General features: G+C 37.3%; 1 protein-coding gene across 1 annotated transcript; it reads left to right on the forward strand.

Moving 5' to 3' along the window:
* The first annotated feature begins 34524 nt into the window (after positions 1–34524).
* LOC109504745 (cellulose synthase-like protein E6) lies at positions 34525–48610 on the forward strand. The gene is made up of 8 exons (XM_019852450.3): positions 34525–35046; positions 45378–45684; positions 45830–45967; positions 46340–46471; positions 46774–46986; positions 47196–47420; positions 47511–47858; positions 47952–48610. The coding sequence occupies exons 1-8, from the start codon at positions 34685–34687 to the stop codon at positions 48495–48497; spliced, it is 2271 nt and encodes a 756-aa protein (XP_019708009.2). The 5' UTR covers positions 34525–34684; the 3' UTR covers positions 48498–48610.
* The last annotated feature ends 2408 nt before the right edge of the window (positions 48611–51018 follow it).

Consider the following 51018-nt stretch of genomic DNA (forward strand, 5'->3'; position numbering starts at 1 on the left):
ACTAGTATGGTATATTGATGATAACAAAATGAAAGAGCCTTGGCGAGTTGCAATAAGGGCTCAGCATAGGCATTTGTTTGATCCTGCACTTTTCACATGCCCGAACGATGAACATCTTGAGAATGAAGTCTGTGCGATTATTGAAAACGAAGCATATCAAATGCAAGCACCAGATAACATATTAGTGCCAGATGATACGATTGACATAGGACAATTACAAAGAGACGACTATGAACCTGAGGATGTTTCTGTTGTTGGATCGTCCATAAGGGCACGGACACGAGCACGATCCAATAATGACTTCGTTAACGACAATGATGATAGTACTTCAGGGTCGAAGTCTTCTATGACTCCCGTCGAAGATGACTATATGGACACGAGTTCAGAATCTGAGGACAATAATTAATATGAATAAGTAATTCAATTTATTTTTTTTTATTATATCATGTAATACTTGAGTTTTGTTGATTACTTACTGATTTAAATTATTTTAATCATTGCAGCATCATGACTGGTCCTGGACGTAGACATTCACGGGATAGGCAGCAGGCTCCGCTTGATGATACACATCCTCACTTTAGCATTTTGCATGATGACTCAGAGGATTTAGATGAGACTCAGTTGCCCGAGTCCACAGAGCCGCCTAGTGCTCAGCCAGAGCTTGCCCAGTCGGAGGCCATGGTACCGCAGCATCATCCCCTTACAGGTACATCTCTATCAATTTATAAACCATATATATTTTTTTGTTATATGCATTTAGTGATACATGATATATGTTCATTTCATCAATTTTTACATGTAGGAACACAGCATCGACGTGCAGTGCGTGGTCCTAGTAGGGGTCTTGTTTTGGAAAAATATGTGCATACACACAATGAAAAACCGAAGGTACATATATTTCGAGATCATCCGGTTGGCACAGAGGCCAGTATCGTCGCAAATGAGATCAGTTTGTATATGTGGAATCATTTTCCGTGGGCTGCTGAAAGTTTCAAGCATGTAGCTCCTCGATACCGTGATGCTCTAGTCTCTCACATCAGGGTAAGAATTAAATTTGGATGTCTTGCATATCATTACATGATCCATATTATTTTTGGTTATATAAATAAATTTTTTATTATATGAATAATTTCATGTATTTGCCTTTTGGTATGATTACTGTGTAGGATAATATTGACTTCGAGGATTGCACTGACGAAGAAGTGACGGCATGTATTCTCAAAATGGCTGCAAATAGATATAGAGATCGGCGATGTAGGCTTCATAAATACTGCAATGAGCTGCAGGCGAAGGGAATTGATCCTGTGACCCAGCCATACAGAAATTGGGCTGGGTCTAGTGACGATTGGCGGTGGTTATGTGAGCATTTTGGAACTGAGGCATTTCAGGTATGTCTAGTGTTCCAAGTTTTTTAATTATGTTATGTCCTTTATTGGTTATAATTGTATGTATTTTGTAGCGACGATCGGAGGCGAATAAGGTGAATAGGAGCAAGATTGATTCTATTCACATGCAAGGAAGTGCCTCTTTTGCACAGGGAATGAAGAGGATGGTATGTAACTACATTTGCAATCATACTTTGTAACTTTTTATTAAATATTTATATTATTTTGATATCTTTTTTTTCTTTTTTTTTGTTTGAACAAGGACTATCCGGAGTCGACGCCTATGCTAAATTCTATCAAAACAAGAGTGGCGAGTTCGTGACCGAGGAGGCGAGGCAGCGTCATGTAAGTATCATTACTCTACATTTTGAATACTTTTAAAGAGTTTGAAAAAAATTTATGATTTTATTTTGTTTATTGTGAAGGAAAAAATGTTAGAATTGAGAGAGCAGGCGACGAGAGAGGTGGGATCTGATGGTGATACTGGATCGCAGCAGGTTTGTTTGATGACAGATGATACGATTTTGGATACCGTCCTCGGGCGGCAGCTAGGATCTGGTCATAGCATGCGGTCCAAAAAATCACGCAGTTCATCATCCGGCCGGTCTGATGATACATCGGTGCCAGAGGCAGTTAGGACATCCATGAGCATGATGCAAGATCAGATTAGTTACTGGATGAATCGTAGTCAGACGCTCGAGAGGATCGTAGCTGCGGTGGCGGGACGGCTCGGTATTGATGCTTCTGAGTTAGCACCTCTACAGCCACATGATGCCGCCTCTGCACCACCATCGCGACACGTATCGGGTCAGGGATCGACGCCTGGAGGAGGGAACGAGGCCAATGAGTCAGATCATACTTAGTTTGTACTTATTTTAAATTTAAAATGGTGTATGGACTTATATTTTTGTATATGACAAAGATGGTTATGAAACTTTTTGTTATTTGAAATTGGTCTTTTGACTTAGAATATTTTTATTGTGTTAACATACTGTTTATTTAAAATATGGTTGATCAGATAATTTGTATTTGAGCAGGTTTTTTTGAAAAATTAATAAAAATTTTATTTTTTATCCAAAATTTATTTTAGCGACGAAATATTAATTTCGTCGCAAAAAAATTTGTGAACCCAAAAAATAAAACATTTATTATTCATTGCGACGAAATTTTTTATTTCGTTGCTATTTTTGCGACGAAAGTCTTAGTTTCGTCGCTAAAAATTATAACTTTTGCGACGAAATTTTTATTTCGTCGCAATTATGCCAGAGAATATTTTTATTTCGTCATCCTTATAGCGACGAAATTATTATTTCGTCGCCATTATAGCGACGAAATTTTTTTTTTCGTCGCAACTTTTGCGACGAAATTATTTCGTTGCTATTTTAGAGACGAAAAAAAATTTCGTCGCTAAAAATTTAAACTTTTTGCGACGAAATTTTTATTTCGTTGCAATTTTAGCGACGAAATTATTATTTCGTCGCCATTATAGCGACGAAATTATTATTTCGTCGCCATTATAGCGACGAAATTATTTATTTTCGTCGCCATTTTAGCTACGAAAATTTTATTTCGTTGCTATTATAGCGACGAAATTTTTTTTCGTCGCTATAATGGCGACGAAAATTTTTTTTTGTCGCAATTTTTGCGACGAACTTTTTGCGACAAAATATTTTGCGACGAAATCCGTCGCTAAGTTTTGCGACGAAACTAATTTTCGTCGCAAAAAATAAGAAAAAAAATTTTTTAATCAAAATATTTAGCGACGAAATTTTTTTTCGTTGCAATTTTAGCGACGAAAATTTAATCTCTTGCGACAAAATATTTTCGTCGCTAATACAGTACATAACTTCGTCGTCTAGGTTTACTATTTTTTGCGACGAAATAAAATATTTTCGTCGCTAAGGTCTTTTGCTACGAGGCTTTCTCTACAAATTTTTAGCGACGATATATTTCGTTGCAAATACTATTAGCGACGAAAATAAGATTTTTAGCGACGAAAAAATTTCGTCGCAAAAAATCAAATTTTTTGTAGTGTGGTCCGACTGAAGACGGTAAACTTAGTGCTTCTTGGGAGGCAACTCAGTTTTTAATTTTTAATTTTATGCTTTTTGCTATCTTTTATATTTTGTTTAGATCAATCAAGTCTTACTTAGTATCTTTTGTAGGGATCTGAAGATAATCTTGGCTAAGTTTGTAAAAGAACCAATTTTGAAAAGATTTCTGAATCAGGTGATATCTCTCCTTTTCTTTCTCTTTGCATGCACCTTTCATTTTTTCTACTCTATTGAGGATAATGTCGATTAAGTTGGAGGGGAGAATAAAATTTTTTTTAAGTCCTCAAATAAGTTAGTATTTAGCATTTAAGCATCGATTATACTTAAGAATCGAGTTAAATCAATTATTTTTTTTAAAAAAAATTGATGTGCAGACTAGAGAGTTTGTGAGATATTGAGGGATCAAGTATTAAGAAAACTCAATAAAGAGTTAAGTTTAGAACTTAAATAGTTTTCTTTGAGTATTTCTAAATTTTTCTACCAGCATCAAAAAAGAGTTAACTTTTTATGGGCTTGTATAGGGTAACTATATGTTTCTTCATATAAAAATTAAAAAAAAAAAGAAGTAAAGTTTTCAAGTACTTCATACTGAGTAATCCGGCCTCTTTGCCTAAGCAAGCATTGAGTTTCGCATCAAAAGATATGAAGGGCAAAGAAGCTTTGTTGTAAAGCTAGTTTTAACTCATAACCTGTTTGATTCGAGCAAACAGATCCGAGAGATATTTTATATCCAGTGCCCTAAAGCCATCTGGTTTGAGAGTCATTGGCTGAAAACTTGCTACATGGGTCAAACAGAAAGCTTAAGGGGTTAAGACACTCAATAGCAGTACAATATTTTAAAAAAAAAAAAATCAATCAATAAATGAAGGATGGAAGTAATAATATACTTGTCCATATGAAGGTTAATAATTTGGAGATAAAGGTAGCGATAATTTGAAAAAGTTCAGAAAAGATTTAGTGTTCTTAGTTTAACTCTCATATTGACTAGTATTAATACCCCAATGACATACCTCATTTACACTCTACTGAACATCAGTAGCTCTTTTAAAAATTATTTAGTAAAATTTGAGATTTTAAGTTAAACGATACCTAATTCTAAATTCTTTCTTTACTCGAGGACGAGCAAAGTTCAAGTTGGAAGGTGTGATAAGTAATATATTTTTGTATTTATTAAAAATATTTTTGATAATTTATGATGCTAACATCTTCTTAAAAATCTAATTTTATGAATAAATTAATTTTTTTTACAAAAATAAATAATTTTTAAAAAATATAAAATTAGAGCATATTTATAGAAAATAGATATTAATTTAATTGAGTAATTTAAGCATCAAAATGATGAAAAAATTTTAAAAATTTAATGCATATTTTTTTTATTTTTTAGGTAAAAATCAAAGCAAAAATGAGTCAAAATACCCTTAAAAAAGCTTAAAAAAGACCTCCGGTGCACGGTGGACTGGTCGGTCGGTCCACGGAATCAGGGTGCGGTTCATCAAAAAATTCACGCGGTCCATAGGCATGGCTCACAGTGGGCGGAAGATATTTTTCAAAGACGGACTGTCAGGATTTAAACCAATGGAGATCGAACGGCTGCTGTTCGCTGTCAGTTTATAAGAGAAAGTTTTGCACAATCCAACGGCCGAAAATGCATCCATCATTAGATCCGACGGTCCAGACTCGTTGCTGACTTTGAACAGAACTTTTCTGTGCGATCTGACGGCCCAGAATCAATCTCAGACACGATCGAATGGCTGTGGTTTGATCCGACTTTGATAAGGATTAAAACTATAGATTTTGATCAGATCTAGGTGGTCCGAAGCTCATCCGACGGTCAGAAATATTCCTAGGGAGATTAATATGATTTCTAAGAATTTTAAGACTTCTTTTCCTACCAAAAAATTATGAAAAATTTATGTATAAATAGGGAGTCCGAGAATAAGCTTTTGGAGCAGAAAAATTGAGTAAAAAGTGAGAAAAAAATAATAAAATAAAATAAAATATCTTTAGGGATCCAAAAAAAAAGAGAGAAGTCAGTTCGCTCTACGGAGTACGACGAAAGATGGAAAGGTCATCAACTATCTTTTCGACGAGGCTGGACTGATCAACTATGGATTCTTGTTACAGTTTATTTTTATTTTATTTTATTATTATTTTTAAATTTTTTATACTTGAATTTTAATTCTAGTTAATAAAAAAATTATTTTTTTATATTTTAAATTTTTATCTTTTATTTTTTACACATAGATGCTAGGATCTAATTAGTAGATCTTAGTACTAATTTATTTTTATATTTTTTAAATTTTTATTATTTATTTTATTACAAATAGATGCTAGGATCTAGTTAGTAGATCTTAGTACCTAATTTATTTTTTATACTTTTAATTTTTATTTTTTGATTTAAATTATTTTCTTTAAAATTTTATTTTATTTTTATAAAATCAAAGATTTCAAATCAAAATTCTACCTTCTCTGTAGATTCAATCCGACTCACTACTTTCTATATATTTTTAATTTTTATTGAAGTCGAAATTTGATTGATAATCATGGTGTCCTAACGACAATATCTTGACCGTATCAACACTTATTCTATTTGGGATCGATTCTTGTTCTAATGAAGTCAACTCGAGATGTACTGAGATCGACTCATGAGCTATGCAATTTTTTCTTCAGGTCTGCTAGAGTCGACTCAAATATTTTAGAATTGACTCTTCTCTTTCATTCTTTGTTGAGGATCATGGAAAACTTTTTCTTTGACTTATCTTGGAAGGCTTCTTCTTGATTATTTGTGTAACTTTTAAGCATTTATAAATTTCTTGTAAACACGCTCTTAAGCTTGCGTTAATAGCAAATATACTCAAATATTTTGATTTCATCAAAATCAATCTATGGGTCAACAATCTTCTCCTTTTTGAAGATGACAAAAGCCTTAGAGTATCAGGTAAACACTTGATACATAGCAAATTAATCATGCATAACTAATCAATTTATCTTAGATAATTATTGTGGGCCTTCATCCCGATCTTGACCAACCTGGTCCTTGATCCTGGCCAAGGTGCATAAGGGTCAGCTATGACCAACCTGATGTTATCTAAGGAGGCCTAATTCGAAAAATTGCTTATTAAAAGTGGGCAATTCTCCTCACAATCAGAGAAAGGTCAGATGAGGGAACTATAACTATCAGGATTCGATCACACCCCAAATCGACAACTATTGATTGACCTCGCATAGCACAAGTGGAGTGTGATCCCTGCTAGCACGATTCACGTGCACTTCTGAAAACGGCCAACATCCCCGATGAATGTGACCATAGCAAACCCTCTATAAATAGAGGAGAAAAAGGGAACCCCAGATAAATCTTTGATAGCCTCAAGATGCTCTACTATGCCATTCTTTCTTATTCTGTTCTCTAATTTATAGCTGACTTGAGTGTCGAAAGGTCTCTACGAGAAAATCTTCTGATTAAGAACTTTTTTGCAGGTCCAACTCTAGTTCCTCGGAGACAACATCTCTAGTGGCACCTCGATTGTCTTCTGCCAAAGACTCCTTCACCTTATCTTCCTCCAAGGAGATTAGTTAGACCTCATCGATTTGGATTTTGATAACAATAGATTGGTGCTAGAAGGAGGGCTCCTACTGCCAAAAGCTCATTTTGAGAGAGAATATTTTGCTATGAGGTCACAAAGAGGAGCTTCAAATATCTCCCGCTGCTCAAACGACACACAATCCAATAATGTTTTGTAAGAAGCCATGGTGCTTGAACTAGTCCAAGCACCATCACCACCTGCTCAGCCTGCACCAATAGCCTCTAATGACCAATTTAATGGCTTTGTCTAGCAGGTGCACATCTTGACTGTTGTGATGCAAGGGATATAGGAGGCTACTATAACTCAGCCTACTCTAGATGCACTACACTGAGACTGAGCTCGACCGACAAGTCAGCAATCACCTCCTCATAATTTGAGGCAGGGCATAGACAATATAGCTAACCTGAGAGCCCCGATCGAGGACAACACAAGTGCTCACTAACCCTACGATTAGGGAAGGACTCCACCCCAAACAACTTCTCTCCTCGGCATTAGGATCCCTACACTGCTTGAGATGTCGAGGCGGAGAGGAGATTTCAAGAGATGCAATGGCGGATCGAGGCACTACAAAGCCAAACTCAACAGCATAATGTGGACCTCAACATTAATGCCGACCTTTCATTCACCAAAAGAATTATGGACAAACCGATCCCACCCTAATTTAAGATGCCACAAGTAGAATCATATGACAGGACTACAGATCCTGTTGACCATCTAGAGAACTTCAAAGCTCTAACACTTCTTTATGGAGCAACTAATGGAATCTTTTATCGGGCATTCCTATCCACTTCATGAAAAGTGGTCCGATATTAGTACTCGAGCCTTCAGTCTGATTCGATTAGCTCTTTTGAGTAGCTCGTTCGACTGTTCGCAATTCACTTCATTAGCAATCGCCGACAGCGCCATCTCTCAGACTTGCTTGTCAGCATCAAATAGTGAGAGGATGAGTCTCTCCGAGAGTACATCAGCCACTTCAACACTGCTATCCTTGAAGTTCGTGACTTGAATCAATCAGTGGCCATGACCACTCTCAAAGGTGGAATGCTTAAGAATGCTTTCCTCTTCTCACTCAAGAAGAGGTATTGCAAGAACTTCACTGAAATATTGGCAAGAGCGGAGAAGTATGCAAATGTGGAGAATGTATGGGCTCGACATGGAGAATGCCCTAGTGATGAGCCCTAAGGAAAAAAGGAAGATGGCCAACTCAGGAGCAAGGGACTTAAGTGTGAAGCCCGCCATGGTGATAGAAGATCACTTCAATCTCGGATACCTCCTCGTGATAACCGAATGAGGACCTCACCTAGACACCGTCAATCTAGATCTCCATCTTGAATATTCAAAAATTATACTACACTAAATACAACCCCAATATAGATACTTATAGAGATTAAGCACCAGGGAGATCTATCGAGGCCAAGAAGGATGATAGCCCCACCTCACAAGTCAAATAAGAGAAGATATTATAGATACCATCGAGATCATAGCCACAATACCGAGGAATATCTACAGCTCAAAGATAAAATTGAGACACTCATCAAGTAGGGATGACTTAGGCAGTATGTTGAAGAATAGCCAAATCGAAATGAAACCAAACCTGAACCACCATGGCTTGAAGGCCTCCTAGAGGATAGGCTTGTGGTGGAGGTAATACATACGATCTCTAGGGGGCATTTCGACCTTTCGGTCCTAGAATCTAGCCAAGCTGAAGAGGGATGTAGAAGAGGAAAAAAATTGAAGATGAAAAAAATCACCTTCTCCAACGTTGACCTCCATGGGATACAATGCCCCCACGACAAACCGATTATAGTGACTTTGAATATTGCAAATTATAATGTTGCCACATCTTAATTGACCATGAAAATTCAGTAGATATTTTATTTTATGATACTTTTGCAAGATGGATTTGACTTGAGGTCGACTGAAGAGGCTTGATTCTCATCTGATCGAATTATTTGGAATGCAGTACCCATAGAGGGAGTCATCTCCTTATTGGTGACTACAGGCTAAGCACAAAGATAGTCAATTATCCAAATCAACTTTCTGGTCACAAAAACTTTGTCCGCTTATAATGCCATTTAGGTTGACCAGGGCTAAACACTCTTCAAGTTATGGTATCAACCTATCATTTGTTAGTTAAGTTTCCAACTCCTTATGGTATCGGTAAGGTGTGAGGAGATCAAGAGTTGGCCAAAGAATGTTGCATAGCAATCCTACAAGAGAGAACTCTTACAAAATCTTAGCCCATGGAGGAGCTTGATATCCATGATGAGCTAATAAAATAGAGAGGACAACCAGTAGAAGATCTCATACCAATTGTACTAGTGGAATCTAATCCGACCAAAATGATCCTGGTTGGCTCCTATCTAAATGATGAGGATCATCGGCACCTTGTACTACAAGAAATTAGGATTTTAACAACCACAAAATCGATTGCTAAATAACAAAAATCGGTTGCTAATTTATTTTGCGACTGACAAAAATTGATTGCAAAAATTCTGATTGCAAACATTTTGTGATTGATTCTGTGATTGAAAATAAAAAAAATAATTATAATTTTACAATCAATTTAGCGATCAAAAATAAAAAATTATTAATTATTTTGCAATAGATTTATCGACCAAAATAATTGGTTGCTAAGTTTTTAAAATATTTTTTATTTAAAAAATTGATCATAAAATCAGTTATAATTTATTTTTTATAATATTTTAATTTCTAAAATTGATTGCAAAATCGATCGTTAAATTCATTAAAAATTATTAAAATAAAATTTGATTACAAAATCGATCTCTAATTTTTATTTTATATATTTTTTTATGTTATATTATTTTTATTTTTATTTTTATTTTCTGTGGGATGCGCACTTGGGCTGATGGGCACGGTCCAGCAAATGCATGGGGGAGGGCCAGCATGCAGCATACCACAGTCTACCATGCCAATAAGGCTGGCGCAGTCCATGGAGGGAGGCATGGACCAGTGATCAATTTTTTCTCAGTTTCTCGTGGTCCACTATAGATCGAAGGACATTTTCCATCCATTTCTTGCAACTCATGGTCATAGGAAGAGTTCAAAACCCACAACGGCATCCTCTCTGATGCCTCCATCATTGCGGCAAATAAAAAAAAAAGACCTAACGGTAGGTGGCGGTAAGGAGAAGGAGAGGAGGTCGGCGTGCTTTGGACGGCTCAGGACAGAGAAGAAAAAAACTTGAGGGAGATCGGTGAAGGCCGATGCCAGTGACAATGGGGAGCACGATGACGGTGGAGATCGGCAATAGGTGGCGGCAAAGAGAAGGGGAAGAGGTTCGATAGAAGGAGAAGGGGAGGAGAAGGAGAAGGGGACCGTGGGAAAGGGGAATGTGATCATCGGGGAGGGGAGGGGGGGCCATCACGGGTGGGCTGGGGAGGGGGCGAGGAGAAGAGGGGGTTCGGACGCAGTTAGGGTTGGGAGGAAAAGGAGAAGGGGAGTGTGGGAGGGGAGAGGGGAGGAGGGAATGCAGTCGTCGGGGAGGAGAGGGGAGCCGTTGTGGGCGGGTCGGGGAGGAGGCGAGGAGAAGATGGGGGTCAGGCATAGCTAGGGTTGGGAGGTGAAGGAGAAGGGGAGTGCGAGAGGGGGAGGGGAGGGGAGAATGCGGTCGTCGAGGAGGAGATGGGGGCCATCATGGGCACGGCAGGGAGGGGACGAGGAGAAAAGGGGGTTCGGGCATGGCTAGGGTTGGGAGGAGAAGGGAAATATAAAGAAGATTTAGCAACCAATTTATTAGTTGCTAAATCGATCTATAAAAATAATATAATTTAAAATTAATTTTTTTAAAAAAATTTAAATATTTAATTTTATTTAGAATAAATCAAGGTTCCAATTAATTTTTTTTCAGAATTCAAATGTACGACCAATTTGCTAGTTGTAAAATATTAAAAAATTTTACGATCAAAAAATTGATCCTAAACTTATTTATAGAATAAAAAAATAACTAAAAAAATTTAAGATTAATTTTTTGATCATAAAATTTTTAATATTCTAATCAAAAAATTGATCGCAAACTTATTTATGATTAAAAAATAATTCAAGAATTTGTGATCAATTTTTCTATCATACATTTTTTTAATATTTTACAATCAAAAAATCAGTCATAAATATATTTAAATTTAAAAAATAAAATATTTTATGATCAATTTTTAGGTTGTAAAATATTAAAAAAATTTTACAATCAAAAAATCGATCGCAAACTTAGTTACAGATTAAAAAAAAATAACTCATGAATTTTGCGATCAATTTTTTGATAAATTTTATGATCAATTTTTTGATCATAAAATTTTTAATATTTTACAACCAAAAAAAATGACAAACTTATTTATAGATTAAAAAAATAATTCAAGAATTTTGTGACAGATTTTTTGATCATAAATTTTTTTAATATTTTATAATTAAAAAAATTGATCATAAATATATTTAAATTAAAAAATAATTAAAATATTTTATGATCAATTTTTTGATTGTAAAATATTAAAAAAAAATTGTGACTGAAAAATTGATTGCAAACTTATGTATAGATGAAAAAATAACTCAATAATTTTATGATCAATTTTTTGATCATAAAATTTTAAATATTTTACAATCAAAAAATTAATCATAAATATATTTAAATTAAAAAATAATTAAAAATTTTTTATGATCAATTTATTGATTGTAAATTATTAAAAAAATTTACGATCAAAAAATCGATCATAAAATTTCTTTACAATTTAAAAATTTAAAAACTTTGCGATCGATTTTTCAATCGCAACATATTACAGTTTTTTGTAACTAAAAAATTTATTACCAAATTATTTAAAAATAGAGATAAATAATTTAAATATTTTATGATCAATTTTTTATTATAAAAATATTAAAAAATTATAAATTTATTTTTTATATTTAATAAATTGATCATAAAATCGATTGTAAAATATTAGCGCACTTTCTGATGAAAAATTTAGCAACCAATTTTAAATCGATTGCTATATTAATATTTATCCAAAAATCAATCACAAATTTGATCAAAAAAATTCGATCGCAAAAACACTATTTCTTAATGTTGCTTTATTTCTTTGATCATACTTGAAGGTCTTCACTTGGTTAGCTTAGGACATACTGGGCATAGATCTACAGGTTATCCTACGTCACCTGAACATAGATCCGAAATATCATCCTATTAGGTAAAAGAAAAAGAGTTTTACATCGAAGTGCTAGAGAGCAATAGAAAAAAAGGTGGATAAGCTCCTAAAGGTCTGCTTGGTCTGAGAGATAAACGATCCTGAATGACTAGCAAATGAGTACCTGTTGAGGCAAATGAAAAGTAGTGCGTATATGTCGACTACACTGATCTCAACAAGATGTGTTTGAAGGATAGTTGCCCATTATCTTGGATCGATCAATTGGTGGATGCCACCTTAGGCCACCAGCTTCTCTTATTCATAGATACTTTTTCTGACTATAATTAGATCTGCATAGCCCCAAGGATGAGGAGAGGGCTGCCTTTACTACTGACAATGATCCTTTTTGTTATTAGGTCATGCCTTTCGACCTGAAGAACATGGGGACTACCTACCAGAGGCCCGTCTATAAGGTTTTCAAGGAGCACTCGAAAAAAATATGAAAGTATATACGAATAACATGCTCATAAAAGATAGAATTGCCGAGCATCATATTATCGATCTTGAAGAGGCCTTTGCAACACTCTGATATTTCTACATGAAGCTCAACCTTAATAAGCATGCCTTCAGAGTCACCTTTGGCAAGTTCCTTAGTTTCATGGTATCACAGCATGGGATCGAAATAAATTTGGAGAAAATATGAGCACTTCGAGAAATGGCCCCATCGAGGATGGTCAAAGAAGTATAATACCTCATGGCAAGGATAGGAGCTCTCGACATATTCCTTTCAAAATCGATCGAAAGGAGTCTGCCATTCTTTGGGGCTCTTAAATGGGTAAAGAACTTTCAATGGATGGAAGAGTGCCAAGTGGCATTCAATGAGCTAAAGAGGTACATTGGCTCCTTACCATTCTTCAACAAACTAGAGCCAAATAAGGTGCTGTACTTGTATCTAGTGGTTTCTTCCCAGCAATCAGCTCAGTGCTCGTTCGACAAGAAGGTATGCTTCAAAAACCAATACACTACGTAAGCCAAGTCTTCCATGATGCAAGAACTAGGTATATAAGGTTGGAAAAGATAGTGTACGCACTCATAATCTCAGCAAAGAGGTTGTTTTTGTACTTCTAGGTGCACACAATAGCCGTTCTTATTGACCAACCCATCAAGTCGATATTTCATCGACTTGTGACCTCAGGTTGGCTAGCCAAATGGACTATTGAGCTTGGAGAGTTTGATGTAAAATATCTTCTCTAGCCACCTATCAAAGCTCAAGTACTTGCAGACTTCATTTTGGAGTGCACTATCCCTGAAGAGGTAGAATTCTCATCAAAATTTGAATATGACAAATCATAGGAGTTCTAGGTTCTTCATGTAGATGGTACCCCCAATGCAATAGGATTCGGGGCCAACCGGTTTGATACTTACCAATCCAAAAGGAGTGGTCATGGAGTATGCTACGTGCGTTGGATTCAAAGCTTCGAGCAATGAGACTGAATATAAGACCTTAATGACTGGATGTAAGATTGTTAAGGAGCTGGGAGTCCAACACTTGAAGGTTTACGTGATTCGCAACTCATCATCATCAAGTATGAGGTAGTATGAGATACAAGAACTAGGGATGGCAAAATTAATCCGACCCGATGGGTATACACCCTACCCGAACCCGGTCAAACCCAAAAAATAGGGTTTGACTGGGTTTGGGTTCGGATTTGGGTAAAACCCGAAAACTATAGTACGGATATGGGTAGGGTATGGATAGTACTATTTTCTACCCGAACCCGACCCGAACCTATGGATATGGGTAATATCCGAACCCATATCCGAATATATATATATATATATATATATATATATATATATATATATATATATATACATATACATATATACATATCCGAATATATATATACATATACATATACATATATATATATATATATACACACACATACACACACACACACACACACACACACATATATATGATCTCTCTCTCTTTCCCTCTCTCTCTATATATATATATAATTATATATATGTATGTATATGTATGCATGCATATATGTATGCATGTATGTATGTGTGTGTGTTAGAAGTGTGTATGTGCGTATGTATGTATGTATATATATGTAATTGGTAATTCTATTTTTGATTGATAATATGCATAAAATTATTTTACTTTTTTTTGGTATAGAATGGATGGGTATGGGTTGGGTATGGGGCGGGTATGGATTGGGTATGGAGAAATGGGTTACCCACGGGTATCCCCGAACCCGTTGGGTATGGGGATGGGTATCTCTTTTCTTACCCGATTGGGTATCGGGTAGGATTTGGGTATAGGGTATTAAGTTCGGGTTTGGGGATGGGTAGTATACTACCCGACCCAAACCCTACCCATTGCCATCCCTAACAAGAACTCAATATGGTCAAGTACTTGTAGAAGGTAAAGGATCTCGCATCAGATTTCGTATCTCTAAATATTCAATCAATTCTAAGGTCTGAAAATATCAGGGCTGATCTCTTATCAATGTTCACCACTGTGAAAATTTCTAACCTCAAAAAGAGCTCAGATATTGAAATTCTGAAAAGCCCAAGCATCAAAGAGGCCCTAGTGATGCAGATTGATTATGATACAAGTTGGATGGAATCGATCATCCAATTCTTGACAGGCAGGATGCTACCTGCTAATCATGATGAAGCCATAGAGTTGAAGCACCAAGTACCTTCGTACCTGATTTATGAAAGAAAGCTACACAAAAGATCTTATTCACTGTCATCTCTTCGATGCTTGCGCCCTTCAAAAGCAAATTATATCCTTTAGGAGGTCCATGAAAGTATTTACGACAATCATCTAGGAGGTAGAGCTTTGACTTAAAAGGTACAATGATAAGACTACTTTTGGCCGATGTTACAGCAGGACATAGTCGACCTAATACTAACAAGGCCGATGACATGCAAGTAATGAATCGAAGGCGTTGTCATGTTGTAACCAACTTTACAATTGCATCAACTTCCAAGTAATACGATGACTAAAGTAATATACTAACAAGGCTGGAGCCCATGATACTCTCCATCTAGGAGCGACAATAGGTTAGGACAATACAAGGCTTGAAGCCATCGTAAAGTGTAAAACATAGCCCGAGCCCAGCTAACCTGCATCCAAGCTCGAAGGTATCAGGCTGTCACTGTACACCAACATTTAGTGGGATAGAAAAGTTTTGTGCACCACATCCAATGCAATAAAATTAATATGAAGTGCACCGTATTATCCCATTGGACTAAGTAGCTCCTACTTTCTAACGCTGATTAAATATCTGTAGTTCCGTTTCTTGGTTTGAAATTTTGAATGATAAAAATATCGTTCTATTTTAAAAAAATTATAATAATTCATGATTCGTTGTGATATCTTAAAAATATATTATAATTTTTTTAAAAATAAAAAATTATAGGAAGTGAAGAGCATGACTTTTGGATCTGGAACCGAATAAAATAACTTTAGGTATAATTGAATATAAGATATTCATCGGATAGCCGTAAGCATCTGAGCACCGCATGGGATGTCCAATATAACTGAGACTGGTATAAAGAACGCCCACTTGATGCTAAAGCAAAAACTTTTTGGAACCTGCACCGGTTAGAGCTCTTCTCTGACTATTATTGAGTCCTCCTCTTGACTCCTTCTAAATCTTGTACTATCTTTTCGTCAAATAAATAAAAGGGTGGTCGCATCCTCCCACTTACATCAAAAAAAAAAAAAAGAAAAAAAAAAGAAAAAAGAAAAAACAGGTTGTCGATCAGCAGAAGTGGTGGTCACCTCATAACTACTACAAAGAAGGGGGTAATTTATAGGTATCAAGGAAACCAGGAGATATCCTACCCACCAAAAAAAAAAAAAAAAAATACAAAAAGATATGAAGTTAATATATATATATATATCACCAGAAGTGATGGTCACCTCATGACTACTATATATATATATATATATATATATATCACCAGAAGTGATGGTCACCTCATAACTACTACAAAGAAGGGGGTAATTTAAAGGTATCAAGGAAACAAGGAGATATCCTACCCACCCCCCAAAAAAAAAAGGTACGGTACAAAAAGATATGAAATATATATATATATATATATATATATATATATATATATATATATATATAGCTTGCTGGCAGCAGTTCGGAAGTTGCATTCTCCGTGGCATAAAGAAATCGGAAAATGAAGTGGTTGAGATTCCTTTCCCAATGGTTGGCACCAATCAGCAGTTGGTTTTACAAATTTTAGCCCCGTTATCATGAACGTGATGGCTAAGAAAACGTCAAGAGATAGATTATGAGTATGGTGCACTGAGAGGTTACGCACCTTTCATGAAAATAACCTATTGGCTTTAGAAATAGCCATCTCCGATGATCCAGCCACGTGATATTGAACCTATCTTCCAAAACCAGCCAGCTTATTGACCAGTCCAATTGCTCCAAACCGAAGGCTGAAGGTGGTCCTTGTCGGTATGCAACAACAACCATAACATATGCATTACCTACTCCTTTGTTTGTACTCATCAGATATTCTACAAAATTTTGGAAAATGGACGATGGTTATGTTACAAATTAAAGTGCATTGAAAGAGTCGGTAATGACATGATATGATAATTTATAGGTCCAATGAAGTGGAGATGAGCCTAAAGATTAAATTGGTTTCAAGGCATGCATTAAAGAAAGTTACAGCAGACAAGATTAATTTGTTTATTTTTTCCATGTTTTGCGTGGATTCAGCTAATCGTCTCCTAACCAAATTATCCGCCGCTCCACATGCTTTGGCTGATAAATTTCAATGAATGTTAGACGACCATGTTATTATTTCTTTACATTTCTGGCGATCAATATTTCCATTGAATGGTTTCTTGCCTGGACTTCACATGCCAGCAGCATCAAAGGTAGTCCAACCTTCCATTATGCAGTCTCAATTGGACTCAGGCTGCCAGGCAAGGCCCAGGGCAGTTGGTAACATTACTTTGAATAGTCAGACTCCGCAGGCAAACAAGTTACGTCAAAGCGCCTAAGAGAAAAGAAATTGAGGATAAAATTTAAGCACCAAAACGCCAAAGCGTCAACTAGGAAAAAAAAAAAAAACAAGAAAAAGCAAGCAAAAGATACGACGATCTCGAGATAGGACTGAAAGCGGATTGAATACAAATCGAATATCAATATATCTATATTCATATTTATTTTATTTTATCGATATAAATATAAATATGGATATTAATAAGATATAAAAAAATTCATATTTATATTTATTTTTAATAGATACAGAATATTAAAAGTATGGATATAAATACTAATATAAGTCAAATAACTAAATATTATGATCTTAGAATAAAAAATATTGTTAAATGAATGGTAAATCAAGTTAATAGCATATGACTGTATATCTTTTTTAAAAGTTTATGAATACTATATTAAATATGATTATAAATAAAATCAAATATTTGAATATACATCGGATCATTTTTTATCCATATTCATATCTATTTTTATTTGACAAGTATGGATATAAATATAGATGTTAATTAAATACTCAAAATTTTATTCTATTTGGATTGATTTGGATATGGATAAAATTTGAATGGATAATATTCAATCCATTTTCATGCCGGGTTATATTTGCAAGAGGCCTAAAAATCTGGACGCCGCTGTGAAGGGATAAGCTGTGGAATGAATGGAGAAAAAGGAAAAAAAAATCTCTACTTCTAGACGAAGCTTCGGGTTTTATGTTGGTTCATGCGTCTCCGAAATACTTTTTACGTGTGCTCGGTGTTGCAACCACTCATGAGGTCTTCCTAATTGTTTTCCATATGTACATATATTTTTTTACTAGAACTTCCAACGGTGGTTTCATTTAGATTTCATGGAGATGAGATTCCGATAGGTCATGCGAACCAAGGATTCTCGGGGCAAAGGTTCAATAAGTTGTGTTTCATCCTGTTGCCATAATTTATATATATTACCAGTCAGGCGCATATAATGAAGTTGGAGAAAATTAAGCATGATACGTCAAAAAAAATAAAATACAGCTATAAATTTATATAATATTATATTATCCGTAAATTGTAAAAAAAAATATTCAAATAAAGTTAATGCGAAAAAAACTTTTAAAAATAAATATTATTCTGATAAAATTTTAAACTTAAAACTGCATAAATCTAATACTAGAAAGCAAATTGTCACTCTGGCACATCAATCTCTAATGTGCGCCATGCTCTCATGTGATCGTCTCAGTGCATTGTATCCTTGTGTTCGGTTCTCTGGATCTTCCTGAGGAGTCTCTTTCCCCGGAATGGTAAATGGACCCACCTAGGGTTGCAATTCCGTGGAGCGATTTTCTTCTCCAGCTCCTGCATGCCAGTAATCTGTCACTTGTCTTGATTGACATCTGGAACAGCGAGCCTACATGGCCATGCCATCACAAAGTAAACGAAAGCCTAAGGGTAGTCTTTGTCAAACTTATAAATAAACAAATAAATTAGATAAGATGAAATAATATATATTTTGTTAATCATTTAATGTATGAGCTTAACATCTTGGAATCATATGATATTTACTAGTTGAATAATTTAAAAATAATAGGTCATATATAACGTAGCTTATGTCGTTGATATGGATCCGCATCATCCAATTTATATATAACAGGATATAAATGAAGATCCTCCCAACTCTAACCAAGTTTTTTAGAGAGAGAGAGAGAGAGAGGGGGGTATGGCACTATATGAATGGGAGAATGCAGCCATGCGAACAAAAAATATAAAAAAATTAATTTTTAACGATAAAATTTATTTCATCATAAATAATTAAATTTTTATAATAAAATTTAAATTTCATCCTCAAAAATCAGATATTTGCGATGAAAAAAATTTCATTGCAAAAAGTTATATCTTTTGCAACAAAATTTTCATTTTTGTTGCTAGAAGTTGATCTTTAGCGACGAAATTTTTTTTCGTTACAAAAAATAATATTTTTAATGATAAAATATTTTTTTCGTAGCAAAAAAATATTTTTCTGTGACAAAAAAATTTTATCGTAAAAAAATTACATTGTTTGCGACGAAATTGATATTTCGTTGCAAAAAATAAGGACTTTTCCGATCAATTTTATTTATATTTAGCGACGAAACTATTTCGTCGCTAAAGTTTATTTTGTTGAAAAAATTTAAATATTTTGCAACGAAATTTTAATTTCATTGCTAGAAATTGATCTTTAGCGACAAAAATTTTTTTTATTGCAAAAAATTATTTTTTTCGTGACGAAAAAATTTTTTGTTGCTAAAATTTTTTTTTTTTACGATGAAAATAATTGTGTTGAAAAAATTTTGATTTTTTGTGATGAAATATTTTTTTCATTGCAAAAAACTTGATTTTTACGATAATTTTTTTATATTTGCGACGAAATTAAATTTTCATTGTAAAAAATTAATCATTTGCGTCGAAAAAATTTTTGTTGCAAAAAATATTTTTTTTACGATAAAATATTTACTTTTCGCAACGAATTTATTTCGTCGCTAAATATTTTTTAATTAAAAAAAAAGTATTTTGAAATAGGACAAAAATTTGCCTTAATCAAAAATTTGCCCACGCCGCCGCGGTCGTCAAAGCTCTTTCTCCCTCCCTGATCGTCGGTCATCCTTCTCGGTAAGTGCTCTCCCTCCCCGCCACCATCCTCTCTCTCTCTCTCCCTCCCGACCACCATCCTCTCTCTCTCTCCCTCCCCACCGCCGTCGAGCCCTCCCTCTCCGCCACCGTCGTCGCTTGAGCCCACCCCCCATCGCCGATCGAGCCCACCCCATAGCGCGCCGTCTCCTTCCCACCTCGCCACCCTCTCCTCCGTGCACCGTCCTGTTTCTTTCTCTCCCTCTCGGTCTCCACTGTGTCACTGCCGGTCGAGTCCTCCCTCCCCGCCACCGTCGTCGGTCGAGGCCTCCCTCCCCCATGGGCGGTGGAAAGCATCACTCCTCCGCCGCCTCCACCTCCGAGAAGAAGAGTAGGCCCTCTCCCAGTCCCCCCTTCACCCAGAGGACCTCACGCCTGTCCTCTCCCTCCTCGCCTCTGTCGTCTCCCTCTCCCTCCGCTTTTTCTCCGACTCTGACCTCCTCCTCCTCCCCTCTCAAATCCTGTCTCTCGAATCCTCCCTCTTCTCTGCCTCCTTCTCCCTCTCTCGCCTACTCTCCCTCCAGTTCCCTCCAATCCCTCGAAACCCTAACCCTAGAGCCCTCTCCTTCATCTTCTTCCTCCTCTTCTTCTTGGTTCCTTCGCTTCCTCTCCTCCTCCTCCTCCCATGGCTTTGATCCTCGCTGGATCGAAGTTTTTCGCATGTCCAAGCCTTCCTTCTACCTCCTCCTCCAGCATCTCTCCCCGTCCTTGGTGGCTTCGCCTGGTTCTCCATTGAGGGAGAGTTGAAAGGGGGGTCGGTGATCACCCAGGGGTTGGTGGATTCGGAAGGGAGGTTCCTTGATGTCTCACTCTCCCTCCCTCTCTTTCTCACACTTCCTCCCTCCCCGCCGCCGATCGAGCCCTCCCTCCCCGCCGCCGATCAAGCCCTCCCTCATTTTCTTTCTCAGTCTCCCTCCCTTACTTTCTCTATCACTCTCCCTGTCTCCCTCTCTTACACCTGGCTTGTCTGGTTTCGTAGGGCCGCCGCCGCCGCCGCCGGGCCGCCACCACCATCGTCGGTTGCCGTCACCGTCAATGCATAGCTATCGGATTCACGGAAGAGTTGAAGGTGAGAATAATTTTTTTAATTTATATATTTTTTAATTTTTATTCTTTTTTCTCAATTAATTTTAGCTATTAGAAGTAATTATTTGTTATTTTAGTAATTAGATATAATGTTAGATATAATTATTTGTTTGATATAATTAATTTTAGTTATGATTTAAAAATATTTTAAAAATAAAAATAATTATAATAATAATATATTAATTGTAGCATAACAAATTTATAAGTCTTAGAATTTTCGTTCGGGGATAGCGTGCATAAACCAATATTTTATTTTTATGAAAAAAATATTGGTGCTTTACACACTATTCTCAAATTGTCCTCGTGGACAGTTTGGGCATGTGAATGAATTTAATATTGCAACACATGTGCTTTTACATCGCAGAGTTTTGTCAGTATTTTCGATCATGTTCTCTGGATACATAGCACAACTTTAATACTTGTGTATCTAGAGAACTGCGTCGAAATACTGTCGAAATTTTTTTGGTATAGAAGACATGTATTGCAATATTAAATTCTTACGTTTTTGAATGGGATAGGACCATCACCCTATAGATAAGAGATATAAGGCGTTAGTCAACTATTATTACATAAAATTGATTGTATAGTTTGCATCATAAATATATAGGTATGGATCGTGGTTAGATGTCATTGCGTGATAAATTCTGTCCCGAGTATATTATGGGTGTGATGTCTTTTATGAATGTGACGTTCAATCATACTAGAGAAGATGGAAAAGCTCGTTGTCCATGTCGTCGATGTAAGAATTTATTTTGATGTACCTTATCGAACATTCAAAATCATTTATATGAACATGGTATAGATGTGACTTACAAGAGATGGACTTGTCATAGTGAAGATTTGCCGACTAGCTCGAGCATGTTGTCCAGGAGTCTCATAAATCCGTCGTCAGTCAGTGGATCATGCAGTCGTGAAAGACAAACACTCGGAGCAGAAGATAGAGAAATTTTAGAGGATCTCCATCCAAAATTATTTGAAGTAAATGTAGAAGTGAGAGCAAAACATCAGCATTCCATTCCGAGACAAGCAGCTGAAGAGGACAGTAACATATTTATAAATGATAGATTCGAGCGTCTATTAAGAGATGCACAAAGTGATGTTTATCCTGGTTATAAGAAGTACTCTCTGTTGTCCGTCGTAATAAAGTTATTACACATGAAGACACTTGGTAAGTGGTCAAACAACTCATTTAATTGGTTGCTCAAATTTTTGAAGAACCTACTGCCAGAGGGAGAGTTACTTTCGTCAAGTCATTATGAAGCCAAAAAATTATTGAAAGAACTCGGTTTGGGAGTCGATGACTTGAGCCTACGTTGTGAAAAAATACATGCATGTCCAAATGATTATGTTCTGTTTCAGAAGGATAAAAAAGATCTATAAGCATGTTCGATTTGTTATTCAAGCAGATGGAAAGAAAGTCGTGATAAGGATAAGAAGAAAAAAAAATACCATGCAAGATTTTGCGGTACTTTTCGATTACACCACGATTGCGTCGATTATTCATGTCGAGGCATACTGCTTGTGACATGCGATGGCATAAGGAGGAAAACAATATCGACGATGATGTCATGAGACATCCATTAGATGGAGATGCGTGGAAACATTTTGATCGTGAATATTCACGGTTTGCAGCTGATTCACGAAATGTCAGGCTAGGATTGGCAACAGACGGATTTAACCCATATGGTAATCTTAGTACTACTTATAGTATGTGGCCTATTATGGTATTTCCTTATAATTTACCGTCATGAAAGTGCATGAAATCACCTTTTAATCTATTGGTCTTATTGATCCCGGGTCTCCGTGCCCCTGGAAGAGACATAGATATATTTTTAGAGCCGTTGATCGAACAGTTACAATATTTATGGGAAGAAAGATGCGAAACGTATGATCATGTTGCAGGAGGCATCTTTCGCATACATGCAGCACTGCTTTGGACAGTTAATAATTTTTCTGCATATGGTGATATTTCTGGATGGTGTACAAAAAGGTATAAAGCATGCCCAACTTTGATATTCCCTCCCATCTTCTTTGATATCATGGTGCATCTTTTTGTTCATCTTCCACATGAGGCTAGATTGGGTGGGCCAGTACATACAAGATGGATGTACCCAATTGAAAGGTAATTGCATGATATTGTAATATTTATTATTCATTATTGTATTCTTATTATATGTGATATCAATTGATAATTTATTGAATAGGGAGATGTGAGAATACAAGAGTGCCGTCACTAACAAAGCACGGCCTGAAGGTTCAATAGCAGAGGCACATGTTATGAATGAATGTCTGACATTCTGCTCTATGTACCTTCAAAGAGTGGAGACAAAATTTATAAAGCCACAATGGAATATCGATGTTGACGAGGTTCTGACCAATGGATTATCCTTGTTCTCCAATGTTGCCTGACCATATGGTAAAAAAAAATTTCGAATGTTGATACCACAAGAAATGGATGACATGCATTGGTATGTGCTAAACAATTGTGAGGAGGTAAAAGCATACATGATGTGAGTATATATATTTAATTTTTATTTATTGATATATCAATCAATGTACGTGAACTCTAAATTAAAATATACATGGTATTACTGTATCACTTCAGTGAGTACGAAAGTGAGCTCAGAAGAATCAATCCTACATTAGCAACAGCATAATATAGGAATCAATTCGCATCATGGTTTGACGAACGGGTAAGTTATGTTAATGTTCATCCATGATTAAAAGTTTGTTTATATAGTATTTATTTTATCAAATTTAACCTGCTTATTGTTCTTTTAATTGTAGATAGCTCAGCTACGTATAGACAATCCTAACTGTATCAGTAATGACTTAGCCGCACTTGCACGAAAACCTGACAGACGTGTATCAATATATTCAGCATGCATAGTCAATGGTGTGCGGTTCTTAACGAAAAATCACGATCGCGATTGAACCACACAGAATTGTGGAATAAGCGTGGAGGGCGAGCACAAGGGTGAAATAATAGATTTTTTTGATGTTCTGCATGAAGTTATAGAGTTGAGATATAGTGGTCTTCGACAGATTGTGTTATTCAAGTGTTGATGGTATGACTTAAGACGACACGAGCTAATTGTTATAGATCTTCAACTCGTCAGTGTCCACACTGGTCATGTATGGTACGAAAATGATCCTTATATTTTTGTATAGCAAGCGAGACTAGTGTGGTATATTGATGATAACAAAATGAAAGAACTTTGACGAGTTGCAATAAGGGCTCAGCATAGGCATTTGTTTGATCCCGTACTTTTTACATGCCCAAACGATGAAGATCTAGAGAATGAAGTCCATGCAATTATTGAAAACGAAGCATATCAAATGCAAGCACCAGATAACATATTAGTGCTAGATGACACGATTGACATTGGACAATTACAAAGAGACGACTATGAACCTGAGGATGTTTCTATTGTTGGATTGTCGATAAGGGCATGGGCACGAGCACGATCCAATAATGACTTCATTAACGACGATGATGATAGCACTTCAGGATCGAAGTCTTCTATGACTCCCATCGAAGATGACTATATGGACACGAGTTCAGAATCTGAGAATAATAATTAATATGAATAAGTAATTTAATTTATTTTTTTTGTTACATCATGTAATACTTGAGTTTTTTTGATTACGTGTTGATTTAAATTATTTTAATCATTGCAGCATCATGACTGATCTTGGACGTAGACGTTCACGAGAAGGCAGCAGGCTCCGCTTGATGATACACATCCTCACTTTAGCATTTTGCATGATGAGTCACAGGATTTAGATGAGACTCAGTTGTCCAAGTCCACAGAGCACACTAGTGCTCAGCCAGAGCTTGCCCAGCCGGAGGTCATGGCACCGCAGCATCATCCCCTTACAGGTACATCTCTATCAATTTATAAACCATATATATGTTTTTGTTATATGCATTTAGTGATACATGATATATGTTTTTCATCAATTTTTACATGCAGGAACACAGCATTGACGTGCAGTGGGTGGTCCTAGTAGGGGTCTTGTTTTGAAAAAATATGTGCATACGCACAATGAAAAGCTGAAGGTACAAATATTTCGAGATCATCCGGTTGGCACAGAGGCTAGTATCGTCACAAATGAGATCAGTTTGTATATGTGGAATCATTTTTCGTGGGCTGGTGAAAGTTTCAAGCATGTAGCTCCTCGATACCGTGATGCGCTAGTCTCTCACATCAAGGTAAAAATTAAATTTGGATGTCTTGCATATCATTACATGATCCATATTATTTTTGGTTATATAAATAAATTTTTTATTATATGAATAATTTCATGTATTTGCTTTTTGGTATGATGACTGTGTAGGATAATATTGACTTTGAAGATTGCACCAACGAAGAAGTGACGTCATGTATTCTCAAAATGGCTGCAAATAGATACAGAGATCGGCGATATAGGCTTCATAAATACTGCAATGAGCTGCAGACGAAGGAGATTGATCTTGTGACCTAGCCATACAGAAATTGGACTGGGTCTAGTGACGATTGGCGATGGTTATATGAGCATTTTGGAAGTGAAGTATTTCAGGTATGTCTAGTGTTTCAAGTTATTTTAATTTTATTATGTTCTTTATTGGTTATAATTGTATATAATTTGTAGCGACGATCGGAGGTGAATAAGGTAAATAGGAGTAAGATTGATTCTATTCACACGCAAGGAAGTGCCTCTTTTGCACAGGGAATGAAGAGGATGGTACGTAACTACATTTGCAATCATACTTTGTAACTTCTTATTAAATATTTATATTATTTTGATATCCTTTTTCTTCTTTTTTTTTGTTTGAATAGGAACTATCCGGAGTCGACGCCTATGCTAAATTCTATCAAAACAAGAGTGGCGAGTTCGTGACCGAGGAGGCGAGGCAGCATCATATAAGTATCATTACTCTACATTTTGAATATTTTTAAAAAGTTTGAAAAAAATTTATGATTTTATTTGGTTTATTGTGAAGAAAAAAATGTTACAATTTAGAGAGCAGGCGACGAGGGAGGTTGGATCTGACGGTGATATTGGATCGCAGCAGGTTTGTTTGATGACAGATGATACGATTTTAGATACCGTCCTCGGACGGCAGCTAGGATCTGGTCATAGCATGTGTCAGATCATAGCATGCGGTCCAAAAAATCATGCAGTTCGTCATCTGGCCGGTCTGATGATGCATCGGTGCCAGAGACAGTTAGGACATCCATGAGTGTGATGCAAGATCAGATTAGTTACTGGATGAATCATAGTCAAACGCTCGAGAGGATAGTGGCTGCGATGGTGGGATGGCTCGGTATTGATGCTTCTGAGTTAGCACCTCTACAGTCACATGACGTCGCCTCTGCACCACCATCGTGACACATATCGGGTCAAGGATCGATGCCTGGAGAAGGGAACGAGGCCAACGAGTCAGATCATATCTAGTTTGTAGTTTTTTTAAATTTAAAATGGTATATGGACTTATATTTTTGTACATGACAGCGATGGTTATGAAACTTTTTGTTATTTGAAATTGGTATTTTGAATTAGAATATTTCTATTGTGTTAATATATTGTTATGTAAAATATATTTCATTCAAGAATTTGTATTTGAGCAGATTTTTTTTGATAAAAAAAATAAAAATTAAATTTTTTATCCAAAATTTAATTTAGCGATGAAATATTAATTTCATCGCAAAAAAAATTTGTGAACCCAAAAAAATAAAATTTTTATTATACATTGCGATGAAATTTTTTATTTCTTTGCTAATTTTGCGATGAAAAAATAATTTCGTCGCTAAAAAAGCATCAATTTTTTGCGACAAAACTTTTATTTCGTTGCCATTATCGCGACGAAATTTTTATTTCATCACCATTATCACGATGAAATTTTTATTTCGTCGCCATTATAGTGACGAAAATTTTATTTCGCCGCCATAATCGTGATGAAATTTTTATTTCATCGCAATTATAGTGACGAAATTTTTATTTCATCGCAATTATCACGACGAAATTTTTGCGATGAATTTTTTTACGATGAATTTCGTCGTCATTTTTTATGATAAATTTTTTTTTCGTCACAAAATATTATGACGAAAGAAAAATTTTGTCGCAAAAAATAAGAGGATATTTTTTTTAATCACTATATTTAGCGATGAAATTATTTTCGTTGCTAATATTTGTGATAAAATTTAATTTTCATCGTTAAGATAAAAAAAATTAAAAATTAAAAAATTATTTTTTACGTTGAAATTATTTTTCGTTGTAATTTTAGCGACGGAAATTTAAGCTCTTGCGATAAAATTTTTTCATCGCTAATACAGCGAATACTTCATCATCTAGGTTGACTATTTTTTACGATCAAATAAAATTATTTCGTCGTTAAGATCTTTTGCTACGAGATTTTCTCTATAAATTTTTAGCGACGATACAGTTCGTCGCAAATATTTTTAGCGACGAAAGTATGAATTTTAGTGATGAAAAAATTTTATCATAAAAAATTGATTTTTTTGTAGTGCTACCAACTTATAAAAGGGATCAAATCATTCTTTATTTATCAAACAACGCATAGAGGTTCTAAGAACTCATAGGAGAATCAAGTCATTCTTTATTGACTACTTTATTTTACCCCTGATGCTTGTTTGGAAAACAAAACAAAAAAAAACAAAAACAAAAAACGAAACACGGGTGGAGGCATGCTGAGTGTAGCTTTTCCTTAGGTTTGGCAGCAAAGTTAAATGAACAGTCGTGAGACTAGCTTAGCTTACCACACGCCGAGCACTGCTCACCTTACATGTCTCAAATCTTTTTGTTTTTCGGATAATGGAACACCCACCCTCACGAGGAGGAAACATGTGCAAGCCATTGCAGGCCAGGCCCTCGAGGCTAGAACAGCATTACATTATTATATTTATATAATACCACGATAATGGTGAGATGAAGTTAAATATTCGTCTCCACCTTTAGGTTCCTTCCCTTGCGGGGACCGCCATGTCTGCGTTCCACTCGCAAATATAACTTTATCTCTCGAATCTTGTGCCCTCTCTCGTGTTTTTTTTTTTTTTTTTTGGTAAGAGGCCCTCTCTCGCGTTCCAACAAGAGACCCGAGTACGAACAAATATAGTTCATGTTTCACTCTGCTCGACGCTCCTTTGTTTTTTTGAGAAAATACTTTTTAAGTTTTTTGAAAAAGGTTCAGCACGTGGTCTTCTCACAGGATCATTACTGCTCTCTTAACTTTCCTTTTCGACAGTATCCGGTGTGTTAGAGTTGACATGGTTTCAAATATATATATATATATATATATATATATGTATTACATATATTAAATATTAATTATATGCAAGGCAGCCTCTCAAAACAACATTTCAGCTAAATAAAGATTTGATTGCTGGTATGATTCACTGTCTGTTGCGGCCAATCGCCTCGTCGTCTGATCGTCGGGGAACGTGCGTCTGCAAAAAAGAAAAATCCACACTGATCGGAGATGGCTCCGATGGAGACCCTCCGACGGTCAAATCAGAGAGGTGACTGGGCAACAGTGAAATGAAGACAGAGAGCTCAATCGAGAGAGAGAGGAGCGAGCCTGTGGATTCAAAGTCGAGAAGTGGCCAGATCTCTTGCATTGTTGCCTTCCTCGATTTATATAGTGGAGCACGGTATGTCGCCGTCATTAATGGCGCGGAAAATTAAGGAATTGTCAACTCACTGTAGACTATCAGAGTCGCCGTAAAAGTGTCATGTCGCCGTGGGGCTGTCAAATCACTAGGGTTGACAATGCCCTAGGCGGGACAATGCCCCTAGGTGGTAGTGCCGCATGTTGCTGTCAGAACTGACAAGCTCTGGCGGCTGTACGGCGATTGAAGGAGTCGACCGACCCTAAGTCGGTGGCCAGCTGAGAGGCGTCGGGCCCCTCTGTTGGTCGGCGAGTCTTACGTGAGTCGGCCATCAGACCTTCGGGTTCAGTCGGTCGGGAAAGGTATGCCCGACACATCCTCAGTCGGTGATGGACGGTTAATTGGCCGGTGAGGGCGTCCGTCAGTCGGTCACTTCCGGCTGTCAGTCGGTCGGTCGGTCCCTCCGGCCGTCGGTCGGTCGGTCGGTCCCTCCGGCCATCGGTCGGTCGGTCCCTCCTGCCATCGATCGGTCGGTCGGTCCCTCCGGCCGTCGGTCGGTCGGTCGGTCCCTCCGGCCATCGGTCGGTCGGTCTGTCCCTCCGGCCGTCGGTCGGTCGGTGGGTATTCCCTAACAGTTGCCCCCCTCCACTCCTGAGTCGGACGGTGAGCTGGCCGATGCTTTTATTTGGGCAGCAACCCTGGGCGAACAGGAATGGATTCGTCGTATGCAAAAATCCGACCGTACTGTGGGTTGATCCGATGTCAGGCGTCTCATAAATGCCGGGCGATTCGCTGGCGTCAGACTTCAAGTCGGTGTCAGATGTCCCGTCCCATCGTCGTCTGATCGTCGGGGAACGAGCGCCTGCAAAAAGGGAAGTCCACACTGGCCGGAGGCGGCTCCGGCGGGGACCCTCCGACGGTCAAGTCAGAGAGGTGACTAGGCAACAGTGAAATGAAGACAGAGAGCTCAATCGAGAGAGAGAGAGAGGGGGGAGCAAGCCTGTGGTTTTCAAGGGGTGTCCCTGCACTTTTGCCTTCCCCGATATTTATAGTGAAGCGTGGTATGGCACCGTCATTAATGGCGCGGACAATTGAGGAATTGTCAACTCACTGTAGACTGTCAGAGTCGCCGTGAAAGTATCACATGGCCGTGGGGCTGTCAAATCGCTAGGGTTGACAATGCCCTCGATGGGATAATGCCCATAGGTGGCAGTGCCGCATGTCGCTGTCAGGGCTGACAGGCTCTGACGGCTGTACGGCGATCGGAGGAGTCGACTGACCCTAGGTCGGTGGCCAGCTGTGTGGCACCGGGTGGAGATTCGGGCTCCTCCGATGGTCAGCCGGGCATGTTGCGAGAGTCGGCCATCAGACTTCCTGGTTCAGTCGGTCGGGAGAATGGAAAAGGTCTGTCCGACCGACATATCCTCCGTCGGTAAAGGGCCGTTAATCGGCCGGTGATGGTGTTCAATCGATCGGTCGGTCGGCCAGTCGGTCGGTCGGTCGGTCCGCCAGTCGGTCGGTCGGTCGGCCAGTCGGTCGGTCGGTCGGTCGGTCGGCCAGTCGGTCGGTCGGTCGGTCGGTCGGCCAGTCGGTCGGTCGGTCGGTCGGTCGGTCGATCGGTCGGCCAGTCGGTAGGCCGATCGGTCCGATTATAAGTCGGCACGAGCGAGGTCGGTCGGGGTCGTCCGTCGGAGTCGTCCGTCGGGGTCGTCGGTCGGAGTCGTCCGTCGGGGTCGTCGGTCGGAGTCGTCCGTCGGACTCATCCGTCGGGGTCGTCGGTCGGAGTCGTCCGTCGGGGTCGTCGGTCGGAGTCGTCCGTCGGACTCATCCGTCAGGGTCGTCCGTCGGAGTCCTCCATCGGAGTCGGTCGGGGTCGTCCGTCGGGGTCGTCCGTCGGAGTCGTCCGTCGGAGTCGGTCGGGGTCGTCCGTCGGAGTCGGTCGGGGTCGTCTGTCGGGGTCGTCGGTCGGAGTCATCCATCGGGGTCGTCGGTCGGTCGTCTGTCGGGGTCGGGGTCGTTCGTCGGGGTCGTCGGTCGGTATATCCCAACAGTTGCAACCCCCACTCCTGAGCCCGATGTCGTGTTGGCTCGCGTGAACACGTGGGCGACAGCTTCGGACGAAAGGAGTGGTTTTCCGTCTTTTCTTGCTCCGACTCTGGCGATCACATCAACGAACGATCCAATATCGGTCGTCCCGACTGTAGGTCGAGCATGCACGTCGGGTCGGAGGTCGGCCAACCTCCGAACGTTGCTCGTCGACACGATCATTCCGCAGAATCCGATAGTCGAGTAGCATCCGACGTATTCAGATAGGATAACGATGGCAAATCGAATATCCATTGTCCGGCCCTTGGTCGGACGTATGCGTCGGGATGTATGATAAACGGTGGCAAGCCGAATATCCTTCGATCGGTCGTGACCAGATCGGTATGTCGTGAATACGACTGCGGTCGTCTTGGCGTTTTGCCTTTCTTAGTCGAAGCTAAGTCGGCAAGTTAGCCAGCCGCATTAGTCGAAGCCCTTTGCCTTCAGAGGTGGGGGCCGTCGTAGATTCTCCGCTCCTTCGATCTCCGTCGTAGAATCCGATATGTCCTCGACGATCGAGACGTAGATTGAGCAATTGGTTCGGCGATTCGTCGATCAGGCCGACGACGGAGTCATAGATTCGGCGATCGGCAATCGGGCCATGTTGGTCGGGGTCTTTCGCCTTCAAAGGCTGAGGCCGTCGATTTCGACGATCGGTGATCGAGCCGTTGATTCGGCGATCGATGATCGAGTCATGTTGGTCGGGGCCTTTTGCCTTCAGAGGCCGAGGCCGTCGATTCGGCGATCGGTGATCGAGCCATCGATTCGGCGATCGACGATCGACCGTGTTGGTCGGGGCCTTTTGCCTTCAGAGGCCGAGGCCGTCGGTTCGACGATCGGTGATCGAGCCGTTGATTCGGCGATCGACGATCGGTCGTGTTGGTCGGGGCCTTTTGCCTTCAGAGGTCGAGACCGTCGGTTCGACGATCGATGCTTGCTCCCCCCTCTCTTTCTCTCTCTCGATTGAGCTCTCTGTCTTCATTTCACTGTTGCCCAGTCACCTCTCTGACTTGACCGTCGGAGGGTCCCCGCCGGAGCCGCCTCCGGCCAGTGTGGACTTCCCTTTTTGCAGGCGCTCGTTCTCCGACGATCAGACGACGAGACGATTGGCGCCAACACTGTCCATTGTGCCTAACACGCTTGTGGATGCATGCCACACATCTCGTGCATTTTAAGAATGGCGATGAACTATCTATTTCTTTTTTTTAAATTTTTTTTTATTTGCCATTTTAATTATCCACTGATCGTTGAATCTATGTTAAATCCTCAATCATGTTTTTTTTTTTGAATATAGTAAAGAGGAAGCTAAAATTTTTTTGAAAGATATTTAGTGCATTACATAAGTAATGTTGCTATAGCAATATGATTGCAGAAAGAATGTGATTATTTAATAAAATAATAAAAAATTTTATATTATAATATTTAATATATACAATAATATTATTATAAAATAATATAAAATTTTATATTATAGTATTTAATATATAATTTAGATTATATAAAATATAAGTTAATTTTTAAAAATATTCTAGTCCTTACTTATTGATTATTGTCTATTTTTTATGGGGATAATTTAATTTCAGAATTCAATCATTTTCGATGACATCATCAATCAGAACTGTCCATTATATTTTTTTTATTTTCATCAACTGAGACTATCCATTATTTATTTAATATATATTTTAATTTATTTTGATAAAAATATTTTGATCTTAAAATTATCTTGTTGCAAGATTATGAGATTGTAAAATTATATGTAATCACATAATCATCCATCTCTTTTAAACAATCAGATTATTATTTTTTAAATAATATTATATTATATATAATATAATATTATTCGTAAAAATGATGAAATAAATAATTTAGTTATTTATTGTAAAATTATATGTAATTCTATTAAGATTACGTATTATCAAATATTTTTTTAATATATTAAATAAAAAGCTGTATAAAAAGAAGTGTGGGGAGGAGAGGGGACCGCACAACACTACATGAAGAGAGAGGTTTATCAAGTAAAAAAAAAACATGAAGAGACGTTACAGGGGAATTAAAAGACAAACAGCCAGCCCACCTAGGAAGCTCGTGGATCTGACCTAATGGTGCTGCAACCTTCGGTGGCAAGTCCGAGACAGATTTTCAAACATCCACGTGGCGTAGCTCAGACTTTCATTCAGAAAGTTCAATATATAAATTAAAATAATAAATAAATAAAAATAAATTTAATAATATTATATTAATTAAAAATAAATAAAAAAATAAATAAAAAAATTCAAACTTGAAACATGAGGATGGAGGATGGATATTCAAATCACTAAGTTAATTAAAAATTTTTATTTTATAAAAATTTTAAAAAATATATATATAATTTTTAGATAATATTTATATGTTTTTAAAGATATTATATTAAAATTTGGGGGTTCAATTGAATCTCCAATATAAAAGATGGTTTTGTGCATCATGTCCTTCAAATCTTTTACTCACAAAATTTTTCGTTACATTTTAATTACAAAATATATTAAAAAAAATTAAAAAATAATTCAATTTTTTTTTTATTATTATTATTTTAAATCAACTCTCTCTTTGATTGTTGAAAATTTCGTAAATCATGTTGCCCAATATGAATAATCTTTCTATATTTTCTTTTCACAATACATTCTTTTGTAGATAAATATTTAAAAATTGATCAATTTTTTAATTAATTAATTTACTCATATTTTTAAATATTTTAAGATAAATAAATTATTTTTTATGAATATTATTTATCTATATGATTGAAAAAAAAATTATTCATCTAAAAAATGATTAAATTATTTTTCTATCAGCAGAATAAATATTTAATTTTATTCGTAAAATATTTCATCTACATTTTTAATATTTTTATTATTTAATATTCAATAATTTAATCATTTTTTTAAAATATATTATAAAAAATATGTAAAATTTTAGTAACTTATGTAAAAAAATAATAAATGCAAAAAAAACAGGGATAACAGATTTTAAAATTAGAGTTTCATATATAAAAAAAATAATAAATTATTTTTATCTAAATATTATTAAAAAATATTTATATAAAAAATATAAAATTTTAAATAAATTTTTTATTCATGAAAGAACGGTCTCTCGAGTTGATCGATACCGCACCACGGGAAGAGCGCCATAGTATTTATTAAAAAAATCATCTAGTGGGGCCCGTTAATTAATTATATGTTCCATTTCAACTTTTCTCTCTTCTCCGATGCACCAGCCAACCTATTGATGGGTCACCTTTCTTTTCTTCTCATCACAGATCTCATCTCGATTAAAAATATAGTCAAAGTTGAAACCCTTGCCGTCCATAGGCGCTGCAAGTTGGCAGTATTGTTCACGTCCTGTCAAGGATGATGCCAAGGGCAGCAGATTGAGGTGATCTTGAGAAGGCGCCGAAGTCAGGGTTTACCATGGATAGAGTATTATGGAGGTGTGTACCATCCGGACTTATCCTATGTGTTATCAAAGGCAAACAATCTATAATTTTGCATTAGCTCAGCCTGAGATGCGTATTGATAGAACATAAACGCGCATCAACAAAACAGCAAGTGTTTATGAACAAATTGTAACCCTGCAAGCTCATATACGGTTTAGTTGGACATGTTTCAGTAAGTTAGAAAAACATGATTTAAACTATGTATTCCTTCAATTTGATATGCATATCAATAAAATATATGCATCAATATAGTGAAGGTATATCAATAAAATATTAGGCATGTATCGATATACCAAAAGATTCGTATTAGAGAAAGCAAAGAAGGCAAAAAAAGGGAGGCTAGGTTTTCCGGTCCAGCCAACAAGCCGGTGAAGTTCTTGCCATGGTCGTCTCCCCTCTTGTACAGTTTTACTCTCTCTTGAACTAATGCATGGGACCCATTGACTTTTCTTATACGGCTCACATTGATGATTTCCTCCGATGGCCTTGCCAGAGGATTTTCATCCACACTTTCGTGAAGGAAATTATTTGCTTATTCTCCACGTTGAATAAGTTTTTCTAATCTGTCCTGTAGCCACATTGAATGCCCTCTCTCTGGCTCGAACACTCTCTATATGCCAACCTATCTCATGAGCACAAACGCGCACGAGAGAAGAGAGAAGAGAGAAGAGAGAAGATGGGAGAGAGTTATGAACCTCTGTTTGAAACAAAGAAAGTAAAAGGTAGGCTTGCTTACAAGTTGTTTGCATGCTCCATGTTGGTGGGCATATGCTTGATATGGTTGTATAGAGCAACTCATGTCCCGGGATGGGGAGAACAAGGGAGATGGGCATGGATGGGGATATTTGCAGCCGAGCTTTGGTTCGGCTTCTACTGGATCATCACTCAGTCGGTACGTTGGAGCCCCGTCTATCGCCACACTCACACGGAGAAGCTCTCTCAGCGGTAATATTCTCATTCATAATTAACATGCCCCTATATTTCTTAGCTTCTCTTTATTTTTGAATGGCATCAATTTTTCTTTTTCTTTTTTTTCCTTTTGTATGGGACGTTCAAGCTGTGAAGAATTTTTTCTTATTATCAATTTTTTTATTGTAATTATTTTCTATATACGAGGTTAGTCCTATTTCAATCTCATCGTAAACGTACTGATTTTATTTTTATTTTGCGATAAAGGGTCATAATATTTTTTTTTTGCATAGAATGAAGTAAAAGAGTGGATGAATAAGACATCCTACCGCAGTTATCATTATTAATTATTACAATTTGGAGGGACTATCAGAGGAGTGTTAGTTTTAGAATCAAAATTATGGTGGGGGCGTGGATGGGTGGCTAGCGGAATACCAAATGGGCAGATGGGTCTAGCTGTTCGGGCTGGGATAGGCGGTGACGTGGTTGACGCCAATTGAAGGATTAACCGAGTCCGACGTCACTCCAGAGTGTTGATCGTTGCTTGGTAGCTACCATTTCATTCAAGACGACCCCTATTATATAGGAATTGGCAACGGATAAGGTACCCGTAAAATTTGTGCTATTGGTGTCTGAATCCGTCTAAAACCTTACTATTCGAACCCATCCAAAAATTATAAAATTATCCAAAAATTTTAAACTTGTCCTATTAAAAAAATGATAAATCTATCGGATATCCTCGCCTACCTGGCTAACCTTTTGTTGGGTATTCCAACCGCTCCGATTAACTGAAACCTACCAGACCAAATATTGTATAAATTAAAATTTTATAAGCAGTATGATAAGTCATATCATAAATTATTCGAGAATAATTCAGCAAGATTTACCATAGATTATTAAGAGAATGAATCCAAAATCGGAATGCTTCAAACATAAATATATAAATCTAAGCAGTAGTTAGACCTTCTAATATACGAAGTTCAAATCCCCTTCCAACCCCTTATTATATATATATGTCTCAAATCTTTGGTTAACCCAAACCCACCAGATCAATTCAAATATCATATAAATTAAAATTTATAAGCATTATGATACATCATATCATAAGTTTTTTGAGAATAATTCAGGAAGATTTACCATGGATTATCAAGAGAATGAATTCAAAAATGGAATGCTGGAAACATAAATATATAAATCTAAGCAATAGTTAGACCTTCTAATATACAAGGTTCAAATCCTTTCAATCCCTTAGTGTGTGTGCGTGTGTACGCGCACACGCGCACGAATAAAAAAGTCAAATTTAAAATCTGTCCCAAATTAAAATAAATTTTATTCTTAATTTTTAATTTTTTTTAATTTTATAAAATTTATTAGATGGATCTTGGAAGAATTTGGGATGGCCTGTGCGCCCGAGGGAACCTGCGCAACCGCCCTCCCTGCGGCTAAGCAAGACCCAACAAATTAATCGATTGCGTGCCGTGAATAGCTGTCTCTCCAATAACGTTCTTACCGTTAGGGAAATTTGTCAGTTTGCACGCTTTATATGCACGGTTGTCCCGTTACTTTACAGCCATCAGCGGATGTGCAACCCTTCTGGGATCCATTATACAAAAATATTATTAAATTTTCAATAATACTTATAAATAAATATTTTTTATTCAACTATTTATTAACTATTTATGATCCACTTGTTTTGAAGATTATCAACATTGACCATTGTAAATATTGAAATATATTAATAAATATTTTTAAATTAATGATATATATGTATATATATTGGAGAAATAGTTCTTATTATAAATGAATTGTAGTATATTTTTCATATATCAATAGATATATTAATGATAAATTTTATACACATATTTATTAATATATAAATATATTACTTCATAATAAATCCCATGTTTGATTATTAATAATTAATATACTTTTAAGTTAGTATTTTGATTAATAATTAAAGACTAATTTCTTGTTAATATATTATAGGTAATATATTTATAATTTATTAATATAATATATATTAAAATAATTAATATAATATTAACATAATATAAGTGAGAGTATTTATATTAAGAAATGTCAAATTCAGATTATCTATGGATTGTATTTGTTTATGTTCTCTATCAGTCAAAAGATCCATTATTTATTTTATCATTTCTTTTATTTTTTATATAAAATATGATTATTTTATATAAAATTTATTTTCTCATATCAGATTATCCACAATCTAACAAATATTTAGAGTAAAATAGGCATCATATGAGGATGGGGCATGGACTGGGTGGTTTAATTTAGGTTGAGGTAACAGCAAAGTGAAGAAAGAGGGTTGGGCTCTGGTTGGTAGGATTGCAATATTTAGGACCAAGTATGAGGGAAGTAATAAGGTAGGCAATTAGTTTTGCTGTTATATTCAGATCGAAATAAAATTTAAGGTCTATTCAACTTAGATTCTAATTTTATTGCTGCGAGACTCAAAATCTCAAATGAAGATATTAGATTAAGCCATACTGGAGTGGCTGTGGCGGTCCAATCCGAGTCTTCTTCGAAAAATCTTGCAAAATAAGTCAAGAAATCAGATGGGGATCCTTCGGTTCTTGATCCTTCGATGTTTAAGTCAATTCAAACCTCGAGAGTAGAAGGTGGAAAAACTGAAGAAGAGAAAGTAGGAGATTTGGTGAGGAGCTAGAGAGTTTGTAACCTTGTGGGAGCTAGAGTCCCAATGACAGAGTCTCCCTCGAGTTCGGGCTCTAGTTTGAGCTTAGGACTTAAGAGTCAGAACTTATCTGAAGGATCCTTTGGTCCTCTATTTATAGGACTGATGAGGCAGTTGGAAGAGTTTGTTAAGTCGTTAGAGGCCAGCTATAGAGTTTGTTAGGCCGTTGGAGGCCAGCTGTAAGTGAGCTAGAGTATAGCTGTATATATTAGCTGAAAATGAGATAATACTTAGCTGTATGTGTCAGTTGAGGATGAGTTGTAATACAGCTGTATGTGAGATCGTGGTCAATTATAGCTTAGTTGTAGAGATCATGACGGGCTTTAACAAGATGACTGTGGCCGTCAATGTAATAGTTCACTTCGGTAAAATACCGGGGTGAAATCAAGTATCATATGAGACCCTGAACGTCTCAAAAATATATAATACTCTGCTTTAGATCGATATTTATATGAGCTAAAATGACTCAGGTTAGTATTCATATGAGCTGAGATGAGTCAGATCGGTATATATATGAGCTGATCATAATACTTCATCAAAAATCAATTCAGATAATTTAGGTCAGCTTTATATGAACTCAGCTTCTAATTCAGATCAGCTTCTTATTCAGGTCGGCTTTATATGAACTCAGCCTCTAATTTAAATCGACTTTATATGAACTCAATCTTCAATTTAGATCGGCTTATATGAACTCAGCCTCCAATTCAAGTTGGCTTCCTTATGAGCTTAGCCTCTTGTTCAGGTCAGTTTTATATGAACTCAGTCTCCAATTCAGGTCGGCTTTCTGGTGACCTCGATCTTCTAGTCAGATCGAATTTTTGGTGACCTTAAGTTGAGGTCGATTTTATGATGAGCTTAGATGGATAACCCCTATAACACTTGCCCCTCACTTCTGAGTCTCAAAAATTTATTTTGGACAAAAGAAGTAGCCCAAAAAATAAGTTCTCAGCTTGTTTGAGGTGGCGAATTTGAATCATTTGATTTTTCAAGTGAACTACTCGTAGCCTTGAGTAGATCGGAAGATATCCTCGATCCAACGATTGGTATTTAGTAGAACTTCAAGATAATATTGATTCATAGATCAATAATAGAATTTCAAGATAACTTTAATTCAGAGATTTGTATCAAAATAACTCCAGCCCTGAGGTCGATGTTTCATAGAGCAGAAGATAACCTTGATACTTAGGTTGGTATTTTATAGAGCTAAAGATAATCTCAATTTTCAGATCGATATTTTATAGAATTGAAGATAATCTCGACCTTCAGATTGGTATTTTATAGAGCTGAAGATAATCTCAATTGTCAGATTGGTATTTCATAGAGCTGAAGATAACCTTGATACTTAAATCGGTATTTTATAGAGCTGAAGATAATTTCAACCTTCAGATTGGTATTTTATAGAGCTAAAGACAATCTTGACCTTCAAATCGATATTTGATGGAATATCAAGATAACTTCGATCTTGAGGTTGGTATTTGGGAGATCTTATCTTCATTGTGTCTCTCGGGGCTCTATCAATCCAGAGATTAGATTTTAGAGAGATCTTATCTCCATTTGGATCTCTTGAGACTTTACTGATTTAGAGATCAGATTTGGAGAGATCTTATCTCCATTTGGTTCTCTCGGAGCTCTACCAATCCAGAGATTGGATTTGGAGAGATTTTGTCTTCATTTGGATCGCTCGAAGCTTTATCAATTTGGAGATTGGATTTGGAGAGATCTTATCTTTATTTTGACCCTTCGGGGCTTTACCAATCTAAAGATTGGATTTTTGATGATTTCGACCTTCTGATGAAATTGGTCCTTCTTTGATCTTTTGATGAGCTTGATCTCCTAATGAAGTCAGCTTTCTATTGAGATCAGTTTTTTTCTGATCTAGACCTCCTGATGAGCCTCTGTTGACCATTATGTTGAGGTCGATTTTTTCCTAAACTAAACCTCCTAATGAGCCTCTATTGATCATTTTGTTGAGGTCGATATTTTCATGTGCTCAATCTTTATCCTATTAATGAGGTGGCTTTAGGCTATCTGATGAGCCTCTGTTTAATATTTTCTTTATTTTTGGGCTTGATACTCTTTTGTTTCGGCTGATATGCTTAAGAACCCGTCGTCCTACAAGAAAGGAATAGAATAATAGATGGGGCTTGAAAGTCTATTACCATGGAGGTTGTGCATTCTGCATGAGAGCTTTTTAGTTTTGTTGACTCATTCTCTATCTTAGCTAGGACTTGATTTTGCTTTATGTTGGTCAGATTTTGACTCCGATTTGATCGTTATTTTGATTTCAACTTGGTTCAAGAGTTTTTTTCCTTTAATCCTGCAAGAAGGAAAAGAGAGAGAATAGCATATGGAAGCTTAAGAGTTTTTTACTATGAGTTTTTGTTTGAGAACTTTTGAGCTCTACTTGACTCCTTGTGGTTCAGCTCGGGCTTGATCTGTGTTTTGAATCATTTCAATTTTGGGTGGAGATCAGGCTCCCTCCTTTCTTATTTATTTTTCTTCTTCTTCTCTCTCTCTCTCTCTCTCTCTCTCTCTCTCTCTCTCTTTGTGATCATCTTTATTTGGGCTTTGAAGACACCTATAGGTCTCCTCGATGTTGTCTGAGGTTGAATGCATACGAGGACCCTCTATGTCAGATTGGTGGACTATTGTCTAAAAATTTTCTCTTGTTTTTCAACTTAGAGTCATTCCTTCTAGCACTTTCCATAATAAAATACTTGGAACTGTGTATTGTTCTGTCAGCCTTTCCAATACCTTTTGTAATTGCGGCCCATGAGGACTGAGCTGATCCAGTTCTATGACAAGAGGCTCCATTCCAATCCTCTTGAATGACCTCACCTCCATCGAATACGAGCACCAAGTCTTGGGAGTAGATAACAATGGGATTTTCCAAGATCATCTTCTTGACGGACTTCTCCAATCTTGAACCAAAAGAAGCGGAGGTCATGGATCCGACAGTGAGGGCTCCACCTATTGCTCTGTTGGTGCGGCGGTGGAAGATGGTGGAGCACAGGGAAGGATGGAAAGGAGAGGAGAGAGAGGCGAGTGGCGAGAGGTGATGGTGTCGCATGCTCTTAAGGGTCGGGGAGAAAGCCACGTTCATTTGCATCAAATAACCTCTCCGCCATTGATCCTCTATGGGCCAAAACCTTCCCCCATCATCGTTGATGGTGACATTTCACTCCGATAAATCTCCAATAAGGGTCCGGGGGGTGCCGCACATAAAAGGCCGATCTGAGAGGGTTTAGCGATGGGAGATCATCGATCGAGTTGTGCCGGTGTTAGGAAGTCACCGATTGGGCTGGTTGAGTTTTTCGTCAGGAAGCATATGGGAGCAGTGATTTTCAAGTTGGTAAACTATCGATCTGACACCGAAAGTTGCAGAAGCAGGGCTACCGACACAGAGTTTTGACACTAGATAATTACCGACTAGGCGATGCTTGACCTCGGGAACACACTCGGGCATGTGGGAGCCCAGAGATGGTTGATCGGGGGGACTTTGGTATCAAAAAATTACCGACTAAACTAGCAGTCTGGTGAGACTTGGCTCCAAGAACACACATTGGTGTGGAGGAAATCGGAGACCTAGGGGCCATCGACATGGTGGAGTTCGGTGTCGGGACGCAATGGATGTGGGGAGGAGAGCCAGAGACCATCGGGACTGCCAGTTCGGTGGAGTCCGGTGCCAGGAATGCATGCGAGTGCGAGAAGGGGAACCAATCCGACATGATTAGCACTGGAAAGTCATCGATCTGGTGAGGCCGAATGCTAGGAGGCGCACAAGAGCACGGGAGACGTCAGTGAAGGTCGATTCACCGATGCCCAGCTTCGAAAGGAACATGGGGCACCGATCCGATGGAGTTTGGCCATTGGAGATGCCTGCAAAGGAGGGGAGGAGAATTAGAGACACCGATCCAGCAGATCCGGCATTGGGAGCATTCACGAGAGTGTGAGGGGAGCCGGAGACTGCTGGGTAGCTTGCTAGTGATCTCGGGCAGAGGGAGCCTTCATCCGTTCTTTTCTTTTCTTTTTATTTTCCATTCTTTTCTCTTATTTTCTTATTTTCTTATTTTCTCTCTTTTTTTTCTTCTTTTCTCTCTTTTTTTCTTGCCATGTCACCTGTAAGGTGGCATTGGCCGTGCTCGAGGTCAGATGCATAAGAATTTTCTCCTCTTTTCTCTCTCTTTTTTTTTGTTACCTGTAGGATAATGTGACGGGCATCATTGCACCCGTCTAATGCAGGAGAACCAAATCAAGTCCTAAAGTGGCCACTCATGGAAGACTGCTTACAAGTGGCTTCAGCCACATCTGAGGCCAGGTGCGTAGAAATTTTCTTCTTCTTCTCCCTTTTTTTCAGATGCCACGATCTTCTAGTTTTCTCAAATAGATATCTCGTTTGGATAGACTTTTTTATCCTTGTTTCGATTTCTTCTCTGACTCACATGTCCAAGAAGTTGTTGTCCTGTAGGAGAGGAATAAAATAAAGGATGGGGTTTGAGAGTTTATTACCATAGAGGTCAGGAGTTCTCTTTGAGGATCTTGAGAAAAGAGGAAGCTAGAAAGGACGTTTTTGTCCCCCTAAAATATTTTCGAGCACCGAGCTTGGTCCTTTAGTTTTCAAAATTAATAAATATTGTCATCTCATAGTACGTAGGGACCGCCTTCATTAATGTCATGAGTTGATAACTTAAGGTATGGCATGGTAAAGTGCTGTAACCTGACAAGACTAGATAGAGGGATCTGACCTCCTGTGAAAAAGAATTCAAATGTTAAAGAAAAATTTACTAAGGGATCTGTTGTCGGTGTACGATCCTTTCAAAAAAAACTTTTATCTGCCCCCCAATCTCCATTGAAATGGAGGTGAGACGGCTTCTAGCATATCTTTAGAAGGAAACAGTCAAGGTATAGAGTTGCTTTGTGCTTTCTGATCCATCATTTGCCCGCAAAAATTTTAAGTAGAAGCCGCCCTCCTTCTAGAGCCAATCTGTTGCTGTGAGGCTCAAAATCTCAAACGGAGAGATTAGATTAAGTCATGTTGGAGTGGCTGTAGCGGTCCAATCCGAGTCTCTTTCGAAGAATCCTGCAAAATAAGTCAAGAAATCAGATGGGGATCTTTCGGTTCTCGACCCTCCGATGCTTAAATCAGTTCGAGCCTCAAGAATAGGAGATAGAAAAATAAAAAAATAGAGAGCAGGAGGGTTGGTGAGGAGCTAGAGAGTTTGTGACTTTGTGGGAGCTAGAATCCCAACGGCAGAATCTCCCTCTAGTTTGAGCTTGAGACTTGGGAGTCAGAACTTACCTGGAGGATCCATTGGCTCTCTATTTATAGAGGGGCTGATGAGATTGTTGGAAGAGTTTGTTTGGCTGTTAGAGACTAGCTGTAAAGTTTATTAAGCCGTTGAAGGCCAGCTGTAAGTGAGTTAGAGTATAGCTGTATATATTAGCTGAAAATGAGGTCATACTTAGCTATATGTGCCAGTTGAAGATGAATTTAGCACAGCTGTTTGTGGGATCGTGATCAATTGTAGCTTAGTTGTAGAAATTATGACAGGCTTTACCAGAATGACTGTGGCTGTCAATGTAATAGTTCACCTCGATAAATTATCGGGATGAAATTAAGTATCATATGAGATCCTAAACGTATCGAAAATATATAATACTCTATTTTAGATCGGTATTTATATGAGTTGAAATGAATTAGGTCGATATTTATATGAGTTGAGATGAGTCGGATCGGTATATATATAAGCTGATCATAATACTTCACCAGAAGTTAATCCAAGTAATTCAGATTGGCTTTATATGAACTCAACCTCCAATTCAGATCGGCTTCCTTATGAGCTCAGTCTCCAATTCAGGTCGGCTTTATATGAACTCAGCCTCCAATTTAAGTCGGCTTCCTTATGAGCTCAGCCTCTTGTTCAGATTGGCTTTATATAAACTCAGCCTCTAATTCAGATCGACTTTCTAGTGATCTCGGCCTTCTGGTCAGGTTGGATTTCTGGTGACCTCAAGTTGAGGTTGGTTTTATGATGAGCTGAGGTGGATAATCTCCATAACAAGTCTAAATGGCAGACCTAATAGTATTATACTAGTCTAAATTTGTCTTTATTCTAATTAGAGGTGAAAGTGAATCGAAAATATCCATCTGATCTATTTTTGTATCTAAATCTATCCGGATATAGAGTATATGACTACTATCCATATATATCCATATTTATATTTGTTAAAAAAAAATAGATATGGATATAGATAAAAAACCATCCGATTTATTTTCGAATCTCCAATTTCATTTATAATCTTATTTAATTTTATATAATATTCATGAATTTTTTTAAAAAATAAATGATCATATTCATATGTTATTAACTTAATTTATTATCTATTTAGTAATATCTTTGATTTATGATCATAAATTTTAATCATCTGATTTATATTCATATTTATATCCATCTTTTTGGTATCCAATTTGTATCCGTATTCGTTTAAAACAAATATAGATATAAATTTTTATATCTGATTAATATTTATATTCATATTTATATTCATTAAATAAAATAAATATGGATATGGATATACTGAAATCCAATTTCTATCCGATCTATTTTCAATCTTTATTTTAATTTATCTTTTTTTATGACATAGATTTTTTAATAAAAAAATATTTCATTAACTAGTTCAATCAAAATCAGGATGAGGATAAGATTGATACGACTTGATCTGTCTTTGTAGTTTTACCTTTGTTTATACTTTGCAGTGCAGCTTGCTTAGCCAAAACCTTTTCATCCTTTTAGAAGTGGGACTAGAGAGAGGCTGGCCGATACGATGATGAAAGCGCAGTTATAAAAAGAACATCAGTGACAAAATAAATAAATAAATAAATAAATAAATAAAAATCAATGATTTCACCAACTCAATTATGTTTTAATTTTATCAATCGGTTACAGATACCACTACTTAAGTTCCAAGATTGAACTCTATACCTTTCATGTGTCAATCAAGGAGAGGATGCCAACTAGTTCAAATCCTGTCCCACCAAAACATTTCAAACAAAAGAAGTATGATTTTACCAAAAAAAAAAAAAGAAGAAGAAGTATGAAACTCGAGTCTGATACTCTTACCAAAAAAAAAAAAAAAACCTTGAGTCTGATACTAATTATTTATTTCTTGGTTGTGTTTGAATCTATAAGCTTATTACTCCTAACAGGTGTTGGAGCACTAAATTTTGGGCTTGAAAATTTGAAAACGCAATGTAGCACAACGCAAAAGAAATAGTCCATAACCAAAAATATTTTATCTCAAAATCTTACTTGAACATGACCACAAATATTTTATCCGAATGAGGACAAAAATAAGATCCCAAAAAGGGATGCAATTCCATATTTTATTATAAGGATGCTGGCAAACTTAGCTGGTAAAATAATTGGATATCAATGTTGATGATCTACATTTAGATCTCACCCTTTTTGGATTTTTCAATAGGCTTTATCACATTCATTTTTTAATATAAAAAATAATATTCTGTGTTATTTTATTTCTCCACACTACATCCATGCATTAAAAAAAAAAAATCATGACCAATGTAAATTATGCATTCATATGCATGACAAGTTGTATTGATGTACAATTTCCTTACTTTTGTCATTTGAAACAGAGATGAAACTGAGTTGCCAAACGTGGATATATTCGTGTGCACAGCAGACCCTATTGCAGAGCCACCCACACTGGTCATCTCCACTGTTCTATCAGCCATGGCTTACAATTACCCTCCAGAGAAGCTAAATGTCTACCTCTCTGATGATGCTGGGTCTGTTCTAACTTTCTATGCCCTTTGGGAAGCATCTCACTTTGCAAAGCACTGGATTCCATTTTGCAAGAAGTATAATGTGGAGCCACGATCGCCAGCTGCCTATTTTTCCAACTTATGCAACCCCCATGATGCTGAATGGCGTTTTATAAAGGTAATATATGACCAAGCGGCATGGGTCATTTTTTCTGGCCCATGATCAACCTTAATTTCTAATTAGATGCTTGTAGTAAATTAATATGAAATAAGGCTACAACTTATTTCAATTTAGTTTGTTATCATATTTTTCCATTTTGCAGAATCTATATGAAGAGATGGCGGATCGCATCGATTCAGTGGTAATGTTAGGCAAGATTCCGGAAGAACTGAGTGCAAACAAAGGATTTATGGAATGGAGTTCGGGGATGACTTCACGCAATCATCCACCCATTGTGCAGGTACTGCTACACTTGGCAATTGGGAGAAAACCATCACTATTGTAGAATTTTCAATTATTCGAGAATGGGGTAATTGGGAGATGACTTCAAGGTCTAAAGTTTTCTTGCGAAAATTAAACTAATTGTTCAAACTCTTTGCTAGATTGTAGGAAGAGCCTTTTGCTTCACTTCTGTTGTAATGAATCTAATGTATTTCTAGAGTAGGAATTGTAATTAGTGAAATCATAAAAGGTGTTTTGGATCTGCGTAGCATGAGCTATGGATGAACTAAACAAGGCTATAGTTTAGAGGTGGTGCCCATGCTTCAAATGTTGGACGATGAGAGCTATCTCACTAGCTTATTATATTGCTTTTCTTTGTTGCTTTTTTCAGATCTTAATTGATGGGAGAGACCAAGGTTCAATAGGCAGCGATGGAAATGCATTACCAACTTTGGTGTACATGGCTCGGGAGAAGAGGCCTCAGCATCATCATAACTTCAAAGCAGGGGCTATGAACGCATTGGTAATATAATTATGTGAGATTTTTCCCGCAATTTTTGGGAGATAGGCTTGCTTGCTTTTTTTTTTTCTCCCTAATATGCATGAGCTTTCAGACCTGTTGTGGTTAGTTGAACCATGTTATCTTTCATGCCTGGAATTTTATGGTTTTCCTGTCACGGCAGCGTGTAAGCATTTGGTACTGTTGCTATTGTTACTATTTTGAAATTATATTTATGAAAGGATGTTTTAAACAACGCAACCTTGTTATGATTTCATAATTAAATTGATGAAAAATGTCTTTAAACAATGCAACCTGATGTGCAGATAAGGGCGTCATCAGAGATAAGCAACAGCCCGGTCATCCTCAACTTGGACTGCGACATGTACTCCAACAACTCAGAGTCCATCAGAGATGCATTGTGTTTCTTTCTGGATGAAGAGAAGGGTCATGACATTGGCTTTGTACAATATCCCCAGCTCTTTCATAATATCACCAAGAATGATCTCTATGACAATTCCCTTAATGTGATCACTAAGGTTAGCACTAGAAAAGGCTCACCACAATCGAGGTTTCAGCTATATGTTTCTCTAGTCGTTTACTGAGTTTCACAAACACATCCTTGGAGTCAACATAGATCGTTGCTATATGCATTTTGGAGTATAGTACCAAATAAGTAATTAGCATGGATTTTGTTATCGAATCACACATGGAGCTAATAATAAAACTATTTTGAATGTCTCTTAAGGTGGACCACCCTGGCTTGGATGGTTGGGGAGGAAGTATCTATATTGGCACGGGATGCTTCCACAGGAGAGAGATACTTTGTGGGAGGAAGTATAGCAAGGACTACAGGGAAGATTGGAAGAGAGGCGTTGAGGGGAAAACGACTAGAAGTGCTTGCGTACTGGAAGAGAGAGCAAAGTCTCTTATTACCTGCACCTATGAGCACAACACCCAATGGGGACAAGAGGTCTCTCTCTCTCTCTCTATAAATATTTGTCTACCATCTATTTATCTGTGTCTATCTGCCTAAATATTATCTATCTGTCATTGAATGCAGATTGGGCTGAAGTATGACTGTGCTGTGGAGGATGTCATCACAGGCCTATTAATTCAATGTAGAGGGTGGAAGTCCGTCTTTACCAATCCTCCAAGAAAAGCCTTTCTAGGTGTTGCTCCCACAACACTAGCAGAATCGTTGGTGCAGTACAAAAGATGGAGTGAGGGGAATTTCCAAATCTTTCTTTCCAAGTACTGTCCCTTCATACTTGGTCGTGGCAAAATCAAGCTAGGACTTCGGATGGGTTATTGTATTTATGGCCTGTGGGCTCCAAACTCGCTCCCTACAATCTATTACCTTGTGATCCCTTCCCTTTGCCTCCTCAAAGGCATCTCGTTATTCCCAAAGGTACAGACACGCCTCTCTTTTTCCCTTCTATCAAGCATATATATATGCATGTTTGAACAAATCCTGACACGAATATCCTGATCTCAAAATTAGATCACAAGCCCATGGCTCGTGCCCTTTGCCTATGTCGCCATTGGGAAACATGTGTATGGGCTCGTCGAATCACTGCAATCTGGTAACACATTGGCAGGATGGTGGAACTCTCAAAGGATGTGGATATTGAGGAGGACCACCTCATTCCTTTATGGTATCATTGCTACCATCTTAAAGTTGCTGGGGATTTCTAAGATGGGTTTCACAATCACGGCAAAGGTGTCTGATGGCGATGCCTCCAAAAGGTACGAGCAGGAGGTCATGGAATTCGGGTCATCATCCTCAATGTTTGTTATCATAGCAGCAATTGCAATGCTAAATTTTTTCTGCTTGGTGGGGGGACTCCGAAAGCTGGTGATAGATGGGGGAATTATGGGTCTTGAGCCATTATTCATTCAAATTCTTTTATGCGGGCTGGTCGTAGCCATCCATTTGCCCATTTATGAAGCTCTTTTCATGCGAAAGGATAAAGGCAGCCTACCCCCCTCCGTCGCATTTCTGTCCCTTGGTTTTGCGATGTTGGCATCTCTGCTAACTATAGCATAAATCATAAAAGTGCAATTGGGGGGTTGGTTGGTTAAACCACCCTTGTATGTATTCTGAGATTGAGAGATCAAACCTCAATAACGGACATATCAATGTTAATATATTTAATTTTACATTGACTATGCATTAAATAAATCTTTAAATAATTCTTTTTGGCTGACCATGGATTGATCATAGATTTTGCTTATACAAATAAAGAAACTCAAATTATCCCTTTTAGTCAGCTATTATAGATGAGGTCCTGGATCTTTAAATAGCTCCTTTTAGCGGATCATGGATTGATCGTAGATTTTGTATTTGATTTTTTGATATTTGTGATTGAATTTGAATAAATTAGAATCCTCGTTAGAATGCCAGAGCTTGAATAGGGAGAATTACAGGAGTATGTAAGGATCTGTGTAGATATGTGTTTAGTTTCACATCAACTATATACTAGGTAAATTTTAGGCGCTTATATTAATCATTAATAAACTGAAGTAACACTTTTCAACCAGTCTTTTTGGATGAGATCCTAAATTATTACATTTTCCTAGTAGGAAAAACTAAACATCGTTTCAATTTCATTATAGACATGTAAAATTTTTTTTTTATTTACTACTTTTATTTAAGTGTATTTTGTTATCAGGGTTTTCTTTTCATGCAATTTCTTTGACGTCGGCTATATAATGAACCTAGTATAGTTTGTTATTGTAGATTTTAGTTGGCAAGTTCCTAATCAAACTGGATGATCCAAGAAGAAAAATAGTTGTACTTTTGGTAAAGAAACATCTGTATGAGTTTGATTATTTGAAAAAAAAAACAAACAGTATCATGTGTATGAAGGACGTTTTGTACCCATAAATACTCGTAATCAGTAATAAATCAAACAGCGGTTTTGTAGCATACCGTCGTCATGCTGGGCAATTCACTGAATGCCAGCACTTCGGATAATCTGAGCAGGCCTACTAGTTTCATTAAGAAACATGGAAGCAAGTATGTTGCATATAGTCCTGAAGCATCATTGCCCATGCAGTTGGGTAGTCTCAAGCTAGTCTTGCAATGGGTAAGAAAAATTAAGTAGTCCTGTTAGCGAAAAGCTTATTTGCTCACGAAAGTTGCAACGTATAAGTGATGTCCCACCTAGCTACTTCTGCTCTCCCCGAACCAGGTTGTGGACTTATACACCAGAGCACCAGGGTTCACCCTCTCCGAAATTTCTGTCTGCAGTATGTCTTTATATCTAATAAAATACAATTTTTGGTGGATTCACCCTCTCCTAAATTTCTCTAGATCTGCAGTTTTGTCATTATATACATGTGATAAAATAGCATTTTTACTCCCTTATGTCATGCATGCTATTTTTCAGCCTTTGATCTCATAAATTTGCTTCCAGATCAACCAAAAATTTTATTGTATTTTCAATTTTCTCTACTTCTTTAAAACAAAGCTTCACAATTTAATACCTTTTGCTCTTTGCTTATATTTATTAAGGTTTCACGGGGATCTCTTTATAGGATAATGAAGAGCGCTTTAGCCTCTTCCATCACCTATTATATACGATACTACTTCATAAATTGATGAGGAGAGTTATTAATAAATTTTAACATAGTTTAAGATAACAAATGTTATATATAGTGTATTATAAGCTTCATTGGCTTTCATATAATAGCATTAATATACAGATATATTATTAAATTATGCTACTATGGACATGATATAATGTTTTCTGAAAATATAAAATGAATCTAAGATAAGCATAATAGGATACTAGCACAATTTAAAAAAATAATTTTTATGATTTTATACGGGAGATTAACTCAATTTCAAAGCTTTAACTTCATCCTAATCCTTTTTTCATTGCCCCCACGGGGCCGACATTAAGGCCGCCCTCATCAACTCCACCATCAGCCACCACCTCACCTTCTCCAACACCGCTGTGCCCTCCAACCACGCTCCTAGCATCCAGAAGGGCAATACCATCCTTCTCTTCCTGAATTGCAGCCTTTATACATCACCATCCTCGCTACTAGCACTGTGGTTAACAGCACCAACGTCCTCAACATCATTACCGACATAGCCATGCAGGATCATGATTTGAGAATCAAGCTCGCAATCGCCACCTTAGGGCTGGGGTAGCCCATAACACCGCCTCTGTTGGCATACCTACTCTTTCAACCACCATCTTGGTGGCGGCGTGCAAATCAGATGTCAGTGGAGAACCTGTTAGAGGGCGGCGGCAGATAGCTTAGGCTATGGAGTATAAAGCATGTTTTTTTTTTTTTTTTTTGTAAAGAGTGGAATATTCATATAATTCTTGTATGAATATACTTAAAAAGATCAAAAAATACAAAATGCGTTTGAGAGATGGTGGGGCCAACCGCAAGTCCGTCCATAGAGCATGTTTGAAGAACAAGATTTCAAAGAGCTTGTGCGCGTAAACTTTTTATGCAAAAGTAAGTCTGGATAGGAAAACATAAGCATCTGCACCTGAGCTGGCTACTTGAAAAAGCCATTCGCTTGAATGAAAAAACAAGTTGTTTAT

Source organism: Elaeis guineensis, chromosome 8 (assembly GCF_000442705.2).
Source record: "Elaeis guineensis isolate ETL-2024a chromosome 8, EG11, whole genome shotgun sequence".
Classification (NCBI taxonomy): domain Eukaryota; kingdom Viridiplantae; phylum Streptophyta; class Magnoliopsida; order Arecales; family Arecaceae; genus Elaeis; species Elaeis guineensis.

Coding starts and splice junctions, on each gene's coding strand:
- LOC109504745 (XM_019852450.3), top strand. CDS start 34,685: ATGCCCTCTCTCTGGCTCGAACACTCTCTATATGCCAACCTATCTCAT. Junction 35,047..45,377: donor ACGGAGAAGCTCTCTCAGCG/GTAATATTCTCA, acceptor CATTTGAAACAG/AGATGAAACTGAGTTGCCAA. Junction 46,987..47,195: donor CCCTTAATGTGATCACTAAG/GTTAGCACTAGA, acceptor ATGTCTCTTAAG/GTGGACCACCCTGGCTTGGA.